General features: G+C 35.7%; 6 protein-coding genes across 6 annotated transcripts; 2 read left to right on the plus strand and 4 right to left on the minus strand.

Annotated features, from left to right (window-relative positions):
* Positions 1 to 3,526: 3,526 nt before the first annotated feature.
* Positions 3,527 to 8,237, minus strand: LOC132171185 (putative small nuclear ribonucleoprotein F). The gene is made up of 5 exons (XM_059582434.2): positions 8,038 to 8,237; positions 7,285 to 7,372; positions 7,129 to 7,166; positions 6,110 to 6,174; positions 3,527 to 3,786 (listed from the first exon to the last, which is right to left on the minus strand). Exons 1-5 carry the CDS (start codon positions 8,038 to 8,040, stop codon positions 3,717 to 3,719), a joined length of 264 nt encoding a protein of 87 aa, XP_059438417.1. The 5' UTR covers positions 8,041 to 8,237; the 3' UTR covers positions 3,527 to 3,716.
* A 1,371-nt stretch (positions 8,238 to 9,608) lies between these two features.
* On the minus strand, positions 9,609 to 12,061 carry LOC132170588 (DNA glycosylase superfamily protein). The gene is given in 6 exon segments (XM_059581610.2): positions 9,609 to 10,305; positions 10,307 to 10,539; positions 10,684 to 10,819; positions 10,954 to 11,037; positions 11,138 to 11,195; positions 11,295 to 12,061. Coding segments are annotated over 6 exon segments (1,161 nt in total). The 5' UTR covers positions 11,914 to 12,061; the 3' UTR covers positions 9,609 to 10,274.
* Positions 12,062 to 20,320: 8,259 nt separating this feature from the next.
* Positions 20,321 to 25,294, minus strand: LOC132171310 (uncharacterized). Its single transcript, XM_059582596.2, has 7 exons — positions 23,657 to 25,294; positions 23,436 to 23,554; positions 22,117 to 22,635; positions 21,194 to 21,911; positions 20,954 to 21,092; positions 20,786 to 20,879; positions 20,321 to 20,704 (listed from the first exon to the last, which is right to left on the minus strand). The coding sequence occupies exons 1-7, from the start codon at positions 24,776 to 24,778 to the stop codon at positions 20,587 to 20,589; spliced, it is 2,829 nt and encodes a 942-aa protein (XP_059438579.2). The 5' UTR covers positions 24,779 to 25,294; the 3' UTR covers positions 20,321 to 20,586.
* A 12,120-nt stretch (positions 25,295 to 37,414) lies between these two features.
* LOC132170844 (excitatory amino acid transporter) lies at positions 37,415 to 43,080 on the plus strand. Its single transcript, XM_059581965.2, has 3 exons — positions 37,415 to 37,592; positions 37,685 to 37,822; positions 42,829 to 43,080. The coding sequence occupies exons 1-3, from the start codon at positions 37,502 to 37,504 to the stop codon at positions 42,843 to 42,845; spliced, it is 246 nt and encodes an 81-aa protein (XP_059437948.1). The 5' UTR covers positions 37,415 to 37,501; the 3' UTR covers positions 42,846 to 43,080.
* Positions 43,081 to 43,403: 323 nt separating this feature from the next.
* Positions 43,404 to 47,652, minus strand: GSO1 (Leucine-rich repeat transmembrane protein kinase). Its single transcript, XM_059581964.2, has 2 exons — positions 43,871 to 47,652; positions 43,404 to 43,792 (listed from the first exon to the last, which is right to left on the minus strand). Exons 1-2 carry the CDS (start codon positions 47,280 to 47,282, stop codon positions 43,419 to 43,421), a joined length of 3,786 nt encoding a protein of 1,261 aa, XP_059437947.2. The 5' UTR covers positions 47,283 to 47,652; the 3' UTR covers positions 43,404 to 43,418.
* A 5,704-nt stretch (positions 47,653 to 53,356) lies between these two features.
* Positions 53,357 to 55,394, plus strand: LOC132169198 (Peroxidase superfamily protein). Its single transcript, XM_059580268.2, has 3 exons — positions 53,357 to 53,632; positions 53,732 to 54,074; positions 54,982 to 55,394. Exons 1-3 carry the CDS (start codon positions 53,357 to 53,359, stop codon positions 55,392 to 55,394), a joined length of 1,032 nt encoding a protein of 343 aa, XP_059436251.2.
* The last annotated feature ends 5,529 nt before the right edge of the window (positions 55,395 to 60,923 follow it).

Here is a 60,923-nt window from a genome sequence, read left to right on the forward strand (position 1 = left end):
GCGCTCCTCAATATATTAACATGTTTGATTTTTCATAAATTAATGTTTAAATTTTTAAGTTTAAAAATGTTAAAAAAACCAAAATATCTCAGAAAATAGCATCCAAATTCTCTGTCAATTTGGATTACCCTTATGATATGATTGAAGTTTTAAACCGTTAAAAAATTAAGATGGACAATTAAGGATTAAGGATTATATTAATATCAAAAAAGTGACTGTTTTACGTAGAAAAAAGCCGTGTCATTGTGTGGGGCTCTAAACCCCCGCTTAGTGCCAAAAGATATGTCGGGGGCTTCTTGATTTTCTAACACTTTCTTGCTACCATGTCCTCGCATTGTTTAGTTCTCTAATCCCTCACCCCAATTTCTTGGATATCTTACCATTATCCATGTGCTTGTAACTTCATGCGGTTCTACCCCTTTCACCCTTCCAATGCCATTTTTTTTTTTTAAGATGAAGAAAAAGCTAATCCCAATAAAGGGAGGTCTAGGATTCATCAAACCAAGTTATTTCTATTAACTTTTATCTTTCTCTCTTTTTAATTCCGATTGATTTCTCTTTTTAATACATGCATGTAGACTTGGAACATGAACTCTAAATACTCCCTATTCTAATAGAACATGCAGCATCTACTCAAAATAGAATTTTAAAAGAAAATACATCATTTATTTATCATAATTTCAATTAAATATTTTATATATTAAGCTTCACCTATTAAAAAACAGCGTTAAATTATCATATCAATATAATAAAATGGTGATAAAATGAAAAATGCTATATAGCATTCATTTTTATTTTTTATATGTGCCATTGTCTTAAATTTCTTACATCATGGTGAACAACTAAAACCCTTTAATGCAAAAAAAGAAAAGAAAAAAACCCTCATTTTTAGCCTTTTGTCTTATGATTTGGCCGTCAAAAAAGCACCGAACGTATTAGGGGCACAAATGCAAATAGAGTAGGGGCAGCAATGCAAATAGAGTCCAGATGATTCTAGGAAGAGACACGTAGATGACCGGCTCCTTGAAGATGCTCGAGGACATGTGTCCGCCTGCTCTGTCTCTGCCTAATTCCTATACACGACAACCAGGATGAGACCAAATTTTTTAATTTAATTTAATTTAATTTAATTAATCAATGACTTGAAATTATAAACCACTCTCTCAATGGCAGAATGACGCGTGGCTTTTATTGCCAACTGGACATCTCTTACAGTCCACTCCCATCGGTGATCTTTCTTTGCAATGATACGAGGGACCAATGAAAAACCTAGGATTTTTTTTTTTTTTTTTTTTTTTGAGAAAATGCAAGCTTGTGGGAGAATATGGGCATGTGAGTCCAAGGGAGGGACAGTACTTCTCTTTCAAAGAAATTGATACGAAAGAGAAGTACTCTAAAGGCTTGTGCGTAAAACTACTTCACTTGGGCCAGTTGATTAGATATTTCCTAATTAGATTACTTGTTTAACTAGATATTTAAGAACAGAAGAAGTGAAGTTTTGGTTTTGAGGGGATAAATCCAAGATTAGAAATGATGGGTTTTGGGTAGATTGTTACACAAGATAATTAGTGGCTAATTAATTTGAAGGATGATCGGGATTCTTGCAGAAGAATGCATAATATCGGGTGGACCACTTTTACGTAGGCATTTATAAAAAGCTTTGTATAATTGGGTTGAAGTAGTGATGGCAATTCCTACTAGTCCAGTGCTATAATTGAACGGGTCCGACATGAGGAAAAGGAGCTTCTGCTTTTTACCGACTTTATTGGCCATCTTTGTATACATGGACATGGTTGTTGTCACTATTAATTTATGTGGTTGCATTATTATTATTATTTTTTTAGTTTGCAAGAAAACACCTATTCATTTTCTCTCTGTGTGTTGTTTGGGAATGTTGGGGCGAATTTTAGTCAGGATGACGATTCATATTTGCGTGTCAGATTTGGATAATGTTAAAATATGAGTAATATTGTATAAATTAGCCATAATTTGATCAATTTAATTAATAATTTAATTATAACCCGCTAATTTTGTGTTAGATTCGTGTTAGGTAAGCTATAAATTCTGGGTGTTGAGACATGAGTGTAATACTATATATTCGGATCGATTTAATTAAACGGGTTAGACTACCTAACCCTAATTTGCTAATTTTGTGTTTGGTTTAAACTGAGTGAATAAGGGTTTGCATCTACAGTACGTTAGCATCTATTATGATGTTATGAGAGCTAATTACTTTTAAAAATAGAGTAGTGATTTTTAGCACACCAGCGTGCTTGAATAGTAAGCACGCCGGTGTTAAAATATTATAAAATATTATTAAAATAATATTTGAACAGTAAAACATAATAATAATAATAATATTTTAGCACCGGGTGCTTACTGTTCAAACACACCGGTGTGCTAAAAATAACTACTCTTAAAAATATGATAATACAACGATGCATGCCCATAAACCAAGTCATTTGAAGGCTCCTTCTATTAGGGTTAACATTTTTTTATATTGAGTATCGTATCGATGACAATCTCTTCCAACGAGGGAGGACGCTTCTCCTCCGCAAACGCGGTTTCTCCATGTGAACCGAGCAGCGTCTATTTCGCCATGTTGGTCTCCATTTAATGACCTTTGTTGTCTCTTTACACCCCAGACCTTGGAGGTGGCGTGAAATGAGTGCTAATTAATAATAATAATGCTTCCATGTGCATTTCTTGGGTAATTTGTATTCTTATTTCTTAATTTAATAGAGATTTTTCTAAATCCACTTAAACAATGCCATGGTTGGCTGCAAATGATTATCGTTACCTTCGATGAACCACCCTTCATAAAGAAGCGCAACTTTCTGTGAAAACTTAAAAGGAAAACCATTTACAATGGTCTTTTTTTCCTTTTTTAAATACATGCAGGGAGGAAACAGCAATTTTATTTAATTATATGGAATAACGGTGTCCGTAGAGACCAGGGATTCCAACATAGAAAACAACACAAGAAAATCTTTGACTAACGAGGCCCTTTGATCGGGGTAAAACATTGTATATTATCAATGACAGCATCTCGTTCCAACGAGGAAGGAAGGAGAGCTCCTTCTCTCCCAGGGAAGAAGGCGCGTATTCCGCCGTGTTTGTGTCATTTGATATGACCTTTTGTAGTCTCTTTTATAGTTATAGTTGAGCCCACCGTCCCTCGACTCCCTTCCCTCCCTAGGGTGGGGGCATAAAATTCTTGGGAAATGTAATTTTGATAATGGAAATGTGGGGTCGGATAATATATTAATAATCGGATGCACCGAAACGGCATGCTGCTTGCTTACTGTCAGCCAGACCCACAAACTAGTACTGCCATGCCGTGCAGAGAGAGGTTTTGGTGGTCAGAATCCCGGCCTGTATCCACAACGTTGTCCAAAAGTAGGGCCGACCCATTTTGTGTTTGTTACATCCTTTTCACCGTTTCGGGTACACCACGTCAAGTGTGGGATGAGTATTTGCATTCACGAGCTTCAACAGACTAGAAATTAAATGAGACCCAAAAAAAAAAAAGAAAAAAAGAGATTTACTTGCAGAAAACAACAGAGTGAAAATAAACAATGCATGCTTGAACAGGGCATGGCATGGCAGGGAACAGTATATCTACTCTACGAGGGTCCTTTTAAAAGTCATTCACATCCAACATCCACAACACCTCTACATTGGATTACAAAGTAGACTACTGGGAATCCTATCTCTTAGTCTCGATCAGCATCGTCAATTTCTTCATCCTCTGGTACCCCACGAAGATAGAGAACATTGTTACATCTGCATATCATGGAAAAAAAAAAAAAAAAAAAAAGAACAATTCAAAAATGTATCAGTGACTTGTCTCAACGGAATTATAATTCTTCTAAGTTGTAAATAGATGACTATTGTCTATCGTAAATGTGATAAAAAGCATTCACAATTTCTGGAGATCTAGGCTACTTGGTATTTGATCATAACCGTTTAAACTACACTAGTATGGTTTTGATGACTTGGATAGCATAATATAAATAAATTTGACAAGGATGAAACTACTCTCTTCAGCAGTACTATGGCTGAAGGTAATGCAACTCAATTTAATAAGAAACAAATTGCAGCTTTCACTTCAAACCAAATGTGGGTATCAAATGTAATAAATTTTCTTAAAACACAGTTGAAAAATATTATCAAATTACAAATTTGTTCCAACATTATGGACTCGAGAGTACATTCATCTAATTATTTCATTTAAGCATACAGCATCACATAATTTTAATCATTACTATCAATGCTACGTATAGAACGGAATTCATAAGCACACATGACTTCAGAAATCTATTCATCCAAAAAAAGAAGCTTATTATGACTCCAGAAATCTACAACTATCACTCTAAGTAATACACCTTACACCGTTTTATGATGTATATACCCTATACTTGGATCATTGCCCACAAGCTACACAAAAAAATAATAAATTCAGCTTGTAATGTTCAGATTGAAACAAAGGATGGGGAACTACAGCACCAGACTTGAGCTTTAAGAAGAACAACTCATCCAAGAGTTCTTTTACTCGAGGGGGTGCTCTTGGATGTAGTGCTCATAAATCTCATGGTAGGTACCCAAAGATTCATAGTGAACTTCAATAGGAGCTTCTCTTGAAGCAATAACGCATTGGTCTAGTTGCCACCGGATCCTAGGATCTTTTGGTCTTATGCCACACTGATGTGGAACAAAATTTATCAGTGTGCTTATGAATCTATGGATCTAGAGTCTCAGATCTAAAAAAAAATGTTATTGTGTTGGCAGCATGACTTGAAAATATTAAATCTAGATAGATGAAAGAAGCTAGAAACTAGGGTGAGGACTTGCTAGAATTTTTATTTTCTTGGTAAGTTACACACATCTGGTGGTACTTGAACGCACAACCGCATCCTCCACCTTGCTACAAAGGGAAGAAGTACCATTTGAACTAAAGCTCATTCGTACTCGCTAGAATTTTCTGGCAATAAATAAAGGATATGTTCTTAAGGATGGCTGGGGGAAGATATGTAATTGGAAAGAGAAAATTCAGGTTTTAAGGTTTCAAACGATATAGGAAAGAATCTGATTTGTGGTTGTAACGAAGTAAAGAGCAAGAAAAGAACACAGAGAGGCTAGTGTGCCTCAGTATTCAACACTTGTTCTTTAATCAATTAAAGTCTGAGGTCTTTGAATTAGACTCATTGATCTTACTTAACGTACTAGGACTAGGATCCCCAGTTCGACTAGTAAACAAACCCCTAGTAAAACCCAATAAAAAAACTCCTAATAATAATAATAAAAATAATATTGCAGAAAAAGTATTCTTAACATATTAACCCCGTATTCTCGCAAATATATATATATATATATATATATATATATATATATATATATATATATATATTAACCCCATAAGAAAATTTATTGAAAAATACTTTTTGGGGTTCCAGATCTCGCACTGCACATCAAAACACCTATAAATTGTAAACTAATAATCCCAATTTAAAGGTCTTGACCCTAGAATCCTAACAAGATGAATTTTGAAACCATAAACTATTGCTTCAACTGGAAATGGCATGTGGACCCTACACAATAAACCTTGAAATGAACCAAATTGGAGAGTAACATGCATAGCACAACAAATCAATCTTCCATACACGCATCAGCTTCAGGTGACATTATATAATTTCCTAATGGGATCATTTACATATGCTTTAGTACAACAGCAGAAACACACAGAGATTTTCAAGTAAAGACAACCAACACCAGCCACACTTTTCTACTCTCACGGCTGTTTGCCAATATCATTGAGAAATTTTTTGATTAGTACCAATATTATTGAGAAAATAAACTAAGCTTTTAAATAACGTGCACCATCCAACCCCAATTAAAGACCATCAAATTCAATCTTCCTCCATTTGAACCAAAAAGTTATTCATTGCCACTTGTTATGTCATGTCTTATAAGTTGTTCTATATTTATCATATGGTTTACGTGATAAAAGCCTCACAGGAAACATATATTTACAGCAAGAGAGGCGCTTTCATAATTAACTATTCCATGTAAAACTATAATGGAGCGACTAGCGTTTCACAAAAGTTACCTTATCAAAATCTCTCCCAGATTTCCAGTGAATTGCCCATCAATGTATTCTTCAGTGTTAGCCAGCTGCACATAAGATTTCATATATGTGATGATTTTACCAAGCTAATAAAATGAATATAACAACAAAAAAATACTTCTGTACTCATATGAGAAGGTAAAACTAGCTCAGTATATTTCAAGTTCATACATTTTAGTCATGTCGGAAAAGTATTTCAAGCAACCATATATCTACATAATGCAAGATTGGACCCCTTTTGTTTCTTTATTTTTATTCAGTCAACATGGTTCAAACACAGTAAGTTTCAGGTTTATGTAAGATCCTTAAAAATAAGGGTAGAAATAAATTCAAGCTACAATATTGTACCTAATCTGAAAGATTGAAGTCACATTAAGTCTTCTTGAATATTTAGATGAGAAGACAATAACAAGCATGAGATAAACAAAGACTATCATCTATGCAGCTCATCTCAATCTTTAAGAACAGATGAAATAATAAAAATTAGTGATAACCTGTTTATGTGTGCTTGTGATGGGCTTTAAGATGGGAAAAAACAATGTCTCTAGAGTTTATTGTGGTGAGGAGAAGGTTTTAGGTTTTGTCGAAAATGATGTGTGCTAAAGAAGAAGAAGAAGAAGAAGATTCTGGGCTCTTGCCTCAAAACTTAAATCCAAGAAGAAGAAGACTCTGGGTTCTTGCCTCAAAACATAAACAAACAGTATCCAACAGCAAGGCACAAAGAACCTTGAGGATCAAATCCAAGAAGATTTCTTTGAGATTCCCATGAATTTAAGGAGAGTGTAAGAATATGAGAAGTATTACCATGATGAGTATACACATGAAAATCTTCTATGTATCTCAAAGCAACACAATAATACTCCCTCATATCTGTTAAAAGTAGCGAGCTATCTGAAGTGAAAGCTAAGAAGTTATAAATTATGGCCTCCTAAGAATACAAAAATCGGCACAAACATGAAGTGGGATGCAGTAAAAAAGAAAAAAGGATTGCAAAGTAGCACCTGCAAGTTCATGTATGAATCCACTGAGGCGAGAAAACCTGAATAGACAGATAATTAAACGAGAATTAGAAACTCACAAAAAATGAGAATTAGAAATCCATTAATTTTGTGTGTGTGTGTGAGTGTCTGTGTCACCAAGCAGTGAAAGCAACATACCTTTGTACTCCATTCCCCACTTGAGTTTCACAATGACAGGCTTCCCGGTCAAATTGTTCAAGAAAGGTTTTGGGTTAACTGGGATAGACTGCAATATTCCAAAAATAAAAAAATAAAAAATTTAAAATTATGTAGCTAAGATTAAAACTGTTAGACTGCACGATGGGTTATCATAAAACCTATTAGATATTTCCTAAACAGGCTGAAATAGATGATTGAAAGGCAACCCAATCAAAATTTATAATTGATGAAGATATGTCATTTTAGGGATTCATATAACATAAGTATTGAAGATTTAAGCAAACCCCCGTCCCTAATTTCCACCCAAATTTATAAAATTTAGATGCGTCCTAAACAATTTTGTAAAAATCCCATGATTATGAGTGTATTCTGCTAATTTCGAAGGAGGCAGGCAGCCGTGTAATTCATTAATCATTATTACGTTAATCACTCCAGATAGACAGTGGTCTGAATTTGAATATCTAAATCTAAAACTAAACCAGGATTTTCCAATTCCATAAAACATATCCCAAAGAACACATTTGAAAGTACGACAAGTCTGTTGTGTGTGAATGTGTCTTTTGCGTCCGTACACCTAACAAACCTAAGAAGCGTCACCAGACCAATAACAAATAAAAACCCTTCTTTTACATTTCTTCTGCAACAACTAAAGCCACAATACTTCTCTCTACAAATATGAGTTCTTTTAAAAACAAGAAATTCAAATGAGTAAGAAGAAGGTGATGGACGGACCATTTTTTCTGTAAGTGAGCCTTCAAGTTGAAGTAGCTGACCCTCTGCTCTGCTCTGCTCGTAGGCTCTGTTTCTCCTCCGCGGCTGTCTCTCGCTTCAGCTACGATCTCTAGGGTTTCTTCCTCTGTCTCTCGGGTTTTCTATTGTTGGGTCCAACGAAAATCTTGAACCAAAGGAAAGCAGCAGTCAATAGGAGTAAGAAAAGTCAACTAATTCTAAATTGGGAGATTATGACTAATCGACTATAAAGTGTAGTAATACGCATTACCTCTCAATTTCGGAATAGATCTTATCCAGGTTATTATGGACTAATAGAAGGTCATGACTGAAATTTCTTTTTAAAAATCCTAGAATCACAAATATAATACATTTCCACTATAAAAAAATATATATATATTTCAGGTTAAAAAATAAAAAATAAAAGGGGTGGTTGGCAACCCCATCTTAGCCATAGAGAGTGGCTGGACCACCCCATTTTAGTTGGGGGTGGCTTGAGAGCCACCCCAATGCCACCCATGGCTCTTGAGGGTGGTCCGGCCACCTCCTAAACCCAAACTTAAAAAAAAAATAATCCTTTGCCGTTGGGGGTCACCCCAAGGGCCAAACAATTTTTTTTTTTTTTTTTTTTTTTTTTTTTTTTTTTAAGATATGGCCTTTGGGGGTGGCCCGAGTGGCCGAAGCCACCCCCAGCCCCAACTGGGGTGGTTGGGGGTAGCCAGCCACCCCTTAATTTTTTATAATTTTGTTTTATTATTTTTTATTAATAGAATATATGTCTTATTTATGACCTTATAATCTTTTTAAAGAGATCCTACCATTAACTGGATATTCTCTAGTTCAAAATGAACTGGAGAGGATCCTGTTCCCTTAATTTCACAGTGGAAATTTTATTTTGTTTTATTAATGGATGTAACATGGTAAATATGTTATTATTTTATTTAAAAAATTTAAATGATGCGATATTATTTATATAAAATAATAAAACTTTATTTTATTTAAAATTAATAGAATTTTTGTTTATTAATTACATAATAAATAAAGTTTATGCGATATTTACATAGACTATCACATCAATTTGTGAGGTTTTTATAGGAAGCATAGTCCAGTCCATTGAGTTAATTATTGAAGTTAAGAGGAACTAAAGTATCCCCATATAAAAACGAAGTTCGTAAAAACCCTTTTAATTATCTATATTAGTTGTCAAATTTCTTGTGCTTATGATTTCATAAACTGGATTATTACCACATCAATTCACTTTAAATATTCATCACTTGAATGACAACTGTTATTCCAATTTCGACCCTACTTGTATGCGCATGCATACAATTGCATTTATGATTGCATACACAGGCATTGAGGAAATCCCATGTTTATTGTTTGTTGCTGCTAAAAAGATGGCATATCTTGGGAATGTCAGCAAGCTAAGGCCCCTCAACCCCATGGCTAAGATTCCCCTCCAATGCTACTTTTCATGGAGTTAAAAGGCATGATTTAGCTGTCATCATACATATACTTGTGCTACTTTGCTGCACGAAAGTTAAAGAAAGAAAAGAAGTTTTGTGGTAAAGAAATAAGCAAGCCATGGAAAATATGCTTCATATTAGTACAAATCTATTTATTCAGTACAAAGAAAGAAGAAAAAACACTCAGACAGTCAAACTTGACATTAGCTTACAACAAACTTGTTTCTCCTTACGGCTTACAACTTGGAAACAAAGACATGTTACCTTGGAGCAGAGTTTCTTCTTGTGAGTATATGTATAGACTATAGATATAAAAAAAAACACTGTAACCTTGGAGCACAGAATTAATAATTGTTATCCAGTCCAAGGAAAGGAGAAGATACGGGGGCTGGGCCACCAGTTGTGATCTGATTATCCTTTGCAGTCTGATAAAAGGAAGGAAATAAAGGTGGGGTGGGGTGGGGTGGGGTGGTGGTGGTCATAAGTATTGAGAGCCATTGACACCACACCACACACATGCCATTGCCTGCCCTTCTGCACATGCTGCCTGTCCCTCTGATTCTCCTCTCAATTGCCTTTATTCTTCTTTCTAATCATCTCATTCTTATCCATCTCATCCTATCGATTCTGTCTTCAAAACTACTTTTTATTACATCCCACTACACACAACTAAGAATTACGAAAAGCAATTTCTTTCTTTAGTTAGAAAATCAGCTACTATTGCTTATGCTTTATGAATTTGTCATCTTGTCATGTGATTCTATAAAGTGGTGGCTACTGCGGGACGGTCGGCGGCGCATTGGAGGTGTCGCTGACAAGAGATCAAGTGGTCATTGGTGAGGCCAGCGGCTTGCATTAGTGAGTGAATGATCGTAGGGCCAACCAATCTAAAACCCCTCTTCACCATGTCTTTGCTTATGGTTTCTGATTTTGAGGTCTTCACAGGGATCTTGTGGCATGATTTGTATTGGGTGGAAATGGGCCTGTGGTTCACAAATCCCCACAAATACTTGTCAAATGACCCAAATTCTCTCTTAATCTGTTAAAAAAAAAAAAAAAGGATAAGAAAATATTACATTTTGCAGCTTATGATAAGTTAAGACATAAAAAGGTAGGTTGGGACTTGGGAGTACTTCATAATGGGGGTAGTTGCATTAAAGAGGTTGAACGTTTGTTTCATTACCTGAAGAATACGGTTGGAGTTGTCAACAACTCCTCGAACTTGGCTTAATTCTATGCCATACTCAGCGCTAACTGAAGTTATCTTCTTTTCAGTGAATCTGGCAACAATTTCTGCATCAAACCCAGAAAAAGCATCCCTGGAAAAAGAATTCCCAGAAGCACTTTGTTAGATGTTATTTGTGAAAAACAAAATATAGGAAAGCATCAGGTTAATAATTTCATTTAACCTTACCAAAAAAAAAAAAAAAAATGGCCTTGAAATCACACCCACCTAAACAATTGCCGTTTCTTCAAGACTGAAGTCCAATCTGATCCAACTTGTGCAGCAGTCAACGCTAGCAATTCAAACAACAGTCTGCACATACAGTGCATAGATCATAGTTGTCAGTAATCAGTTTTCAATGTGGGTGTGTTTGTGTGTGTGTGTGTGTGTGAGAGAGAGAGAGAGAGCTTACTTATCATCATGGACAGGAACTCCCCATTCTTCGTCATGATAAGCAACATAGATAGGATCTGCAAGCACAACACCATAAACAAATCATAAAGCTTTGTTTCTAATTTCCATCATAAGATATTTATCTATGTCCATAGAAAGAAGCTAAGTTTCCATACCTGAATTAGGTGTGATAAAAGTACATCTTTTTTCTTCCTGAGCACTCAATGACTCAAGAGGAGCCACCTTCCCTTCATACTTGGAAGATTTTGTTCTTCCATAATGGGCAGTTCTTATCTTTCGTTGTTCTTGCATCATTGCAACATGTTCCCTCCTGGCGGCTGCTATCCTTCCCGGGTTCTCAATTATCATGGAGGAACAATATTTCAATTGGAAGGTCTCAACAGAAGTTGCAGCTGCAACCCCACCAGATTTTTTTGACTTTTTTATTGAACTCGCCTGCTTTGTGGAGCATTGTGGTGTCAAGACCTTCTCAGCTCTAGAATTCAGCCCATCAGGATCATTGTTTCTCTTCAGCGCTGGTGGCCTAGGTGATTTTAACTTGGGTGAGACAGGGGGGGACAATGAAAAAGGCTTTGTTTTAGGATTAGCAGTATCAGTTGGTGAAGGAAGAGATGGTGGAGAAGGGATTTTTGGGGAAGTCTTCTTAACTGAATTGCGTCTTTCTAAGCTAGAAACTTGGTTGCAAGTTGGCTGAAGGACAGGGCGGCCATTGATTTGAGCGACTGTCAGGCTAGCATTAGCCCCCCTCTGCCATTTCAATTTAGCGGAACACATTTTTATGTGTTTTTGGTAGGATGGGAAGAAAAGAATGATCTGGGTACTACAACAAATTATTGGGAGAATTGATAGAAGAAGAAATGGGGTTGAAAGCAAGGTATCAGGATTGAGGAGGCAATGAAGGTGGTGAAGGACTTGATGAGGATTAAGGATTTAGGGATGATGTGGGGTTTTATAAAGTTTAAAGTGGGGACAGAGGACAGGCTTGGGGAAGTTGTAACATGGAGGGGTTGAGGTCTGCCATACACCCTCTTGTGAGGGGTACTATTTTTGGCTAATGTGAGGAGGGCATGGATGATAATGACTCTAAGGGTCCATGCGTGTTTACGTGTCAGATTCGAGTAATATCAAAAAATGAATATATAACTTTATATAAGTAAATCATAACCCGGCCTATTTAAATATTAAACGAATCAAATTTCTTGACCTTAACTCGCTAATTTCATATTGAGTTTGTATCGAATTTACGAGTTGTGTCAAAAATTGACATCCCTTATGTCGTGTGTCGAATTCGGGTTGCGTTGATATATGAGTATAAAATTATATAAGTCAACCATAACTCTACCCATTTAATTAAATTTTTTAATCCTAATAGGCTAATTTGTGTTAGGTTTGTGCTGAATTTGTGGGTTGTATAAAAAATTGTCATCTCTAAATAACACCATCAAAACTAGGTCAAGATAGTTATAATTATCACATTGTTGAAGCAAGAGAAAGCGTGGGGATTGGTGGTGGTGCCACTGCCAGCCCTCTCATGGACCCTCCTTTCACTATTCTTGGTGCCTTTACTGCTAATGAGTCCTATCTAATACCAAGTTGGAGAGCCCTCAAGGTGAGAGACCAATCATTGCTGCTCTTTACAGCTTTTTCTGAACCTCTCAAGATTCATAATAAGTTAATCAATGTGCAGTTGTTTGCAAGATATTAGTTTTGAGTTTTGTTGAACTAACCATAAAAGTGGTTACAATTCTTCAAAAGCCTGTACACAGTGATTGCAGACCAGTTGGCACCTATTTAATTAATTATTTGGGAAATTATTATGTGGTTTGTTTACTTACCCAGGTCTTAAATTGCATCTATTGGGGAGCCAAGAGCAGTCTTTATGATCAAAGCCAAATCATTTTCAAGTTTATTAGGTTACACAGAACATGGAAAAGACATATCACATCTGTCCTGCAATTGGTCCCCCAACATTAGCATTCACAAGGTCATTCAGTTGACAAATTTGAATTAATCTATTCAGTAGGGTCATCAACCAATGCTTTTGCACATCTAAGTAAAGCCATTGGAAGAGGAACACAAATTAGCATAAACATTTTGCCTGAGGTTAAAGTATTGTTGAAGCATAATTTCGGATGGCCGGACAGGATGACAGACTCTTGCAAAACAAACAGAAAATTATTGAAAAAATGTTGGCTCCCGTAAAACTAAAGAGCCTCCGATACTTAAATCAGAAGAGCCGGGTGGAATTACCGAAGCTCCTATAATGATTTGACATATGTGACAACAACTGGTAGGCAAAGACATCCGGACCCAACCAAGTTCATGGATAAGAGGGTGGATCCACACGAATCTGGGCCGCGAAAATGCCCGTAAACAATATAGTACTATCCATTTGTGTCCATTCCAAATCTTCGCTTGCAAGCAATTTGCAATGAGCCACCTGACTTAATTGGTTCGTGATTTGGTTTGGATTCCTCACGACAAAAAGAAATATTTTAAGTCATCTCCAGTGGATTTTGTAGATAAATCAGACACATGCATGTCATCTATAGTTGATCACGCTGGCTAGCCCCAAAACATACCCCATGATGAACATTAATGGTTTGATTTTACAGCTATCTTAACCAATTCTTTTTTTTTTTTTTGAGTTTTATTAACCCAAGAAATATTTCATTAATTTGCTTGAGAAAATAATGCCAAGAAACTTGGGAAGTAACAATGACATCTCAACGTCTTCTCATGAATTAGTTCATCTTGATAACAAGAAAACAAGCCATGTGCTTCTCCAATATATTTGCATCAATTGAGAGAGGACAATACTTGGGAAAATTAATGATTATGTTTCACATCTCTATATAGTGATATATAACTCATATTTTGTTTCATTAATTTCGCAACGGTACTAAATGTCATATCATCCTCTTAAACTCCATCTCACAGCAAACTGTTTGATGGGTTAATTAAACTGATATTCTTTGTATATATAATATGAGTAAACATTCATGCACGCAACCCGCAGAGTTTATGAAGATGAAGATTTTGGTACTTCCTTTGACATGTTCTTGAGGTGAGAAATGCATCATTGTACATACAGAAAACCAGAAGTTGAAGTTGTCTTATGTTATAAAATAATTGAATGTTGAAAAAAGCTGTCACGAGAACCCAAAATGATACTCCTTTTTGGTCGCACAAGCTACCCCATCTATGATGCGACAAATTAAATAGTGTCCTCTTAAGAAATTTGAGACCCGAAGCTAATATTTTGCATGCTTATCCTTGACGTTGCCGGGTTCGTTTTCATACTAAATTCCATAGACCTGGCCCTCGATGCTCAATTATGAGTTTCATCGGTTCCAAAATCATTGCTCAAGCAATCATCTTATATTATGTGGACTGACTTTAAAATATCTAACTGTGTATATGTTATCTACATTGCTAAGTCATGTGTTGTTTCTTAAATCGACAATGACCTCACGTCCGTCTATCAAAGAGGAGCCTACAAAGAGGAAGCAAAATTAGAGAGAGCCATCGACCGGCGGAGGATTGTTGAGTCTACTCTGACGCCTAAGTCAATAAAGAAGTATTGCTTGGTTTTTAGGTCATGATAATGCATACCTGGAGCTTTTACCTTAGGTCCCTTTTGGCTTTTACGGACTTGTACGTGTTCTCTAGGTTTTATTGGGGAATCCCACCAAAAGTTTGTTTATGACGTGGGCATTTTCTCTCTCCAAGATTGTTAGAGAGGCTTGCAAGGCTTGAAATTGTGGTTACATGAGTTGGCATGGGAGACTATCACACGCTTATGAGTTTTTTCTCGGTGATGCTACGCTTGGGCAAAACATCTGCTAAAGGACGGTTTGTGACCCATTTTCTATATTCATGACCTGTCTGGTCTGACCAGTGGGCTTAACAGCTCTTTTCTGCTAGAAAACCTACTAGTTTTGTTGAAAAGATTGGCTTGGCCGATCTTCGGGTGGTGTGTGGCCCGGCCCTTCTTCATGCATTTTAAATTTTTAAATGATGTAACATTATATATACCGTTGCGCTGTAAAATTTAATTCGAACTATGAAATGGATATAACTCTCTATATCACTTGGTCTTTAACATACATATAATTAATCATTATTATTATTGGCCCTTTCTTATGAGCTGTTGTTAGCTAAGGGGCATTCTTAATGACATTGAAAAGAAAGAGCCCGTTGCCCTTGTCACTGTCTCTATGCATGTTTTTTTCTCTAACAAGTGGACCTCGGTGCTGGCATCTCCTAGTGTCAGCAATCTTTATTACAGAAATGAAAGAAACATAAAAAGATAAAAAAGAAGATAAATTTAATAGGGGAATTGTAGGATGACAGAAACCTATCATGTTCTATGCTCCAGTGATTTGGACTTGATGAAAAGTATAGCCTAAGCAATTCGTGAATTCATGGGGCCCTTCAATGTTATGATCTTCAGTGTAATTTCGAAAACAAGGCTTATATCCAGCTCATATATCTGCCAATCACAGTCCACCACATCACAATCAGAAAGGACCACTTCCAAACGTGATCTATGTATAGTAATCTGCCTTCATTTTTAATTTTAATTTCAGGAAATTAGTACAATTGTGATTGTGTAAACGACCCCTCCTACAATATTTCAGTGCTATTAACAACCATTATGCCTTTCCATTGGCATCTAGAGTCGCCTGGGAGCCTATCAGAGAGCCTGCCTAAAAAGTTGCTGCATAATGATGTTTTAGTTGCTCCTAGCAGCAATATGTAGCAGCTATTAGTCATTTACACTTCATTTGTTTTTTAATGAATGAAATTTCATTACACAAAACAACGAGTACACCACACTCTAGCATTAGAGCAAGATCACCCAAAACTCAACAATACAAACAAAACCAGTCAGTACAAGATATCAAAGCCAATACTCCAATTTTTACATTCACATCAATCTTCTTGAATTTTCCCTTCCCTCTTATTTTATTTTTTACTTCCCAACCATCATCTTGCAACATTTTCTCTTCAGCTCTAAGTGGTTTACCATGCCCCCTATATCATTCCGCTGCCTCCAAAGATGATACACAGCTGCACTCCAACATAATTTGCATATAGTAGCCTTTAAGCTCTTATTTCTCCATTCCCTTACACCCAGCCTCATGATTTTGTTGGGGAGATAATTGGTTCGAAGGTTTTACCCAAAGTATATATATATATATATATATATACTTTGAACATCATTTTAGCCCAAAAAGCTTAAGCTAATGGGCTTGAGGTCTATTTCTAAAAGTCCCACATCAAGAGTTGCTTAGAGGACTACAAAGCGCAACTCCCAAATAGATGTGTCTAGACACTCGTCCAACAAGCTAACCATGACTTTGATATCACTTGTTGAAGAGATAAACGGTTGGAGATTTTTTAATAAGAATACATTAATATACATATTTGAACACCGCTCTAACCCAAATCCTAAGCTAATGGCTTGAGTCCATTTATGTATATTAACTATTTTCTTTTTTTATACTTTCTCAATGTGAAATGCAACACTCATAAGTATGCTCAAAACAGGTTTCTGACCAAGCAATAGGAGGATCATCAATTAGGTTTCTCCTTATAACTTCTTGCCACAACCTTTTGCTATGTCCAATTCCAAAAACAAGTGTTCTATACATTCCACACAACTTCTGTAGTATACGCAGTGCACCTTTCCTCAGCTTCTCACCAATTGTTAGACCATTTGGATAGCAAGCCATAAAATAAAAGCTCGCTTAGGAATAGCTAAAGCAAACCAAACCAGCCTCCACCACTCCACTTTTGGCCTTTTGGTACGAATTTCTTCCCAAGTATCACCGCTGGCATAACAATTCTTCTTTGATGTCATCCAAATAGCTTTATCTATTATCACCAATTTTCACAAAAGACAACTTGCTTTGTATATTGACAAGGTCCTCAGACCTGGCAGGTTGCCAATTCCATTCCATTCCATTCTATTCTATTCCACTCCATTCCATTCCATGCATTACCGTAGACAATTTGGAAACCCAGTTTACTTCTAGAGTAATTAACCAGTCAATATCCATACTTCTCAATCAATACACTATCTGGATCCCACCAATCTAACCAGAGATGAATATTAGTTCCATCCCCAACCATGAACCTCAAAAACTTCTTAGCAACACCCCTCATTTTCAATATCTTTCTCCAGCACCATGAGCAATTTTGGGGTATTTTTAACTGCCAAAAGCACCTACCCTCATTCACACTTCTCAGTGTAAAAAACATGAATATCTCTGGTGGATTCATTGCTTCCCATTATTGACCTCTGGTATGTTTGAAAGAGATTTTTTTTTTTTTTTTTACCTTATCTATATACCCAAAGTGAAAGAGTTTGGAGAAATTTAGAGAAATCAGTCTTGGTTGCTTGCCAAGAGCAGAGTAGTTCATTTATTTTTATAACCAAAAGTACATAGAGTTGGGTACAAGTAACTAATCAAAGAGCAGATTCTAGATTTTGTAAGGAGAAGTGTCTTTGTCTTCAACTCCAAAAGATAAAATAAGCTCGCAGGCTAAAAGAAAGATAAAACTCTGCAGAATATTTGAGAGAAAATTTTCTAATTTGATAATAATTTAATTGATTTTTAGTTTTACAAAATAAGCATGTCTATTTATAAAAGAGAAATACTTATAGAGAAAGTAAACCTACTTCTAGTACAGAAAGTAAATATAATCTTAGTAGAAAAGTAAATATAATCCTAATAAAGAAAGCAAAATAATTAAAACAAATCTAACCCTATTAAGGAAAGGAATTAAAGTCCTAATAAAATAAAATAAAATAAAATCTTAATATAAAATTGACAATCAGCGGAAATCGTGATAATCTTTCCTTTTGTACTTTCATTGTTTGAAAACAGATAAAATTTTAATCAAGCGGCGCTCTTCCAATATTATTATTGATATATATATATATATATATATATATATATTTTTAAAAAAATTTTACAAAAAATATAAGTAAATGTAGTCCCATATCACAAGATGAATTACAAGAAGTTTAGAAACAAAAGGAAACACGAGAAAGCTTTTACATAAAGTACTACACTTAAACACAAATGAAGAAAGTGAGGAGACTTCAGCTATCGTAAGATGACGTCTGTGTGCTGAGAGTCAGACTGTCAGTGCAGGAAACATGGAGAGCAATTGAGCGTAAATCAAGGGATGAGAGAGTGCAGCTGTCAGGTGCAGTAAATCAGCTTCTGTTATGGGCGTGAAAGGGCCGCTGAGGTTGCCGGAGTCATCATGAATTGTGGAGGAGTTTAAGGAGTCTATTTGCTGACTATCATGGTTGATTTGACTGAGCTCTCATATGTCTTTACATTGGATAAGGCTTTTAACCATATCTTCTAAAAATTAATTGGTGTTCACTAAAGGAAGTCAGAACTTTTTATGACATTTGAAATCGCATCCTACAAGACATGTTCTAAGAGCTGTCCAAGTGAGTAGAGTGGGATTATTGAACTTCAACAATCCCTCTCTCAATATGAGTCTCTCGCTACTCGAACCTATGACCCTGGCTCATATACCATTTGTTGGATCGGGCCTTTGACCATCTCATCTAAAAATTAATTGCTGTCCAGTGAAAAAAGCCAAAGCTTTTTATTGCATTCGAAATTGCACCCTGCAAAGCATATTCTAAGAGCTGTCCAAATTAGCAAAACGACATTATTGAACCTCAAAGCGGTAGTTAATATGCATAACTAGTTTAGAACCATTTTGGTTGCTCAGAAAGAAAAAAAGGTTCACAACCATTTGGTCTGCAGTAAAACTGTAAAAGTGAAATTTCTATACCTCACTGCCCATAAAATTGCTAAAGATCTGACAAGATTTTTCCTTTGGCAACTATTTTACTTACATATTTACCCAAAAAAAATACTTTAGTTACTCTCAAAGCTGAACTCTGTTTGGCATTTGGGAGAAGTACTGCATGACATCATATCTAGGAACCACCATTGATACTGTGCTCGGAAAACACTAATGGAAATTTTGCTCCTATTTTCTCCCCAAAGCAGAAATACAGTAACTATTCTGACAATAGTTCTTAACTATTTGAAAATGATGGTTAATTACTTCTTTCATGACACTTTAGAATGTGATTTTCTGGGAAAAATTATATTTGTCCCCCAATTAACACAGCAATTGCACTTATATCTTAAGACTTCGGCTCACTCTAATTCGGATCTACAAATTACCAAAATATTTTATGTTACCCACATTTTTTGTAATTTATATGTCTGAGTTGTAATTTAGACTTGTAAGTGTAAATAAGGTGATAATTTGAAGGATAAAATGTAATCATCCCTAAAGATAAAAGTACAAATACACGCACACCCAAACACGCTAGGGTGGTGGGAAATGTTCAAGGTAAATAAATTATCTACTATGAAAATAAAAGTACTCTGTACACTCTCATACTGTAAGAGTAATACTACAAGTTTTTCTCGTGTCCCTCTTGAATTTCTCCAAGAATGATATGACTATTAAAATCACCATTGAACTTGTAATTGATCATTACTGAATTTTGATCAAATAATGATTTTAATAGCCACATCATTTTTGGAGGGACTTAAGAGAGACTTCTAGAATTATTCATACTATGATGTTCAAGTTGTTGCAAAAAATATAATATATATGTCAAAGGTCCACAAAAAGAACAACTAAGAGAGAAAAATCTTATTTATATTTGCAGATGTCTCAAGTTCAAAATTTTTTCTCCATCCTCTGCGCTTTAGAACATGGGGTAGGAAGATAAGTTTTATGGTGCAATGCAGCTACTTAATGGTTCAACATACTGGAAGCAAGGAAAGGGGAGAAAAAGACCCAACATTCTTGTACATTTTGCTCACTTTGGAAGCAAAAAGTAAAAACAATTATGGTTTCAATGGTCTTTCCTGCTTCTTGAAGTAGAGTACTCGATGACTTTGTATGGAAGTAACACGGAAGAGGCTTTCAAACTTCAAAAAGAGCAGAAGGACAGCATTCTTGTTCTGTAGGATTCAATCCCTTTTCATTTAAGATATCCTAAATGATTCGAGCCTTTTCTTTTTCAACTATTCTTCTTTGGGTTGATTGCTTACAAATAGAATAAATATGGTTGGGGAGGGAGAGAGAGAGAGAGAGAGAGAATGAGTGAAGATAGTGCAATTTCTAGAACTATATACATAGAGAATGATGATCAATAACAGAGATTGTTAAATGTCATTTCCCTTTAAAAAAAACAAGCACATACAGTGTACATGTTGAAAAAGAGAAAGCATGTGAGTAATGTTGAATGAGAAGACATGTACAAAAAACATAGATGGTAAATAAAAAATTATACCACTTCAACTTTCCAATTCCCGCTTTACAAATTTCTACGGATAAAAAGGTGGTCCTCTGGAGCAAGAACTCGATCACCAGTACTCTCTACATGCCCACATATGCTCGCACCACATCCATTATTGGAGCTCGACATATTGGACATTTTCCATTACTCCATTGCAATTCATGAGCACATTTGAGACAGGTGCACATGTGTCCGCATCTGACACATAAGAGAAATCATAAGTTCACTGACAAAATACAACAACAAAGGAAAGGGAACCTTAGTTTCAAAGGAAAATACCTGTACAAAAGTGAGTCCACTTGCATTTCGTAGCAAATACAGCAATTTCCTTTCTTTGGTGCCCCGTCATCGGAATTCTTCCCTTCTCCTCGAACTGTCACAATGATTTCACACATTAAACATGTATGATATGGAATTCGGTCATAGCTTAGAGGAATGAGCACAAACCTGAATGAACCTCTTGACTAATGGATTGTTGCAACATTGTCTGCATGTCCATGCAGCTCTTTATTGATTTTCTTAGCTCTGACATCTCATGATAGAGTTGCTCCATATGGCCTCTCATATCGTATATGAGTTCCATTTCCTGCAAGTCCATCAACATTTTATTTCATTGCCATAAACTCTCAACAACTTGAATTTATATTGACATAACTCATGGGGAGATAAAGTAAAGTAAACTCTCACAGTTGAATTATGATTTCTCGAGGAAGGGGTTTGCTGAGTATCCTGATGGTAAGCTTGAGATAGTTGTGGGGATTGAGATGTAGAGTTAACAATTTCAGAATCATCACTAACTTCATTATCTGGATCAGTCCATGACCATAATTGAGAAGGTGTAGGCACTTGTGGCAATGATGAGGATTGATCAAAATAAGCACTGGATTCATTATACTGACCGCCAATTAAGCTTTCCTCCTCCTCCCTCTCTTCTTCTTCTTCTTCATCTGCCCCATCTCTGTCTTCCACCACCTCTTGTCCTTCTTCTGCAACATCTCTGGCCTCCTCCCTCTCCCTATCCTCTTCTTCTTCTTCATGACTGCCTGATGCATGCCTATGTCTTTGTAACGAAGACATCAATTGGTTCGTTCTCTCTTGGCTGCCATTTGCTTCTTCTTCTTCTACTTCATGACTGCCTGATGCATGCCTATGTCTTTGTAACAAAGACATTAATTGGTTCGTTCTCTCTTGGCTGCCATGCTCTTCTTCTTCTCCATGACTACCTGATACATGCCTATGTCTTTGTAACAAAGACATCAATTGGTTCGTTCTCTGTTGGCTGCCATGCTCTTCTTCTTCTTCTTCTTCTTCTTCTTCTGAATGCATTGTTCTTTCTAATCGAGACGTCATCAATCTGTCAATTCTCTCTCTTAAGTCGCTGACAAGAAAAGTTGATACTGTTCTTCTGCATACACAAAATTGGAAATCCTAATTGGTGAAATATGAAATATTTGTACAATAGCTAATTACAAGGCCAAGCTTCACTAGTCATTATCAAGGGTATCTAACTTCACATTTGCCTGTTATAGTTTATTCACTCTTAAATGTCAAGAGTAGAACAATGTTGGGAAAAGAGAGAAAACAGATTGAAGGAAAGCAAGCTGGTATACCTTTCAAGGAGTTTATGGATCTCCCCATTGCTCGAGTTGTTAAGCACCTCCTCGTACCGTGCTCGTCTGCGGTCTTCCCAATAACTTCGGGGGCGAGAAATGTCACCAATCCAATCATAACTGGATTCTGCATACTCATGGTCACTGACCTCTAGTTCTTCTGCTATGTCATTCTCATCCCAAAAGTTCACGGAAGCAGTTGTACTATCTATGGTTGTTTGTGAGTCAAGGTTTCTAGCCTCTAATCTTGTTCCTTGGCTTGTTACATCTGAACTTGAACTGGCTTCTTCACAAACAGTATCTTCCCTAGTGTGTGGCATTGAGTTCTGTACCTGCTGTGTGCTGTGCTGCTCAGTTATACTAACTTCCTGATTGATGGTGTGTTCACTAGGCTGATTGGTGGTGGAAGAATTGTCCAAATCAACAGTGTTGTTTACTATCTCCCGATGATTGCTTCTTGGCAAAGCTGCACTATTCTGGGCTGTTGCTACTTGTTCAGCACCTTTCCTAAATCTGTCCCTGCATCAGAAACCAAATGTAATAATTTTTGAGGCTTTAACAAGGCAGATAGATTCATAGGTTCAAATAACACCCAAATTGCCAAATCATTTTCATCAACTTTGCAAACTATGTTCAGAACTCAAGGGTTCAATTTCAAATTCATCTGATGAAGAATTTTAAATAGCCTCTTAGGCCTGGTACCAATAGGATGATGATACTGTTAATGGTGACTTGAGCTTCAAAACCCCAAACAGAAAAATAGATGTATTCCATTATTATACTTTGACAGCTACCCAGTTTTATCTGATTCTCGATTCCTTTATCTAAATTAAGAAATGCCAACTCTAAATTTTCTATTTTAAAACAGTTCCCATATCAAAGTTTTTTCTTTGAATTATATGCATAGGCAAACTGCAACATTTAACAGCATTACTTCTCATTTTTTGGTCTCGAAAGCTCAAAATTTTTAGATGTGTCATAATGCCTTAACTTGTTTATCTAATTGACTCCAATGAGCATGCCCCTTTATCTAACATTGAAATTAAACAGTTTATCACATTCCTATTGTTGAGCGTACCCATGTGAGTGAAAACAATTAAGTTGCATATAAGAAACATATGATAAGAATGAGTGGTTAATATAATATATTCAGGATCAAAATCATTAATTTAAACTTTTGGATTAAGTGGTGTCTCACTAAAAGAGCTTTCCCAAGAATTTGTGTTCCACATACCACAGCAAACCATGTTGCAAACCCTCCATCACTTGCATATGTTTGAATTTAATGCAACGTGTCAATGGAAAAGGATTATACACACCTCAGATGCACAATGTTAGATCCCTGTGGTAATATATTCACTCCAGATGATGTTGATGGAGGGCGCTGCGGATCTCGAATCGCCATGCCCCGCTGTAGTAATCGAAGCCGAATCAACGACTGCAAACAAGCATGATACCAGGAAATAAATTTACATGGATTGCATATATATATATCACAAAGGAAGTATATATATATGTTGAAATGAATGAAGTACTTTACCTGAATGCGGCCTTTTTGTGTGAATCTTGAAACCGGCCGACGTTCAACCAATGTCTCTAGCTCCCTATGCCTGTCTCGTTCCAAGTGCATAAGCAAATCGGTGAAGGCTTGGCGTCCTCTTATCCGAGGTGAATTTATAGCCTGCGAGAAAACTCTGTGCTCCATTTGTTCGGGTAACGAAGAGCGCTCTCTGGTTGGCGATGCTTGCTCGCTAGAATGCCCATGGCCATGATCATTATCGTCGCTCCTAGAAGTTACTGGAGTGGGTGTTTGATATGCAGACGCCAATCTCTTAATGATATCCGCAACTCTAACCTTCTCATTCTCTCCTGCATCGGACTTTCGGCCTTGTGATGAAGAAGGTGCATCACTCAGAGCCGTTCTGTCTGACTCCCAATCAGGAAACGGGTCGTCGTTGGGTGGAGCATCATATCTTTCATGAACAGAGTCCCCTGTTTCCCCTGTTTCCCCTGCTTCTTCGGCTGATGATGGTTCTTCAACAGAGGACCCGTGAGGTTCTTCAATGCAGCTGAATCCAGAAGTAGACCTGGAAGGTGAAAGTGAGGTCGTCGAATTCAATTTCAAACCATTCAACCGGTTTAGCCTCTTCTCCCATATCTGAACAAGGGAAGAAGCGCCAAGGATCGAGGTTTCAGTAGAACTATCCGATGGAGCCGTAGAGTCTTCTTCCCTCTTAGAAGAACTCGAAGCCCTTGATGAAACAAGAGACGGTGAGTTTGATAGTTCTATGACATCAGGCTCCTGGCTCTGTTTCTCAATGGTTGAAGCTACTTCTCGTGCTTGTTGGGTAGCCCATCTATCAAGAATTCCCGGCTGCCTCGCGCTGTCGTTGTTGTTTTTCAATCGGAGGCCTCGGCGATTGTTGGTCTCTCCGTTGGCGACCCAAGAGTCAACGTTGTTGTTCTGATCCCTCTCCCTCTTCTTGTCGGAAGAGATTGAAATGCAGGAATGGAGGTGACCTCTGACCAAATTCTTGAGGTTTTTTTGGAAAGTCGAGTGGGTGTTGCTTTCTTTGCGTCGGTCTCGCCTGTTGTGGTCCCTCAGAACACAACCAAACGGCGCAGAGCCGGCAATGTCGACCTGCGAGGACGCCATTTTCATTGGAATTTGGATTCTCACTCTCTGGATATTTTTTCAATCAATCCTTTTCTAAAACACAAAAGACAACACAACCCATTTCAAGAGAATGGATGGTAAGATTGGAAACCCAAGCCAACCTCACAATCTTTGTCACCCCTCGATCACTCTTTCTACAATTGGAAAATCCCCCAGAAACGCAGAAATATAGAGAGAGAGAGAGAAACAGAGGAGGAGAGCCACTCGCTCAGACACGCAACCAGAGGAGCTGTTTAATGCCAATATAAATCATCCAACGCTAAGCATACCTCACACCCGTTTGCAATTTACCTTAATTTAGAACTCCATGTAACCGCATAGAAAGAGAAACAAACCCACAAAAGGGACAGAGAGAGAGAGAGAGAGAGAGGGATCGTAAAGGTCTAAAAAATGATTAGAGATTTATCTAGCAAAAGACGAAGAGGGTTTCAGCTAAAATTGGAGTTGTAACAGTTAGCTTCAATGAGAGAAACAAAGTATGAAAGATCCTAGGAAGCTTCACATGTGTTGTGAATATATCAATCTATTGTAGAGGACGAAAACAGAGGAGGTGGTCAGTGGTGATATAATGAAACAGTGAAAGAGGTTGGTGAATGGTGAGAGACGTTGGTTTTGAGCCGTTGGGAATGTGGGGTCGCAGACGCCATCTATGGTTAGCGGTAAAGCAAAATAGAAAAGAGAGAGAGAGAGAGTGGAAAAAATAAGCGTCTATCTGTATATACTATATATATATTCCACCCTTTTTTTGTTATTTGACTTTTTTAGGTTAATATTTTTCATTAATTATATTACCATTTTTACATACTCTTGCCTTGATTTGCTGCCTGTTAGGATTTTAAGTTGTGATTAGGATTCATTTAATCACAACTTACATGCCTAATATGCCCTTAATGAGTTTCAATTTCTAACTTCCTTTCATTCTTATCCTTTACAATGTTATGCACCACATTTTTATCTTATTTTGTTTATTTATGTAACACTGCTATTTAGGGCCCGTTTGGGAGTGCGATTTCAATAAGTGCGATTTTAAAAATTGCGTTTTTAAAAATTGTATTTTTAAAATCGCACAGACGTTTGGTAAAACATACTAAAAAGTACTTTTTTTTATCAATTGAGTGTTTGAATAACATTAGCATATAATTGCGGTTTCATGACCAAATTACCAATAAGGATGAACAAGACAGAGAGGATGAAGAAAAAAATAAAAAGAGAAAATAAGGGTTTTAATATATTTTAGGTGGGTATTTTTGGTATTTTTTTCATTCCTGTTCTAAAAAAGGTAACTATTGCGCCAAATATTTTTTTAATAGAAATCGTGATTTTGTTTTAAATTCGCACTTTTTCAAATAAGCACCCTTTAATCAGCTTATGGAAATCGCAGAATTTTTTGCGATTTTAAAATTTGCGTTTTTAAAATCGCAATCCCAAACACCCTAAAATTGCGATTTGGTTTAAAATCGCAGATTATTTTTTTAAAAGCGCACTCCCAAACGCATCCTTAGTTTTTTTGAAATCAAGGTTGATTCAAAAGCTAATTTATAATTTCAAATTAATAAAGCGGGATAAAAGTGTGGTATATAGTATCTCTTTTTAATGGAAGTATAATTTCACAAGCTGAGATTGCAATTTTAAACCAAGTCGTAAAAAGTGTACACACCATTTTTTTAGAGTGCGTTTTAAAAACATAGAAAAAAACTGTGTTTTCCAATTGTAGGTAATGAGTGTGTTGTTTTAATAAACGCAATATTCTAAAAGCTAAACTGTAATTTTACTAAACTTTTAACTGTGTTTTTAAAGTTTGTATTTTCAAATTGCACGTTTTAAAATCGCTATTTTTTTGTTTGTATTTTTTGAAATCGTAAATCCAAACAGACTTTAGTAATGTTGAAAACCATATTTTTATCTCACAATGTTTACACGTCAGTCCCAATCAACTCTTGAATTCATCATTGTTTTTTTTAAAAAAAAATTAAAGGGTTAGTTAGAACTAACACGCCAAAATTATAGGTTAATTATAAAATAAAAATGTAATTTGTAAGGTTACTTTTTTTTTTTTTTTACGAAAACTTTGCAAAGGAAGTTAAGTTTTATATATATATATATATATATATATATATATATATATATATATATATATATATATATCCTCCAAACAGGTTTGGAAGAAATATCATTCAACCCATATAAAATAGTGCCAAGTGTCTAAGCATTTAATATGCACATTAAATATTAAAGGTCATTAATAGCAGTTTACTAATTAAGGTTAACCTTTTTCTTTTCTTTTTTTTTTCTTTTTCTTTTTCTTTTGGTTAAACGTGAGACTAACGTTTTGTTTTTTTCACCAAGGTTAGAACTAACGTTAAAAACTGAAATCCTAACATCAGATTAGATAAAAAAAAAAAAAAAATGTAAAGAGCTAACATTGGCTTAGAAGAAGAAGAAAAAAAAAAAAAAATCACATCTAAACAAGGTTAGAAAATTTTAGTAAACCTAAACAAGGTGAAGTTGATGAGTCATATCATAAGCATACTTTTTTTTTCATTCTCTATTTCTCAAGTTCTCTGCATATGCGGCTGAAAGATTGTTGCTTTAGGAGAAGAAGCGATTTTTGGCATATACGTGAAAACTATTATCATATTAAGGTACTCTTTTTGATATTTTAATAATTGAGTCTACTTGTTTTGGATAATATTTTGATTAATTTTAATCTCTATTCAATTATCCCATTAACAGAGAGTTATCTAACATTTTGATTTTTTTTTTCCTTCGTTTTTTCTTGTCTTTTCATCTAACGTTGTTGTATTTTTTTTTCAACACTTCGATTTTTCTTGATTTTTCATCACTTTTATCTTAATAATTTGAGTGGGCTGTAGGAAGTCAACATCCATTAAAAATAAAAGTGACGAAAAAAACAAGAAAAAATGAAGGAAAAAACAAAGTTAGGTCTTCACTTTTTTCTTTTTTTTTTGGTTTTTTTTTTATTATCTAATTTGACGTTAGGTCTTCAGTTTTTAACGTTAGTTCTAACCTTGGTGAAAAAACAAAACGTTAGTCTCACATCTAACCAAAAGAAAAAAAAAAAAAAAAAAAAGGGTTAACCTTAGTTAATAAACTGCTATTAATGACTTTTAATATTTAATGTGCATATTAAATGCTTTTACACTTAGCACTATTTTATATGGGTTGAAGGATAGGTGCTCTAAACATTTGGAGAAAATTTCTATATATATGGATAGATAAATAGGTTGAACCTGGTCTATAACTACAAATAGGTTGAACCTAAAATAGAATATTTTCCTTAGAATGGAGAAGAATCGTTCCATATTAATCAAAATCTTGATCTATCATTGGCATCATTTCGACCAGCTTTTCCTGGCACATTCACTTTTAGGGTTCGAAACTTCAAATATTATCAACAAAATATCTAACTTTTTTAAATGGTGACAGACTATTTAATGAAACTTTGTAGCGTGGGATTCAATATTCTCATGTACTCATGAAAATTAATAAATTGGCTTCACCCATCTCATTAGTTAATATTAGGGGTGTGCAACTGTGCATATATAGGAGGTTGTGAAAAAAAAAAATTGGGGTTTCTCCGTTCTCTTTTTCACTGTAGAAAGGTCCTTCGCCTCCGAATTATAAAGAGTAAAGTCGGACAAAAACATCGGAAGAGATTTGATCGTATTTGAATGAATTTTAGCTCCACACATGACACACCAAATGGTATTGAGATCACCTAACAAAGTCTCGACTGCCAAGAAGAAGAAGAAGAAGCGGATGATGATGATTAAAAAAAAAAACAGAGAAGCCCAAACAACATAGAAGGAATGACATGGGAGAAACATAGAACGAGTGTCGAACAACGCATGGGAGAAAGTGATTTAGGGTTTGCAAGATGTACCAAGGGATTTATAGGACTCAAAACGATACCATTTTCTTATAAAAACATCACCATACATAAACTAACGTCGCTCAACATAAAATAAATGTGGCTTTATTCATTATATTTGAAAAAAAATAAATAAATAAAAGTTGAACAAGTCGAAATTCCATTAGGAACTAAAATGGGATTCCAAACCCACCTTCGACTTTCCTTACAATCTAAATTTGGACTCTATCCTTGCTTTCTGTTGATGTTGGAAGCCGACTTGCATCAGTTGAAACCGAGTTAGAGATGAGCCGGCGGTCGAAATCTTAGTGCTTTTATTATTATTATTGAAAAAAAAAAAAAAGGAGTAAATGGGTTAAATGGGGGCAGCCCTAGCTAGTTAATGATGCTAAAGGAGCCATTTGTAATTAATGTGTATACATTTGTGCACATTTTGTAATTATCTACATGTTAATAAGCTCAACCATTTGCTTTTATGGCCTCTTCTAGATTATTTCAACTACCAACTCAAACGTTTTTTTTTTTTTTTTTGCAGGATATGACGAGTAATTGATTGATTACAAGTTCTTCAACAAATTTTTATGTCTCAAAATTGTAGATAATAAGTACAATTGGAAGAATGAAAAATAAAAATAAAAATAAAGACTATCGTGTTTCACATCAATCATCATCAATGAAACTCATAGAAACAATTAAATATTCTGACTATTTGTAAATGCAAGCACGTTCGAGTGAATGTCTTATTTTTTAGGGCATGAGAAAATGTCTTCATTTAACTTTAATCTTAGAACTTTACAATGATGTTTGCCAACAATCCATGCAGTTGAATTTTATTCTATATGGTTTTTGCGGTTTAAAAACATGCGATTTAAAAAATAACGGTCTCAAAATGTATTATTTGAAAACTTAATTTAAAAAATATATAGTTTGACATTTAGAAAAAATATATATTATTCTTATTTGTTCCAATTAAATCACAATTACGTATGTATGATCTCCATGTGTCACACCTCCTCAGAATTGGTAGCCCAATTAGGAGTTGATCACCCAATTAGGATGGCAAAATGCTTAAATTAATTAGCATAACAAATGAAAAATAAAGGCTAATTAAAGTGTAAAAAATCATTTGCTATTAATTATTATTATTATAAAAACAAAATATCTCCCTATCTTTAAATACCTTCATTGAATCAGTCGTTGGAATTGCAACAAAATTTGTTATGTGTTTTATTCGGCTCAATGAATTCTTTAGGTGACACTCAAGTCATGAGTTGCTTAGAATATGAAATTAGCTCTTAGTTGGCCCTTTGGTGGGGGTATTAGGGCCTATGGGATATAATATTTAATGGGGTAATTACCTTTTGCCCACATGAAGTACAGCGCCTTAACGCTTTCTTCCATGTAGGGGTGGGCAAAAACCCGCCCAACTTGCAAACCCGCAAGCCTGCCCCGCCCCGCCCCGCCCGGGTTTCATGTGTTTTTTTGCGGGTTCGGGTAGAATTCTTTCAACCGTGCGGGGCGGGTCGGGTTGCAGGTTTTAAATGTTTTCCTCTGCGGGTACCCGCCCCGACCCGCTGCATAAGTATAAAAAGAAAAAAACCCTAACCCTACTCCATTTAGCCTCTCTCTTTTTCTTCTGCCGCCTCCCCCCTTTTCTCTCCCTCTCGCTCTCTCGTCTCCCTTGCTCTCTCTCGTCTTCCTTGCTCTCTCTCCGCCTCTCGGGCTTCTCTCTCTAGTCTACGTCGCCGCTTCACCTCCTTAGATCACCGTTGCTGCGCCGCTCCCACCTCCACAGACCACGATCTTGTAGATCTAGGTTTTTTTTCTCTCTCCACGATCTTGTAGATCCACGATCTTTGGTTTTCTTTTTCATTCTTTGGTTTTTTGCAAGGTTGTGTATGTTTGTTTGTTTCTCGGGGTTCTGTGTTTATAGGTTTGAATCGTTTGATGTAGGTAGTGGGCGTTCTGAGAGGATCTGACGAAAATGGAGGAGAAGAAAGAGGATCTGGAGAAGAACCCGCACAACCCGCAATACCCGCCCCGATCCGCCCCGTCCCGCAATACCCGAACCCGCACGGGTGTTGCTGTCTGTGCTCGGGTGGCGGGTTGAAATTTTGAAACCCGCAGGGTGCGGGGCGGGTTGGGGAAAAGGCCGATACCCGCCCCGACCCGTGCCCACCCCTACTTCCATGTACTACCAACTATGACATATGACCTCATCAAATTACTATCTTATGACAAAAGCCCCCTTTCATTAGTCAAATGGATTAAAATTGACAGTCAACGGTCATGTGCAAGTCATGTGTCATTTAAATTTTTTTTTTTTTTTTTTCACTTTTGCCCTCACTCCAATTTTTTCTTCCATTTTTTTCTTTTGGGTTTAGGAGGGCATAAGCGTCATTTTTTTGGTCTGAAGTGAGGGCAAAAGTGAAAGAAAAAAATTTAAAATGACATATGACTTGCACATGACTGTTGACCGTCAATTTTAACATTTTTTACTGACGGAATGAGGCTTTTTGTCATAAGATTGTAGTTTGATGGGGTCATGTGTCATAGTTAGTAGTTTATAAGGAGAAAGTGCTCAGGCGCTGTAGTTCATGAGGGCAAAAGATAATTACCCATATTTAATGAGAAAAAATAGTTAATTGGATTGGATTTCGTGTTTTATACAACAAGCTTGTATTATCATGATATGAGATAAATTCGTTTATTTTTACTCAAAATCATGTCTAATGACAATTTTCGAAAGACGGTTGATAATTTATAATTTATATTAAACATAGAAAGGAAGTTTACAACACAAATATAATAAACTATGGTTTTTTCTTTTTTAATTTTTTTTTATGTAGGGGTATGGTGACCATTTAGAGTAATGTGAATCCAACAACCCACATGACGAATTTGTTGTTGGGTTAAAAAGCTAGGTTGTATTCTATTGCAAATTGCTGCACTACATACAATATATTTTATTTGGGTTGTTTATTACGTAACAAAAAAAGAAAAAAGAAAAAAGAAAAAAGAAGGTGGTGACTTGTGGGTGGATGTAGAGTGGCCGAACCACCTCTTTGAGCCAAAGAGGTGGGTTAGGGTGGCCGAACCACTTCATTGGCTAAAAAAAGTGATTCGACCATTTCTATTTAAAGGAGGTGGTTTATCTATCCAATAAACGCCATGTCATAATTTAGATTATTCATTTAAACTTTAAATAAAATATCTTACTTTTGATGCAATAATATTCCGGCGCAACACCCTATGTATATTGCACTCGATCTCAATCAAAAACTAGAGTTGACAGTTTTTTACACTACCTCTAGCATGAATCAAACACAAATTTAGTGAGTTACTATTTTGTATAATTAGGTTTGGGTCAACCCAAATTAACTTGTTTTATAACCATATCAATCCTAGGTCAAGTTGTTTAATCGATAGGTGTCCCGTATAATCCATATAAAATATAAATTAAATTAGAATTTTTTATTTTTAACAACTAAAAAACAAAACCATAAAGTGTCTAGTAGGGTTTAAGCAATTAAAAAACAAAACGCTAATGATCTACCAGTCAAATGGTGTTTAAGTATTGTATATTGAGAGAAAATAATGAATGTTAGATTATGCAAGTTATTAGCTTTATCTTTGTAGTATTTAAATTATAAAAAATAAGTTGCTCTTATTTCTCTTACTTGGTTTTTAAAAAATAATATTCACCTAGGATCAGAATAACACTAGGAGAACACTCGGAAAGCACCTACCATTTCCCTTAAATTAATGGACAAAAATTTCATACAACTGGTGTGTAGGAAATTTTCTACAAACTAGCCTCTAAAAGTAACGTGTCCCTTACCAGTGGCCAGTGAGAAGCATATTTTTTTTTTTTAATAGCAAATGCATCTCACATGCTTTTTAAAAAAGACACATATTGCTTTTAAATGCTGATTTGTAAAAACTTTTCACAAATTGGTTCTTAATTCATATATATGGTTGAAACACATCAAACAGGTCATGTTTGGTTCAGTCCAACATGACTTATTTATTAAACGAGTTATACGGGTTAAGTCATGTTGGGTTGACTTAATACGACTTGTTTATTAAACGAGTTATGTAGGTTGTGTCATGTCATTCGCTTATTTAAATAGATGATGTCATAATTGGTTTATACCCAGTTAATCCGTGAGATGACCCAACACGTCAACACGAATTGTGAACCCTATCCTAAATGAATAGTTTCAAAGAATAAGGTCTTGTTTGGTTAATAGAATGAGCTTGAAACCCGTGCAATGCACGGATCGTTTTTAAAAATGACAGGAAGGAAAAAAGTAATAATAATTAGTGGATGCATAAATGATAGAAAAAAAAAAAAAATTGAGGAAAATTAAAACGTAGGGGTTTTAAAACATATTTATTTTGTTCAATGAATTGTTTTATTTTGTATTCATCAAAACAATGATTTTGCTCACTTTGCTCGGTATATTTTTTGGAATGTTCAGAATTATATGAATTTTATTTATATTGAAATATAATAAGCGTCACGCTAGCAATATCGGAGATTCATGCTAATTTTCTATTAATGTTTTGATAATCAAAATTTAGGTTTTCTTGCTAGTTTTTATGTTAATATACTTATTTAATTTTCAACTACTCTTATGAGAACAAAGATTTTTACATGTTTTAATTTATATTGTTCGCGAAAATTTTTGGTTGAGTTGTTTTTCATTTGAATGTTTTATGGGATTTTTTTGTTTGTTTGATTGTATGGTTTACTAAACATATTTTGGAAGTAATTTTTCTGCCCTTTTTTTTTTTTTTTTTTAAGGAAAATTTTCTGCTTTTAAAAGCAAAACAAATCCAAATTTTATTTGATTGTTGTACAAAAAATGCATTGAACTAAATGTGAGAGGATTTATTTGGTTGTATTAAATGTTGAGAGAAATATTTGGTTTTATTTTGTATTTAAATTATACCTGTGGGAAATTTTTTTTTAACATGTTTTTAATTTATATGAATTAAAATAAAATTAAGTGTCCTGTATTTTAATTCATTTGAATATTTTATGGATTTTTTTTTTTTTTTTTTTGTGAGTGATAATCTTCTGGTATTGTTTAAAAGAAAACAAAACTTTATTTGATTGTCGTCTAGAAATAGCAACATTTTTTTTTTTTTGGAAACACCAAATATGTGGTAATTAAGCAATAAACCTAATGTGAAATGTTTTATTTGATTGCATTAAATGTTGAGTGAAAGATTTTGTTTTATTTTGTATTTAAAAAAAAAAAAAAAAAAACAGTATTTTTTTCGAATGTTTAGAAGTATATGTATTTTATTTTTTATTTTTTATTTTTTGAACATTTTGACATTCATCATCAACAAACTTATCTATAGCGTAAAGACTCTTAAAAAAACAAAAGCGTTACGCTCTAAGTACTAAGAGCACGAAATTTTTGCAAACCATATAAATTAAAACATGTAAAAATCTTTCTATTCATAGGAGTAGTTTAAAATTAAATAAGTATATTAACATAAAAAACAGCAAGAAAACCTAAATTTTGATTATCAAAACATTAATAGAAAATTAGCATGAATTTCCGATATTGCTAGCACGACGCCTATTATATTTCAATAGAAATAAAATTCATATAATTCTGAACATTCCAAAAAATATACCGAGCAAAGTGAGCAAAATCATTGTTTTGATGAAAACAAAATAAAACAATTCATTGAACATTTAACGCAATGAAATAAATCGTTGCACATATTGTTCAATACTTAATTATTATATTTTTGGTGTTTCAAAAGAGTTTATGTTTTTCTTTCTGCATAACAATGAAATTAATTTTGGCAATCTTTTACTTAATAGTAAAAAAGACACTTCCAAAAACTGTCTTAAATTTTGATTAAATCACAAAAAAAAAAAAAAAAACTCATAAAACATTCAAATCATGAACAATTCAACAAAAAAATTTTACAAACAAAATATAAACATATTCAAATCTCCTTCCAAACGTAGATCGGAAACATGTTAAAATGAAAGAAGTTTAAAAAAAAATAGCAAGAAGAAAATCTTGATTTTGATTATCAACGCGTTAATAAAAAATTAGCATAAATCTTCGATATTATTATTAGTGTGATACCTATTATATTTCAATAGAAATAACATTCATATAAAACTGAATATTCTAAAAATATAGAGATCAAAGTGAACAAAATATCTATAGTAATCTTTTGAGTGTTCCAAAAGAGTTGTGTTCGATTGAAGAACAACTCAACCATAAAACAATCAAATGAAGAACTTAACCAATTATTTTCACAAACAAAGCATAAACATATTCAAATCTCCACACAAACATAAAGCAAAGCATGGCAGGTACAAATAAACTTTCTCAAAAAACAAACATAAAGATAATCAAATAAATTTATGCTCTCCTTTCACAAACAAAAGAGAAACAAATTTATATTTCCACCAAAACGTAGATTCAGATCGAGAAATAAACATAAAGATAATGAAATAAATTTATGCTCTCCTTTCACAAACAAAAGAGAAACAAATTTATATTTCCACCAAAACGTAGATTCAGATCGAGAAATAAATATAAAGATAATGAAATAAATTTATGTTTCTTTTGCTTTTAAAAGAAGAAAAAAGCACTTCCAAAACATGTCTGAAAATTGGAGTAGATCAAACAAACAAAACAAAAAATCTCCATAATACATTCAAAGTGGTTAAAAAAAAACAAAACAAAACAAAAGTATTTACTTGAATGTTGTTGCTAGTGACTATTAAAGAAGGAAGCACCATAAATTTTGCCCTATGTTTTGCCTTCAAGAGCAGACTCATGGACTTAAAAGGCTCTGGCATGCACCCTTTTTAAATGTAAAAAGAGAGAGGTAGAAATCAAAGAGAATTTAATGATAGATTTAATTTGACCTTTTTTTTTTCTTTCTATTCAACGTATTAGGCATATTAAACTCATTGTATTCCTAACATGAATTAATTTAGTTAATTTAATGGCCTTAGAGGACCGGTTTTTAACTTAAAGGACCGGTTTAATGTTTAAAAATTAAATAACCATAATTATCTTACATTAATTATAGTCACTTAATAATGAAATTCATATAAGGAAATGTTTTGAAATAAACTCTTGGAATAATGAAACCGCCTAAACCTAAACGGAAAACTATTAAACCATATTAAAAAATAGGAGAAACACTAAACGGTTAATAGAAAGACACGTGTCGCAATTCTAGGCTCTCTCTAAGCCAAAACTCGGCTTTTATATATATATATGTTAAAGAAGGAAGCACCATAAATTTTGCCCTATGTTTTGCCTTCAAGAGCAGACTCATGGACTTAAAAGGCTCTGGCATGCACCCTTTTTAAATGTAAAAAGAGAGAGGTAGAAATCAAAGAGAATTTAATGATAGATTTAATTTGACCTTTTTTTTTTTCTTTCTATTCAACGTATTAGGCATATTAAACTCATTGTATTCCTAACATGAATTAATTTAGTTAATTTAATGGCCTTAGAGGACCGGTTTTTAACTTAAAGGACCGGTTTAATGTTTAAAAATTAAATAACCATAATTATCTTACATTAATTATAGTCACTTAATAATGAAATTCATATAAGGAAACGTTTTGAAATAAACTCTTGGAATAATGAAACCGCCTAAACCTAAACGGAAAACTATTAAACCATATTAAAAAATAGGAGAAACACTAAACGGTTAATAGAAAGACACGTGTCGCAATTCTAGGCTCTCTCTGAGCCAAAACTCGGCTTTTATATATATATATGATATATGATGATCATTCTATTAGGAAAATTAATAATTATTACTGGGAATGAGAAAATGTGAAATAGAATAACTATTCATATTCCTTAATTTGGTAACAACATATATACTTTTATTGGAATTCAACAAAAATTACTAAAAAAACCCTACATAATTTTTTAATACTCAAATTTATTATTATTATTATTATTTTTTTTTAAAAAAATGTTAAAATAGAGTGGGTGGCCACCCACGGCAGAAAGCAAGGGTGGTTGCACCACCTTGACGCATTTGGGGTGGCCAAAACAACCCATGATGCAAATCAAGGGTGGCCTAGCCACCTTCAATTTGCATAGGGGTGGCAACGGCCACCCCCAAAGACGCCTAGGGGTGGCCGAGACCACCTTCGGTGCTTTTTTGGGGGTGGTCCCAGCCATCCTTGATGCAAATCGAAGGTGGCTAGACCATCCCAGATTTGCATAGAGGTGGTCTTGATTACATTGTAATGCAATCACCCCTGGAATGCCTCGAGGGCCCTGTTGAGAGGCGCTTCGGGAGTGGTGCGACCACCCCAAGTTTCTGTAGTGGTGGCCAATCACCGCAATGGGTGGTTGGCTACCCACTGCTTTTGCAGGTTTTTTTTTTTTTTAAGTTGAAAAAAATAAAATAATGTGAGGTTTTTTTGAAAAATATATTGTCTATTCATGTAGGAATATCTGTTCCTCTCAAATACACCATAGAAGAATTATTCCTGTGAAAATAATTATTCATAAAAATAGAGTCCTTGTCAAACAAAAAGAATTACTATTATATAAGAATAGTCTTTCCATCTCATGGTCTTTTCTACAAACTAAACGGGAACAAAAAATAGACCTTTGATAAGGTAAGGGGAGGATCATTAAATGGGTTTTTTTGATGGGTCCGGGTCGAAGTCCAAATATGGTGCGGACGTGGCGGAATCACAAGGGCAAACGATAATCGCCACACTGCAGAGTCAGGTGGTGAGCCGAGTGTTGGTGTTTGTAGAGAGAGAAGTGAGATAGAAAGAAATGGCGTGGAGCGCTACGATGATCGGAGCCCTGCTGGGATTGGGCACCCAGATGTACTCGAACGCCCTCCGAAAGCTCCCCTACATGCGCCGTAAGTCTCCATTTATTTCCCAATTCGTTTCATATTCTCTTACTCATCCATCCAGACAAACAAATAAACATGTTGATTGATGTTCGTTTTAGATCCGTGGGAGCACGTGCTGGGGATGGGACTCGGGGTCGTGTTCGTGAACCAGCTCGTCAAATGGGACGCTCAGCTCTCGGAGGACCTCGACAAGATGCTCGCCAAAGCCAAGGCCGCCAACGAGCGCCGCTACTTCGGTATTCTCTCTTTTCTATCTCTGTTGGGTTGGCACTTTTCGATTCATTTCATCTGGGACAGAGTCTTTTGCAAACTAATGCTTGTTTCATTTAATTAATTTGCACTTTGAAATTCTGAGTCATGTGGGTATGTGAAATTCCAATCATTCTACACGCTTACATCACGGAATCGAATTGCCTTTGCGTGTTCTCAAACCAAATTGCCTATATTTTTACATCCAAATAGTGTAAAAATAGTGTCTTGGCTACTGAGGCAAATAAATTGGAAATTAACAACCACTAAGAAATGATCAAATTGATAGCAAAGTATTTTTGGTTAGGATGGGAAAGGGCGCACCGAGTGGATAGTTCTTTAACATCAGATATAGGTGCTGGTGTTGAAACCGCACTATCTGAAGCGCCTATTTTGTTTTTATTGGGTTTCCTGATAATATTTCTGTTGCTTTTAACTTGCTTGTGTGGTGTTTGAATTAAAAGAAAAGATCTCTTTTTTTTTGGGTGAGGGGGAAGAATTATGCCCTCTTAATGCCTTCAAACTAGTCCCACCTGTGTTGCTCTACTGTGAGGAATGTTGTAATGGAGATCCAGTCATCCAGTGTGTCGTGGTTTCAAGTAGATTGGTTTTGTTTCAGCCACTAAGTGTTGTTTCTTGGTTGTAAGTGCAATTCGGTAATGGCTTATATTTATGAAGGTCTGGTAATAGATACAATAGAATATTTAAATGGTAGGAATTTTTTGGCAGCTATGGTTTGTTGTAGATGATAACTTGTTGTTTGTGTTTTAGATTTGATAGACTAGTGGATACAGGTGTTTGATCTATTATGATAATAAGATTAATGCTGACCTGCGTTTGCAGTTACATTTTCACTTTTGTTCTACCCCCTAGTATTTTGAAGTAATCTTAGAAGCCATCTATTTTTCGGACAACTCCAAAATCTCTTCTCTTGGTGTTAGTGGTGGTGAATTTTCTGATTTTGTTAAAGATTCAACTTCTTTTAGTGGTGATCAATAGAGTGTGCTGTGGATTTTTTTGAGGCTGAAAGACACCATAGATAACAGTTTATATCTGCTTTTATAGACCTTGGAACAAATGGCATTGCCTACTTCCATGAGTAAGGGGTGGAGGGATGAGGTGTAACACTCCGGAGTTGCCCACATAGGGTGGGAGATTTGTAAATATAATTATGAGTGCTAAATTCCACATTGTTAAGTTACTAAGTGAAACTGAGCTTGATAAGTGATTTTAGGGAAGATCTAAATTGACTAGTTTTTTTGCGGTCATAACATAGATGTGGCCAACATTTTTTCCTGGATTGTTACAAATGGTATTAGAGCCACCTAGTAATGACATGTGGTATTGTCAGTACTGCATGACGTGGCACTGACGAGGACGTTAGGGATTTAAAGAGAGAGTTTGTAACACTTCGAAGTTGCCCACATAGGTTGGGTGGTTTATAAAGAAAATCATGAGCGTTGAGTCCTACATTGCTTATTTATTAGGTAAAATTGGGCTTTATAAATCATTCTAGAGAAGCTTTAAATTGACTAGTCTTTTTGGGGTTATAGCTCATATGTGGCTAGCACTTTTCCTTGGGTCGTTGCACGAGGTCATGTTATCCCAGTGCACCCTCCTAAGATTGTACTCTTAGAATGATATGCATTTTTGCCTTTGGCTAGCATTTGATACCTTACAACACTCTAACTTCATTAAGATTTATCTTCTTTTTCTTAATTAGTTTTATGAGCTATTTATTATGACAACTTTATTTAGTTTCCATGTTCAATGACAAATTTGAAGTTTGATTTTCATTTTAACATTTTAAATTAATATCATGACAAAGCCCTTTATCTAACATTTTAAATAAAGTTGTATGATATTAATTAGTATCATACAACTTTATTTATTCTCCCCCTATTGTATCTATTAGAATCGGGAGTGGCAATGTGTGTGCCCCAGCTTGTGATTACCTGATAGGAGGATTTTGGAAAATTATTTAGGGATCAATTTTTTGGGCCAAGGCCTATAATCAGGTGATGATTTGATAATGGGCTTAATAAAATGGAATTTTAGCCCATTTAAGGTGGATTTTTGAAATAGGGCCAATTGGGCCTAAAACTCAAATAGGCTTGATTAGGCTCGTGATAGGGCCATTAATGTAAAAGGTTTTGCCCATTTAGATCTTCAGTGAAGAAAAAAACAGGCGTGACTGCAAAACAAGTGTACTTTCGTGTGCCCCATTCAAGTAAGGCCACCATTTTACAAGTAGAAAGTAAAAGAAATAAAAAAAGAAAAAAAAAAAAGAAAAGAAAAGGGAAATGTGATTTGAGGGCTAAAAATTTCAAGTTTCATGGGACCATGAGGAGAGAAATTTTGGGCCAAAGTAGTTCTTGGTCTGTAATATAATAGAATGATTGAATTCTAGTAATTGATGTTCGGTGATGAATTTGTCTTGTGAAACTTAATGATGGAGTCAAAATTTACAAAGATGTCACTTATAAACATAAAATAAAATTACAAAGACGTTATATTGGTTAGATATGGATTTACTGCAAGTATCTGACATAGGGTTAACTCGGTTCTAATGAAGGAATGAAAATGCTGAAATAATAATCATAAGGATATTTGGAAAGTTTGGAAAGTTTGGAAAGTTTTGCTATCTAACCTTAAGCACAATTGTAGTGTTTCGATCATTTTGGTCAGTCTAGAAGGACAGGCGAATGATCTATTTTCCTAAAGTTCTATCCAAAGGTTTCTATCAAGAGTACACTATCCAATTTACCTACATATTATATGCCTCTTTTCCCTATTCTAGTAGGAGTGGCTAATGAGCTTGAGAGACTTTAGAGTGATTTTTTATGGGGTGGTATTGAGATGAGCTTAAATTTTATTTAGTGAATTGGGCAAGGATTTGTTCTCTGATAAAATTAGGTGGGTTGGGAGTTAAAAATCTGATTCAGTTCAATTGAGCCCTTTTGGTAAAGTGGTTGTGGCGGTATGCTATGGATAGAGAAGCACTATGGAGATTGGTGATAGAGATTAAATATGATAATATAAGGGGATGTTGGTGCTTGTAGGACGTAACAGGGAATTTTTGAAATATATAAGAAGAGGTTGGGAAACATTTTAAAAATTTGTTAAATTTGAGGTGGGGGATGGGTCAAGGGTTGGTTTTTGGCATGATGTGTGGTGTGGGGATAGTTCGTTGAAGGTATCTTATTCGAATTTGTTTAGTATTGCATAGAGAAAAGATGTGTGGATGGCAAATAATTTGCAGCTTTGAGAAGGGAGTATTCATTGGAAATCAAGGGATAGTTCGTTGAAGGTCGAATTTGTTTAGTATTGCATAGAGAAAGGATGTGTGGATGGAAAATAATTTGCAGCTTTGAGAAGGGAGTATTCATTGGAAATCAATTTTTACTAGACCAGTTTAGGATTGGGAGGTGGTGGTGGTAGTATCTTTCTTGGAGAGGTTGTATTCTTTCAGACTAAGAAAAGGAGATTCAGATAGAATTGGATGGAGTTCTTCTAAAAGGAGTAAGTTTGAAGTGAAGTTATTGGATCAAGTGCTAACTAGTTTGAATGGATTCTCTTTCCCTTGGAAGAGTATATGGAAAGTCAAGGGTCCTTTGCGGGTGCCGTTCTTTATGTGGACAGCAGCCTTAGGAAAAATATGGACGCTGTATAACTTGAGAAGGAGGAATGTTGTGGTGGTTAAGTGGTGTTGCATGTGCAAGAAGAGCAAGGAATCTATTGATCACTTAATGATTCATTGTGAAGTAGCAAGAGAGTTGTGGAGTTCCATTTATAATTTGTTTGGTGTAGAGTAGGTTATGCTTAGATGGGTAATCACTTTTTTGGTTAGTTGGGGAGTAAAGGTAAGACGTGATACAATTATGGAAGTATGGAGGTTGGCTCCATTATGTTTAATGTGGTGCCTTTGGCAATAACAGAAAGTTTTGAACATGTAGAGACTTCGGTGATATAGTTGCGGAAGATTGTAATGAACATGTTCTACACCTAGATATTTGCTCATCATAGCTTGTATGTCGCTAGTTTTGTAGATTCTTAGAACTTTTGTTCATTTTCTTCAGATTAGGAGTTCTTTTTTATACTCCCTGTGTATTAGGGTTGTGCCCCTTTTTCTAATGATATTGCAATTCTTATATATAAAAAAAAAGTTCTGGCCTGGCCAAAGGTAAGGGTCTTATGTTCTTGAGATAGTATCTGTAATTCTTGTGTTAGCTGGGTTACAGTCTGATTGTTGGGTTGCATTTTGGCTAAAATTAGTAAGATAGTAGCGCACCCAATATTATTTTATAAGAATTAAAAATTGGGGGCATTATAGGTAAAGACCCTCCTCCCTAGCCCTTCTCCCTCTTGCTTAGAAAGAAAAAAAAAATTTAATATCATGCCACCCTGCTTACTTTTATGGTGCTATCCCATGCTACCAAACCTACATTGGCTAAGTTGTGCTATCAAACATACAGAGGCCCTAGAAGGTTACTTTCTTTTGGGAGTATTCGAATTTCCAATGTGAGCAATATAAATGCAAGTGACTGCGCAGTGCAGTCTAAACTCGCAAATCACTCTACCTTTTCATGCAGTCATTTTTGGATTTGTCCTGATACCTTTTCTTTTTGGTTGTTATTTGGAATTGAATATATATAACAGAGATTAAATGTATTCTTCTCAAGTGAACTTAATGCTTTAATTTCTTAATTGGCTAAAACTAAGCTGTCCTCTAGAAGCATCTCTGTGGAAGTTTACCACCCTATAAACCTGTATGTTTGAATCAATTGGAAGTTCAACTAGTGTTTGTTTTCACAGGGTACTCCTGCACTGGAGATTTTTCTTCTGGACATCTTATGAGCCAACTAATTTGACTTGTAAAGACTTTTAGTTCACTAATAAAAGGATGAGAGCTGTGTTTGTTACTGTGTCTGTAGCACCTTTTTCCCCTCCTCTTTTAACTCTATTTATTTTGTAATTTTGCTATCAATTGCAGATGAAGACGATGAATAGCTTCCCTTTCCATGTTTCATGGCATCTTCAGACAAGGCATTCTTGTTCTTAGAAAATGTGGCCTTCATGTTGGAGATGCTTATTTGCTTTTCAATTAATGTTGCTCCGTTTGTAAGGCTGATAGAACTCTTCCAACTCTATTTACTTTTTAGTAAACAAAATCTTTGAGGTGCTTTCACGATGCAAACTGGCTAATTCAATATATCCATCAATAAATGGAATTGCTTGAGCTGTACTCTTTCTAGCAAGAACATTTTGGAATCAAAGTCTTATGATATCACCCAAGGGAGGTCACGCTTTTCATAATTTTTAAATGCTTTAGATGATTTCTAGCAAGAACAGCCTTCATGCTCGGGACAGGAGGCTCCAAAATGCTCACAATAAAGGAGTTACATAAATGTCTGAATGTTCAACTGATGCTAGTGGTTAATCTGTTGTACATAAAAGACTGCACCAGGATTGAAGTTGGCAAAAATCTACATAATAATTTAAAGCTTGTTCCAACAGGCTGCGTGTTTATTCTGATATTGTACTTCAATCTTCTCAAACATGATCTTCTCAAACATGATTTAATTAAGCATAAGGATCCATATTCGTCGTCTTTCCGAAGTCCACCATCCTATTGTTAAACACATGTACAAGTAGATCGCATGCTTGCCGGGAAGACGGCCTTTCTTGCGGGGTAGTTTTTGTGCACTGGAGGGATATTTCAAGCACTTGGAAGGCTGCACATTCTTCACCCTGTAAGAGCGGTTTCAATGCCGGATCGATCAACTCCTCGCGGTCGGAACCTTGCAATTCAATGTGCGTCTCTACCCATCTCACCATGTCCATCTCCACACCGAAAGCCGCATCCGTTGGCATTTTTCCACTAACAAGCTCCATTAGCACAATGCCCATGCTGTAAACGTCACTCTTTTCTGTTGCCTTCAATGAATATGCATACTCTGAAAGCATGGCAAATGTTTGTTAGAAATTTAGAATCATCACAAGTAACATTAAACTTAAACTATAGGAGATTGTACCTGGTGCGATGTAGCCATAGGACCCAGCAAACCATGTATTTGATTCCGTGTTAGAATCACAATCCTCGGCGAGCACTTTTGCGAGCCCAAAATCCCCCAAATGTGCATCCATCTTCAAATCTAGCAACACATTGCTTGATTTAATGTCCCTGTGAACGATCTTTGGTACACAATCATGGTGGAGATACTCCACTCCTTGAGCTAATCCCACTGCAATCTTCAACCTTGCTTCCCAATCTAGGCTTCTGTTCTTCTTGTTACTGAGCGGTTGTCCATGCAGCCAATCCCATACGCTACCATTCACCATGTAATCGTATACCAACAGATTCAAACCTTCCCTTCTGTTGCTGCAGTAACCCATCAATTTCACTAGATGCCTATGCCTTATCCTCCCAAGCGTCTTAACCTCTCTTGTGAAACTCTTATTCAGTAGAAGATCATCTTTCCACAATATCTTCTTGACTGCCACCGTTTCTCCTGACGCCAATTCAGCTTTGTAGACCTTTCCAGAACCTCCTGAGCCAATTATGAACTCATCGCTTAAATGGTTTGTAGCTTCCATAATGTCATCCCATTTTAAATCTCGCATTGCAGCACCATTTGGGAAGAGTAGTCTTCGCTGTGCTTGGGAAGAGCTTGATGAGTATGCACAGTTCACTTCACTGGCTTTTCTGAATTCTCTTCTGTGTTTTAAAATGAGAGTAACCCCAAGAATCAGCAGACAAATTGCAGCTAGAGTCGATATTGCAGAAATGACCACTACTGATGCTTCACTTAAGCCTGACTGCTGGTTGCCGGATTCGCCGCCATTGCAGCGACCAAGAGAGCTTCCACAAAGGTGTAGATTTCCTTCAAATACCTCGGATGGCCACCGTGAGAACTGCTTGCCCAATTTACCTTGAAGATTGTTATAAGATAGATTGAGTTTTCCCAAGCTACTCATCTCCCCAACTTGGGGAGGTACTTCTCCATCAAGTTGATTGTGAGAAAGATCGAGTTCTATGAGTTTCGACAGTGTTGTAATTGATGGCGGGATTTGACCGGTGAGATTGTTGTAACTGAGGTCTAGTACGATTTGAAGATTCTGGAGCTGAGCAAGCTCAGTAGGAATTTCACCATTAAGGCTATTTCCTGAGAGCCGAAGCTCATACAGCTTGCCTAGCTTACCTATTGCAGGAGGGATTGATCCAGAAAACTGGTTTTTGTTGAGGTTGAGGACATTAAGTGATGACAGGTTTCCAATTTCAGAAGGGAAAGTTCCATTAAGCGAATTGTCATTCAGAGAAAGCACTATCAGCTTAGAACAATTGAATAGTTCTTCAGGAAGAGGCCCAACAAACAAATTGGATGAGAGTTTCAGCTCTCCCAACTGAGGTAAACTTCCGAGCCATGATGGTACCGGTCCGGAAAGAAGGTTATTGTTTAAATCAATATGGGAAAGTTTCTTGCACAATGAAAGCTCAGCTGGCATTCCTCCAGTGAGTAAATTGCTGGAGAGATCCAACAATGATAGTTCATGGATGTTTCCCAAAGTCAATGGGATTTTCCCAGTGAATTGGTTGTTCCCTAATCTTAGCCTCTCAAGAAAAGGTGAATCTCCCAGTTGGGGAGGAATCTCATGGTCAAATGCATTGTTTGTGACATCAAACGAAAGAAAAGAACGTGAGCTACACAACGCACTAATGCTACCATTCAATCTGTTTTTCGACAGATTCACTCTAGTAAGGTTTGCCACATTAATCAGAGTATCAGGGAGATTACCTTCGAGGGAATTGTTGTAAAGCATGAGTTGTTCCAAAGCTCTAAGGAATCCAAACGTCAAAGGAATGCCACCAGATAGACTGTTGTCTGCCAAGTCCAGAATTGTTAGTTGATGACAGTTACCCATCGTGGCGGGAATTTCACCCACAAGTTCATTCTGCCTCAGATGAAGAAAATTCAGCTGCTTTAGCCTTCCAATAGTAATGGGAATTTCCCCACTGAAATGATTTCCGAAAAAATCAATCATTTGCAAGCTCGAACAATTGCCAATCTCCAAAGGGATCTCCCCAGATAACTGGTTCTCATAAAGATACAAAATTTCAAGCTTCCCGAGCATACCAACCTCTTTAGGCAGAGTGCCGTGCAAGTTGTTATGGTACACTGCAAGTGTCTGCAGATTACTGAGGTTCCCAAGGAATGGAGAAATTGAACCCACTAAGCTGTTGTTGTGGAGCAAGATATCAGTGAGCCCAAGAAGCCCGTATAGTTCAACCGGAATAGACCCATTGAGCGTGTTGTTGGACAAATCAAGTTGTTTTAAAGATTGACACTGGCTCAATTCTACCGGAATTTCACCGGAAATTTGAGTCTCGGCTAGCATCAAGTGCTGCAAATTGGTTGTGTTGGAACATATGTTTCTTGGTATGACACCAGACAGAGTGTTGTTCGACAAAACCAAGAAAACTAGCTGGCCCATGTTGCCTAACTCCTCCGGAACACCTCCACTGAGCTTGTTCATCGACAAATCGAGGTTTTGAAGGTTACCCAACTGAGCTAAAGACGTTGGAATTGGACCCTCGAGCTGATTCCCCATGAAATTCATGTACACGAGTTGACTCAGTTCACCGAGTTCGCTCGGTATCTCACCCGAGAGACTATTGTTGGCCAGGTTAAGAGTTTGGAGATTGTTGAGCCGACCCAAATCCCCTGGGATTGATCCGTTGAGACTGTTGAGAGCAGCGGTGAAGACTGTGAGGCTCGAGCAGTTCCCCAGCTCGGCTGGAATCGGACCCTCGAGTTGATTTTGTTGGAGAATCAAACTGCCGAGTTGTCCGAGTTGTCCGAGTTCTGGGGGTATTGGACCGGTGAGACTGCATGAGGCCAAGCCAAGAGTGACTAAATTGACAAGATTGCCAAATGAGGAGGGAATCGGCCCGGTGAGTCCATTGTCTCCGAGTCGCATGACTCGGACGCTAGCGAGTGAGCCGAGCTGAGTTGGGATAGGACCAGTGAGTTGGTTAGAGAAAAGAAGCAAAGACTCGAGGGAAGAAAGGTTGGAGAGGTCAGGTGGAATGGGACCCGAGAGGCGGTTAGAAGAGAGATTAAGGAGGAGCAGGTTTTGCAAACGACCGAGTGAGGGTGATATTGACCCGGCGAGTGACGAGTCAGAAAGGTTTAGACTCACCACTTCAACTGAGCCATCAACCGAGTCTAAACCACAAGAAACCCCTCTCCAAGTACAAAAATTTGGGTTGCTTTCAGACCAATCATGCAAGACTTCTTCTGGGTCCTCCACAAATGATTTCTTTACCTCCAAAAGCACCCCAAAAGTTGAGATACTATCAACCTTGGCCTTGCACAAGACAAACTCAGACGAAAAGCACATGAAAATTACACTGAGAACTGATAAATATCGAACTAAACAAGCCATTTCTATGAAAATTAAGCACTCTTGATGATCAAAGAAGTTCAAAAGAGAGCTTTGAGATGGAGAGAAAAAAAAAGGCTCACAACTTGTTTGGAGTTTGACCTATGACATAAATGGGAGAGCTTTATTAATTTGGTTTGTAGGCATTAAAGACAGCTCTATGTTTCTACAATTCTACTGGTGAAGTTGGCGGTGGTTTGAACAAATTAAGAAGGTATCTCTCAATGTTTCTTGAACTGTGGAGGAAGATTGATGGCTGCATGCATTGGAAAGTCGGTTTTTGCAGAGAATTTAAGAGATAAGAATACAGCTAGCTGTCAGTCTGTCTACTGCAGGCTACAGCAATTGACATTAATGAGCGCACAACTTCTCCTCTGCTCTATACACAGAGAGAGAGAGAAAGTCAAAATGGGTCACAGGAAGAAGATGAAAATATATGAAAAATATTCAACAAACGAGATTAAATACCAAGTAAATGGAGATATGGGGTTACATGGTGGAAGATACAGTGGTTGGGTGACCGACAGGGATGATAGTCGTGGGTTTGCTTGTTATAGTGTGTTAGCTAAAAATGAAAGACCCTAATAAGAAAGTGAGCGGTTGAATTTCCATAATATTCTTCACTGTTTAGAAAATGTACTTTGAAGTTTGAAGCTTTACAAAAGTCAATGCAGTCCCCCACAAACCCTTGTCATTCCCCACGTATGCACAAAACCTTCCAAATCCCAACTCACCACCTTTGCGAAGAAAGGAAATGCTACCATATCATATAGCTTAGGGAAAAAAAAAAAGAAAACAAAAATGAAAGCTACCATTATAGCTTTTGGGAATATTATTGGGTTAAGCTACCAAATCCTTGTGTTTTTTTGTGGCCTTTCCACTGTTTGATTGGTTGCATGCAAACCCTGTTGCCTACTCCAAATGCCTTTCTTTCTGTTTTGCCCACTCATTTTTTTAATTTTCTGCTATTAATTATCATGTTAATCAACTTACAATTAATGTTTCTTATAGTACTCTTCCTTTGTTTTGTTCTAGCAAATCCAACCCACTTCAACAGATTATGTGGAGAGAAGTCGTCGGGCATTTCTTAATTCTAGTCTTTGGCAGGTTTTATATGATGTTTGTAAATTGTAACCTTGATCCATCCACCAGATAGATCTTATCTTTGCCAGAAAATTTATCTTATCATCAGGAAATTATTAGTCAATCATCTGGTTTTCGAAAAAAATAAGTTTTAAAGTATTTTTCTGTTGATATGGTGCCACTTTCAACTAATGAAAATCCTTTCACACATACTAGCTAGCTAGAAATTTGAGATCAAACCCTATGTTCATTAGGAGAAAATACTTTGCATGGATGTGTTGAAAGGGTAGAAAAAAAAAACATAACATCATCAATAGTGATCTACTCCATTGAAGTCCCTTTCTACTGCTAAATTTTGACTATTGTATCATTTTGAAATTTGTTTATGGGCACTAGGTAAAACAATAAAATATAGGTGTCATTTTTATGGTTATTGAAAGATCATATATCTTTGTGTAAGATTAGACAAGTTACTGGTTGATTTTTTAAATCAAAGAAACCTCCTATGAAACATTTCATAATCAATTTACACCAGTAAGTATAGCCAAAAGGTCTAAATAAACAACAATGGTTAACCCTTGTTCTAATATAATTGACCAAAAGTTGCATGTAAGGACACAAGTTCTTATGTGTATTGAGAATATATATATACACACACACATAAGGAACCTTTTTTTGGTTGGTGGGGGGGGATTAACAAAATGATCATGACTTTGGTTAAATATATTACTTTGATGTTTTGCAGGCGATACCAGACAAATTTGTTCATGTTTCCTCCTCTTGACAGGTTTAAAATTAGAAGGTGAGGATCTGTTCATCATAAAGGCATCACTAATCTGGTTGGACTTAGTTGTTAAACAACCTCTTATTCTTCTTCCCAACTCTAAAAGTGCTCAAATCATTTGCATATACATGATGCTTTCTTCTTTCAAATATAACTTAATGAGTCTACTTAGCTGCCAAGTATATATCAAGTTGCCAACAATAATTGACCCCCTTTGTCCCTCTCTTATCTGTTTCTACCTAAAACATACTCCCAACCATAACTGATCTCGACTACAGGAGCTTTTTTAGAGATGGTAATTTGTATTCATGTGTTTGATTCAAGTTGTGTCGGGATTAGAAATAGCAATTCCCTTTCACAATGGCCATTGATTTTCCATTTAAACTCTCTTGTCTGAATGCTCTCTGCAGCTGATCAAGATGTGTACTCAGATTCCTTAGTCAAAGTCTATGACAATAGGTTCACACTTTATTCTGACAAAAAATGACAAAACGTTTTACATAGTGAAAGCATATATATATATATATATACACCACAAGCCTGTCAATTATATGGACAGGTTCTGCGCGTGACACTGTAACATATCGCTACAAAATATATGATCTTGTATGATATCGTAGATTGCTCATATGATTATCCAAAGAATATTATATATTCAATACATTATTACTAATTAATAATAACAAGATTCTTATGAAGAATTAGTTAAATGTAAGACGTGGAAATGAAGAATATTGGTTAGACTTGGACAATATTATAATATGATGAATTAAACTGTGGATGCTGTGTCCAAGAGAATGTGACAAAGATCATGACGATACTTTAAAGACTTAAGACCTTCACCCACTTCCTAAATTCCTCCACAATCACACCCAAATAGCTCTCTGTAAATTAAATCCCATCTTTTCTATATGGTTCCGGTTTGAACCAGCTCATATGGTCTAGTTATGGTCCAAATATCAAAGGTAGCTAGTTGACAAAAATGTTCTATCTTAAAGGAATTATATTGATACACGCAAACAAGAAAAATTTCTGTACTCACGGACGCATTAGATAGGCAGACATCATATCATAACATTGTGTCTGGATTCTGGTAGCTAAGTACAGAGTTTTTCTTCTCGTGCAACACCACAGTCCATCCGTTTTCTGTGCTGCCCACAATCCTGACTTTAATTATTACATGGGCAGCCTTCTGGACGATGTGATATGCACTACAAAAAAAAGAAAAAAAAAAAATTAGTGATATAGTTATTTGGGGTGTTTTTCACCCAAAAAAAAAAAAAAAAAACGCTCCAATTGATTTAGAAACGCTTGAATAGGAGCACTTGACACACGCCTCAAATGATAGTAATTGAAATTCAATTTAGATACTCTTTTTTCAGTGAAAAACACCTCAAAAATTGAGCATTTTAAGCAAAGTGTTTCTAAATTACGAAGGGGGCGCTTGCACAGTTTGAAAAAAGGGGTCGTTTACACAGTAAAACGTCCCCATATAGCCACATTTTATTAAAATGCTTCTATTTCAAGCGTTACTAAACATGAAATTTTTTGTAGTGATGTCACGTTCAAGTTTGAAAGCATTGGAATATGTAAAATGCAACACGCGAGTACGAGTTGCCACCTCTAATATTAATTTGTAAAACATAAGTTTTGGGCATGGAGAGTTTGAGATCCATCATGTGTCACAATATTAAACAAACTATTTTTTGGAAGATAGTTTTTGTGATGTAGAAGTGACGTGAAGTTGAGCTCATAAATTGGTATTCCTACGTGAAACCAAATCAACCATAGTTGGAAGCTAGAGTTGAGAAACAACCAACGGATTTATTCAACTCTCACCAACTCGAATGGATGCCATGTAGAGAAACGGTTTGGCTCAGCTAGCTGTTTGATAGGGTCCAAGATGAAGCAATTATGTGGGCATGGCTGGAGTCCAGTTTTGATCATTTGCATATGACTTGGGGGGTTGGTGTGAACTGTGAAGGACAAGTTCCAAGCAAATTTTTTTGGGATTGGAAAAAGGAAGTGTGATTTGAAGTTTATATACACATGTTGGTGTACAAAAATTAGGCACCAAAAATCTTTCAAGGTCAGTAATAGAATCTGCATTGGTAGTCGGTAGATGTCATGTTTACGTACTTTTGTCACATTCTTTGGACTAGATGATTCATCACAACACCAACTATCGTTTTTGTTTGGCATGTACATGCTAGCATCATTACTCTGGTTGGATTATTTCCTAGGGTCACTAGCTTGGGAATAAGCCCAAGGAATTAGTTGTTCAAATTGTGGGTAGTTATTTTGAGAAATCATTTATAGGATTTACTTGTTTAAATAAATTTTGGACTGCCCAACTATCTACTTGAATGATATGTGAACTATTAAAAATAAAAATAAAAAACGGTTTTGTTCATTAAGCTTGTCTTGCCCATAATCTCAAGGTCTCTCCCATGGCAAAAAGAGAAATTGAGGAAGGAGCAACTCTAGAAAATGATAAAGGTTAATAGTGGTGTCTTCTTACCTCCACAATGTTGTTTCAAATGCTTAACTCGATTGAGGCAACTGCAGTGGCTACCCTTCAATAAGAGATTGACATCTCAGCTTTGTACAACTTAAAAAAATAAAACAAACACAACATATCATATCCATAGATGTGAGCTAAGATATTTTTTTTTTTTAAGTAGATTTGGATGTGATCTAGCGTATGTGTTTGTTTTATTTTCTTAAGTTATACTAAGCTGATGTGTCAATATTTTATTGAAGGGTGAAAAAAATGAATTTGTGCCACAATGTCATAGAACTATAGAAGTTATTCTCCTCATGAGAATTGGAATATGCATGGTGAACAAAATATTGGACAAATTCGTCTGGCCCCTTGGCACCAGTCACTGGATTGGACTATTTAAATCTAGGCTCGCCCAACCCACAAATATGACCCATTAATGCTTTGGGCTTACTTCATCTCTAAGCCTATGATGAATTTCAACCAAGCATGGATATAGCCTATGCCAAGCTTAGTTCATGTCTAAGGCAGACTAAGCCTATACACGCCCCCTTGAAATTTATTTTGAATAATATGACTGCATATTTTTACATTTTTCAAAAAAAAAAAAAAAAAAAACCACACACACGCACATCCTCTTTACCATCTCGTAGAGAGAATTTTTTATACGACTTGTAAACTCGACATAAATTCAATACGAAATTAGCGAGTTAGGGTTGAAAATTTTGACCATTTAATTAAATGAGTTTTATTAAGGTTGACTTATACATATGTTATGCCAATGCCTTGAGACGACTCAAATCCAATACGCGACATTTAAGGTTAACTATTTTGACATAATCTGCGAATCTAACATGACATTAGGGAATTATTAGGATTGAAGGGTTTTGTCCATTTAATTAAATGGGTCTAGTTAACTAAAGTTGAGCTCTATAGTCGTCTTGTATTCATATATATTTCAATACGACATAAACACCGCATGTGGACATGAATTATCCTCCTACCAAACATGCATTCAAAGGTGGCTTCTCGTAAACTAAGGTGTCCAGACTCCAGTATTCCATCTGTCAAAGCCAAATCTCCATTAATGGGGGTGTTCGTGTACTCAATGTGGCAATGTCTGCTGGAGAGCTGGCACGTTCTCATATTATACTTCTTCAACCTGTTTTTTTTTTGTTCCATAGGCCTTAAACAGCGCTGAAGTCTCATATATATATATATATATATATATATATATATATATATATATATATATATTCTATGGCACAGAAAGATCTATTAGAGATTGATCATATCCATTAATTTATAAATAGCATGCGATTTGATTAACACTTATTAGTATATCTTCATTAAACAATTTTGGTGCAAATTATATCCTAATATGCTATCCGTATAGCTTCTATCTACCTCTATTCTTTTATTCCTATTAACGTTGCTTAATTAAGTTAATATCATGAAAGACAATAAAATAATAGTCAATTTCATACCACTTAATTCCTTCATCAGCAAACATCTAATGGGATTATTGTCAACCCTACATGCAGGCATGTCACCTTTGTTTGAGGATGTGCTTCCCACGTTGTTCAATATACAGAAATATTAACATATTCCCATGTCTTCCAATTACATATTATGTTATGTATATATATTGTCAAAGTCCACCATAACCCCACAATCGAACTCTTCTCCTTCCTTGGAACAACAATCATGAATTCATCAATTTCAGTACTCCTCATTCTCCTCCTTGGTCTACACTTGATTTCGGCCGCCTCCGCCCACCCTGGCGAGGCCGATGATGTTTTGAAGATTCATACGTTGTCAGAGACATCGCCTTTCCAAGACTGCCTTTCATTTTCTTATTATAATCAGAACTGTCCAGATGCTGAAGCCATTATCAACAGAAAATTAAAAGAATGGTTTCAAAAGGATTACACCCTCGCTGCCAGTCTCATTAGGTTGCACTTTCATGACTGCTCCGTTAGGGTGAGAATTACTATATAGTTATATATATTGAAATTTAAGTCATCTATATATATATATATGTTGAAATTTATGCATTGGTTTTCTTGTTATGCAAGGTAGGGTTGTGATGGTTCGGTGCTTTTAGATCATGAGGGAAGTGAAAGGACGGCAGAAGTGAGCAGGACACTTAGAGGATTCGAAGTGATTGATGATATTAAAGCGGAGATTGAGAAGAAGTGCCCGCATACGGTGTCTTGCGCAGATATTCTGACAGCAGCTGCTAGGGATGCCACTGTTTTTGTTGGAGGTCCTTATTGGGCGGTCGAGTATGGAAGGAAAGATGGCGTGGTTTCTCTTGCCAAAGAAGCTGAATCAGTGCCAATGGGTCACGAAGACGTCACTTCTATGATTGAGTTTTTCCAGTCCAAGGGTTTGAATGTCGTTGATTTGGCTATTCTTTCAGGTGAACCATGCAACTATATATATATATAGCCCATATATATCATAATAGAAGTGCAATTGGTGTTAACGTGTTGGGTTCGGGCCGTATTGAGGCATAATTCGACTCATTAATTAAACGGGTAAAACTCCTAAACCCTAACCTGCTGGATTCGCGGGTCGTGTCAAAATTTGTCAATCCTAGTGTCATGTGTCAGGTTCGGATTGTATCAAAACATGAGTATAAGACTATATAGGTCAACAATAACTCGACCTATATATATATATATATATATATATATATATATATATATATGTATATATAAAATTAAATGGGTCAAAACCTCTCAACGCTACCCTACTAATTTAGGGGCATTACTAGAATATTAAGAGAAGGGGGGGAAGGGGGAGGTAAAAGTTAATTTTGGGGAGTCAATTTCATAAAAATACATAAAATTTAGAAGAAGAAAAAAGGGGAAAATGCAGTTTACCCCCCTGAAGTTTCAGGGGTTTTTCAATTTTAACCCCAAAGTTCAAAAATTGGCAATTTAAACCTTCCGTTTAATTTTTCCGTTAAATTAGACGGAATTTTTTTAAAAAAAGACTGAGGGTAGTGATGTAATTTCACAGATTTCCGTCCATTTAGACGGAAAAATTAAACGGAGGGTTTAAATTGCCAATTTTTGAAACTTTAGGGGGGTAGATTGCCAATTTTTGAACTTTGGGGTTAAAATTGAAAAACTCCTGAAACTTCAGAGGGGTAAACTGCATTTTCCCCAAGAAAAAAATTGAAATTTTTGTGGCAAATTTTATAAAGGTAGAGATATTAATGGTTCCACCCCTGGGCTAATTTCGTGTTGAATACGCAGTTGGACTATTAATATATCACTCTTATGCCCCTAAATTTGTACCACCTACAAAATGTTGTGCAGGGGCACATACCATTGGAAGGGCTTCATGTGGTTCCATCCAACAAAGGCTCTTTAACTACAGCGGGACACCAGGGAAATCAGATCCATCAATTGATCCAAAATATTTGAACTTTTTGAAAAGAAAATGCAGATGGGCATCGGAATTGGTTGAGCTTGATGCCACAACCCCAAAGACCTTTGATGCAGTGTACTACACCAATCTTCCAAAGAAGATGGGGCTCTTATCCTCAGATGCCAAGCTGTTTTCTGATCCAAGGACTGCACCTCTTGTCAATGCATTGGCTTATCAGCCCTCTCTCTTCTTGTACCAGTTTGGGGTGTCCATGGCAAAGCTTGGGAATGTGCAGGTCCTCACAGGTCCACATGAAGGCGAAATCAGAGCCAAATGCAATTTTGTCAACTCTCATAAATAATTTCTTAATTAATTAATTTCTATACTATATATCATGCTTTCTTTTGTTTCACTTAATTGGTACTTTACAATTTGTATTGCTGTTTCTGCTGCTACTGCTATATGATGACATTGTCATTTAAGAAATAGAATAACTTTACACTTGTGCAATTTACTTCTTATATCTACCATTTTTTTTTTTTTTTTTGGTTGGGAATCTCTTGCATGTTCAGTTTGTTTGTTGCTGCTAAGTACATGATGTTGGGTATAGCGGGGTAATTCGTATTCGTATGTTGGGTTTGGGTCGTGTGAGATAAACCAATATATATAAGCCGATCTATTTAATAAAATGAGTTAGACCTCAAATTCTAACCAAGAAGTGCTAGAGAGCCAAAGAGTAGGAGCCAAAATTCTTTCTAAACTAACGTGGCAAGAATTTTAAACACCCCAGACAGGTTGTTTAGATTTTTTATTTTTTATTTTTATTTTAAAATTCTTGTCATGTTAGTTTGGAAAGAATTTTGGCTCCTACTCTTTGGTTCTCTAACACTGCTCATTCTAACTTGCTAAATGCGTGTTAGGTTCGTGGGTTGTATCAAAAAGTGTCAACCCTAAATGTTATTTGTCAAATTCGAGTTGTGTTGAAACATATGCATAAAACTATATGATTTAATTCTAATTAACTTATTAATTACTTATCAAATTTGCGGAATTAATTAGTCCATGATAAGATTCAAGCAAGTAGCATTGACAACTGAAATTGTCGCAGATGTTTAACCCTTTGCCGGCCACAACTTTGTGTTTATCTGGACTATAGCTTTTTAAGTAGCATGGGAAGAGAGTACGATCCCTTTTAGGCCTAGAAGCGTGATCTATTGGGCTTTTTCTATTTATGGGCTTAAAATCCTCTTGGGGTTGAAGAAGCCATTATTCGGCTTTGAAGGAAGGAAGCACAGAAGCCCTTGACCATCGGTTCCTTCTATTTTTTGGCCTGACTTCATCATTCATATATATTATATATTATATATATATAGGAGCTTAATGAACCTAAAAATAGTCAACTTTGATGATGGCAAATTATTATTTATCGCTACTTCTTAAGATAATAAGTGACTTTTTTTTTTTTTTTTTTTTGGGAAATATTTCATATTCATTCATTGAAAAAAGATCAGAGCATAAAGTTATGATAAATCATAATCAAAGCTATGAAGTTACAACGTCATAGAGATAAATATAAAAATCTTACAATTAAATCTTATCTATGACTTTAACATTCGCTAACTATGTCCAAACTTACAATTATATAACAGATCTGCTCTACGCAGACTCAATCTAATACATAGTTAGCCCATATTTTCAACTTTTATTTTCTCGGTCATAGGAGTAAAACCCTAACACCAAAACTAATCTTCTTTGACCTAAAAACCAGGATAAAAACCTTCCCCCCAAAGATCGCTCATGAAAGTAGATTTAAGGAGAATTCAGATCTTTATTAAAAATAAAAAAATAAAACAGCTACAACAGCCCAGAATATGAAGGCGAAGCGCATTGGCCGGTGCGTGGTGGGACGAGATGGAGCCATTTGCACCGATGGGCAGCTAAGGAGCCAGAGAGCACAGTGGGCTGGTGTGTGGTTGAGCGAAACAAATTGAGAAGACTAAATCTAGATTTGAAAAAGTAGATTTAAAGTTCAATTGATTCTGAGAAGACGAAGAGCGGCGTTGCACGGTGGAGGGCATATGGAGGCAATGCAGTATAAGTAAATGGATGGCTGGAATAACTGAACTGGTTAAAAAAACCAAAAAAAGGGGAGGGAAAAGGAGGGTGGAGCAACCTCCTCCGATATGTTTTTTCTCATAGAGAAAACCTAGGGCCGGCTACCACATGGAAATTTTTTTTTAGATAATAAATGAATTGATCGATCATTGTAGTTATTGTTGTAGCACAAACCGTAGACAATGTTTACATCATACCATCACCAACTCCAACGAAATAGTTATGTTTGATTTTTCAACTCAGATTTGATATAAAAATATGTAAAGCTTGAGCAAAAAGTTTGCACTAGGTTCTTTTTGATATTTTAATGCATCCCTCAACACATGTTCAGGGTTATCGGTGAATGAGCAATTTTCCGTACTACATTTTTACCTCATTTTTATTTTATTGGTATGATATGATAGTCTATTAGTTTTTTGATTTTTTTTTTTTAATTTTAAATAAAAAGAGTGTAATATGTAGCATTACTTCTAGCTACTTCAATTATGTATTGTTTTTGATATATATATATAGTTTGCTTGACTCCAGTCTCCATGCACCCATTTGGTGAGTGGGCTCTACTTGGTCCTCCTGGTAGGGGACTATGGGCTTTGCTTTCAAGGGCGCGCTTACTGTCATAAAGGTCAAACAAAAGATCACCCTCTCTCTCTCTCTCTCTCTCTCTCTGACACATACACATTCTTTTTCCCCTCACAGTCACCACCCCAAGACATGTTAAAGCAATACATCTCCTCATCACCTCAAAGGCATTGTTAAAGCACTTCACCACCCTTGCTTTCCTCTTTTTCTTCTCTCTCTCTCTCTCTCTCATTTGAATTCTTATAATAAGCCCTACAAGGTATCAGTCTCAACATGACCTCTCTTTCCCATCTATCTTCACCTCTGAGCTTTAACATATATGCCCAACTCCAACCCTTGATGACTTAATTAATACCCGTTGAATGATTTTCTATATATTTTCATTTTGCATGGCTAGTGATGATGTTCTCACTCCCTACCTCACCTCTTTGACCCTCTTCTTCTGCCTACTACTTCTCTCTGATTCTACCATGGCCGACATGAAAGATAGCTTCCCGCCACCACCTCTCACCAACATTGGAGATGGAGCTGCCTTGAAGAGAAACACCATGGAATTTACTTCAAGAAGACATGGCGCTGCCAAGTCCAAGACCGATTCAACATGCAAAACCGTCTCAACGGCTACCAATGGCGCCATCCATGTTGGAAGAAGAGGAAGTAAACCACCATTGCCATGGCAAGAAAAGATGTTCAATGCCAGTGAACATGAAGTTCCAAGTGGTCCAAATCCCATTTCGAATAGGTAAGTGAGTAAGAAAAAACAAAGAAAAAAAAAGGGGTTTTTTTTTTTTTTTCTTTCCATCTTTGTGGTTTGTGTTTTTGGGATTTATATATATTATATATATATAGAGAGAGTTTTAGGGTTACTACAATAGTGAAATATCTCTACAGTTTATTCTTATTATTGTTTTCCAAACAGAACCTACCAACCAATCATTTAACCATGAAGATATGTATATGAGATTCTAGTGTTGCTCTTTGGTTTCTTCATTTGTGGAGTACTCATCATTATGCCGCCCTCCTCTTCACCTACTAATGTGTTTCCTTTCACTTTTCTTTGTGGATGAAAGGGATTACTGTTTTTCTTATATATGATATATATATAATATAATTATATAAAGGATATTCTTGCTTTTTGGCACTGTTTGATTTGTATGTATGATTAAGAGAAGCACTTATTTAACTACTATAGACAAGAGTCGGTTCCCATTACTATATTCATTTACAACTTCACCGAAAGAAGAAAAGACAATGCTCTTTGCCTCTTCGGTATAATGGAAAAGACAAGAATTTTATTTATTTATATATATATATTTTTTAAAAAGGCAATTATTCCGGGCAAAACCCAAAAAGAAAAATTAAAAAAATTAAAAGTATATATTAAAAAGTTATCACTAAAATACCTTGAATTAGGCCAGTAATTTTTGCAAATCCGACAAAAAATTAGTAAGTTAAGGTTGAAGAGTTAATTAGATGAGTTGTATTAAAGGTTGAGTCATATATTACCCAAATTCGACATGTCATAACATATGTGACATTTATGATTGAAATTTTTTCATACGACCAACGAACTCAATACAAAATTAATGGGTTAGGGTTTAAGAGTCTAACTCGTTTAATTAAATATTTAAGGTTAAGATTGACATATATGGCTAGTCTTATTCTCATAACTCGATACGAATTAACCGAACTTGATACGAAAACACGAATTGTCACCCATATTTTAAATTGTTCTGATATATGAATTTAGGCAGTCAATTTTTCTTGGATGTGCTTTTGTTTGACTCAAGGTTGTTGACTATATATATTGGCCTATATATCCCCACTCTTGTTCTCTATCTCTGCGGCAAGATATCTTCATCAAATTAGAAATAAAATAGGAAATGGGTTGTTCTCTATTGTACGTTGTACTCTTTTTGTAAAGAGTTTGATGCTAAAAAATGCTTAATACGTACGAGTCATGGGTTTATTTTATTTTATTTTTATTTAAAGACGTCATTTAGATATCTTGGCTATTATAGCCCGGTTTATTAATGATTTTTGGAGGTTATTTTTTGTTTGAAAATATATTCTTATCTGTGGTATGTGAATATTTTGTGTTTTTAATGTTTTGTTTTGAAAAAAGGAAAAATAAAATAAAATAAAAAAAGAAAAAGGGGAGAAGAAAAACCTTTTTATAAATTAACCATTAAAAAGATAGATGAAAAGTATATATATATATAAGAGATCATGTATAAACAACATGGGTTTTTTAAGAAGAAAAGAGAGAAAGAGACAAATGAGTAGTTGTTTAAGGGTGGAGGAGGTTATTGTAATTTTGGAAGCATGATGAGGGAATCAAATATGGTAATGGATAAACAAAGGAGAAAGGAGACATAATGATTCAAAAAAATGTGTGGGTTTGAAGCTTTTGTTTTGGACGAGACTGCATGCAATAATGAAAGGGAAAATCAAAGAGAGAAAACCCCCTCCCCCATTGTTTTGCGTGTAAAGTCATACGGATCTGGCATCCAAAGCACTGCTGAAGGGTCTCTTTCCTCTCAATTTCCTCATCAATTCCCACCACCTTTAAATTTAATTCAATCTGTAAATGCATGTCGTCTTCTTTGATCAAAAGCTGGAAGCCTGGACCAGACCATTAAAGGGTGCTCTCCGTCGTCATCCGCCGATTCCAAATCTCCTGTGTTTTTATCCTCTTGGCTGCTTCCCTCTCAAACAAAACTGCTACTTGGCTTTTTTGGCTCTTGTTATTTTTATATCAAATATTTCTGGGAAAAGCAAATGGATACTCTGAAAGAGAAAGGCTTTCTTTTATCATCATTCCTATGGCTTTTTATGATTGCTCATGGATTCCTATGGGTAATTTTAATCATTGATAATTCTGAAGTGTGTGCAATTATAGAATCTCATTATGAAGGAAAGAGATGAAAGTAAATCAATCTAGCTCATATATTCACAATGATTTATAAAAAGCTATCACTAAATTGTAAATGTGTGGTACTAAAAAAAAAAAGGGTGGTAATGTGACACGGTTTCAGAATAAAAAGTTATAAATTTGAATTTGTTTCCCTAATTCTACTTCCATTTCAATTGAGTATTTTATGTATATATTGAGTTTCAATTATTAAAAAGAAAGAAGTTCTGAGTACATACGTGACAGAGTGTTTATATTAATTAAATAAGACGTACACCCATG

Source organism: Corylus avellana, chromosome 1, assembly GCF_965113065.1.
Source record: "Corylus avellana chromosome 1, dhCorAvel1.hap1.2, whole genome shotgun sequence".
Taxonomy (NCBI): domain Eukaryota; kingdom Viridiplantae; phylum Streptophyta; class Magnoliopsida; order Fagales; family Betulaceae; genus Corylus; species Corylus avellana.

Bases quoted from the DNA above. Each gene is read 5' to 3' on its own strand.
- LOC132171185 (XM_059582434.2), bottom strand. The intron at 7,167-7,284 runs GTATGTTGCTTT...CTGTCTATTCAG, and splicing joins GTGGGGAATGGAGTACAAAG to GTTTTCTCGCCTCAGTGGAT. The intron at 3,787-6,109 runs GTAACTTTTGTG...CATGATATGCAG, and splicing joins CTGGGAGAGATTTTGATAAG to ATGTAACAATGTTCTCTATC.
- LOC132171310 (XM_059582596.2), bottom strand. From the start codon at position 24,778: ATGAAAATGGCGTCCTCGCAGGTCGACATTGCCGGCTCTGCGCCGTTT. The intron at 21,093-21,193 runs GTGAGAGTTTAC...ATGGACTTGCAG, and splicing joins CGAGAAATCATAATTCAACT to GAAATGGAACTCATATACGA. The intron at 20,705-20,785 runs GTATTTTCCTTT...CTTATGTGTCAG, and splicing joins GTGGACTCACTTTTGTACAG to ATGCGGACACATGTGCACCT.
- LOC132170844 (XM_059581965.2), top strand. From the start codon at position 37,502: ATGGCGTGGAGCGCTACGATGATCGGAGCCCTGCTGGGATTGGGCACC. The intron at 37,593-37,684 runs GTAAGTCTCCAT...TGTTCGTTTTAG, and splicing joins AAAGCTCCCCTACATGCGCC to ATCCGTGGGAGCACGTGCTG.
- GSO1 (XM_059581964.2), bottom strand. From the start codon at position 47,282: ATGGCTTGTTTAGTTCGATATTTATCAGTTCTCAGTGTAATTTTCATG. The intron at 43,793-43,870 runs GTACAATCTCCT...CCATGCTTTCAG, and splicing joins CTATGGCTACATCGCACCAG to AGTATGCATATTCATTGAAG.
- LOC132169198 (XM_059580268.2), top strand. From the start codon at position 53,357: ATGAATTCATCAATTTCAGTACTCCTCATTCTCCTCCTTGGTCTACAC. The intron at 53,633-53,731 runs GTGAGAATTACT...TATGCAAGGTAG, and splicing joins TTCATGACTGCTCCGTTAGG to GGTTGTGATGGTTCGGTGCT. The intron at 54,075-54,981 runs GTGAACCATGCA...AATGTTGTGCAG, and splicing joins TGATTTGGCTATTCTTTCAG to GGGCACATACCATTGGAAGG.